Source organism: Phoca vitulina, unplaced genomic scaffold, assembly GCF_004348235.1.
Source record: "Phoca vitulina isolate PV1807 unplaced genomic scaffold, GSC_HSeal_1.0 scaffold11, whole genome shotgun sequence".
NCBI lineage: Eukaryota > Metazoa > Chordata > Mammalia > Carnivora > Phocidae > Phoca > Phoca vitulina.
The window spans coordinates 33,214,639-33,286,727 of NW_022589714.1; the positions used below are offsets into that span (position 1 = coordinate 33,214,639).

General features: G+C 38.4%; 1 pseudogene; it reads right to left on the bottom strand.

The window, feature by feature from the left end:
- Nucleotides 1-7,663: 7,663 nt before the first annotated feature.
- LOC116635788 lies at nt 7,664-38,322 on the bottom strand (annotated as a pseudogene).
- Between the last annotated feature and the right edge of the window lie 33,767 nt (nt 38,323-72,089).

Genomic DNA, 72,089 nt, shown 5'->3' on the forward strand with positions numbered 1-72,089 from the left:
ATGGGTAGTGGAGGTGCTGCTTTAAGTTATCCTTGTTACCAGATAGACTCTTTCTACAACCTGGATAGCTACGTGAACAGAAAAGTGTAGATAAATGCCAAAGCACATGGCCTTACATGGGTCTTGCCGTTGGCAAGGGTAATTTCATCCCCTTTCCTAGGACTGAATGCAGGTCAGCTCTGCAGGACATTACAGGAAATGCCACTTCTACCTAATTCTTTGGAATTTAATATACCCCTTGTTTTTAAAGATCTTTATACCGACCATGCTATTTCCACAAATTCATGGTTTTACTTCTGTTCTTCCCTTTGCTTGGAATGACTTTCTCTTTCTTTGTCCCCTACAACTCATCTTTGATTCTGTGAAGTACCCATCTCAGATACCATCTGCAAAAGAAAACCAGTCCCATGTAGCCCAGGTTTGTCTATATGCTATTCTTTGAATAGCCCCTTGTCATATGCTCATTCCCTTAGCCCCTTGTCATATGCTCATTATTAAGATTATCAATTTACAAAAATAAAAATTCTATTTATTTTCTTGTTTGAGTCTCTTACACATTTATCTTCAAGACCCACCGAAGGAAAGGGACGTTTATAAAGTAAGAGCAGGAAATCTGAAAGGGGTGAACAATGCAAAGATGGATGCATGGTCCTGGGAAGGAGCCTTCACATGTGTGCACGAGCTTCCCGATGAGGTTGAGAACCGAGGATCTATGCTTGCACCTATCTGCCTTCTCTCCAGTGAGAAAAATGGAAGCTGACATCTCAGGGCAATTCTTTGTCAGAAATATACATCTGCATGAAGAGAAGAGAGTTAAAAATTTAATCTGCAAAGCTATTTAGAGAGTGGATAGGCCTTGACAGGCCTCCCAAATGTATTACAAGAACAAGAAGAGTGGAGTTATGAAAAAAAAAAAAGCTGTTGCAGCAAACAGAATGAAACTAAGCTTTCTTGACAGAATCAGTTTGCCAAATGACTTTAAAATCACATTTGTCCTTTTTTTTTCTTAAATATACTCTAATTTAAATGTCTAAGAGAAACTTTTAGAATGTATGTGGTACCATTAAAGAACTCTAAGGTAAGGATACCACAATAACATACATCATGTTATTTAGGAGAAGGATGTGTGAAGCCAAATTAAAACCTGTCAAACCACTAACCAGTCACAAAAAGGTAATGAGGAGTCTGAAGGCATCTGTGAATATCTGACTGATAATTTCAAACTCTCCACCTTATGTTTAAAATACTGCTTGAGATGAATGAACACAGTAAACCACTGCTAGTCAACTTCCAAAAAATATGATGATTTGATGTCACTTTGTGTTCTGTGTTCATTTTCTTTTACCTACTACTGCAGGAAGTTTACCCTTATATTACAGCCCACATTTCATCATTGTTATAGGGAAAAGTGCTGTTCTATTTTTTGACTTAAAGTTAGTATTAAATTTCTTTTTCTTTTAAATTCATAGTTATTTCCCTGAATGCTAAAATAAAGAAACATATACTTTTTTTTATCAGTAGTACTTGGGGTAGATAGACCACCATTATCAAATAGTTAAGAAAAAAAGGTATAAAATCATATGATCTTTTCAAAAGATATACAAACAACTGTGTAATAAAATTCAAGATTTACTGAATGACTTTAATGTTTCAACCAAGTTCTGCTATTTTTACAGTCCTACTTTTTTTTTTTTTTTATCTGACCAGACCTCAGATTAGGCAAAAACATACTACTTACTCTAGCAATATCCTGCCTATTAATATTGTAGAAATTTTTTTCCATTTGAAGTCCTAACAACTACTGAAGCATAACTTTTAAGTCCTAAGATGTAAGTCTATCTTAAAATGTTCTTTTAAATCTTTAATATCTAGGGCTTACCCATGGTTATCAGATTTTCTGTTAAAGTATCAACTTGTTAAATATAAATACTCATCATGTGGCCCCCAAACCCAACATATCTGCTTTTCTTAACCTACTATGTTCTTTGTTAGTGTGTTCTGAGCTAGCTTGTACTCTGCTCAGATATAGGTAACTTAATGGAAGGATTCAGGTTTATCACATTGTAGTAATTATGAGGATGTTTATAAATATATTCTTTCTCTTCCTCCTTTTTTTTTTTTTTTTAAAGATTTTATCTACTTATTTGACAGAGAGAGCAGGAGAGAGCACAAGCAGGGGGAGAAGCAGAGGGAGAGGGAGAAGCAGGCTCCGCACTAAGCAGGGAACCTGATGCGGAGCTCGATCCCAGGGTCCTGGGATCATGACCTGAGCTGAAGGCAGATGCTTAACCAACTGAGCCACCCAGGCACCCCTCTCCTCCTTCTGAATATATGGTAGCTTTGCATTTATCTAGAATATTTTAATTGTGGTCATGTGCCTTCCTTTGGCCAGTGAGATGTGAGAAGTGATATGTTTCACTTCCAAGAAGAAGCCGTATGAGCCAGTGCATGATGTCCCATGTTTCCCTATACTTCTCTGGAAATGTTGGAAACATGTATTAAGATGAATCTTCTGTCAGACTTGGCTTTTGAGCACCAAGTGAATATAGTCCTTCTCTATTCCCCAATCCCTGCTGATGACACCTGTTGGCTATTCAGTATGAAAGAGAAATAAATTTTTGCTGTGTTAAGCCACTGAAATTTTGGGGTTTTCTGTCTAGAGAATAACTTATTCGATCCTAATGTATCATCTTTTTGGTTACGTGGAATCTGGAGTAGGGAGACAAATTTTAAAAGGTAATTTTAAAATCATTTATTAGATACTGAATCTTGTCATCTACCTTTTCTGAATGTATTTTTTCTTTTATTTTCTAAATGTGGTAAACTATAGTGACTGATTTTTTAACAGTTTTATTGGAATATTATTTACATACCATATAATTCACTTCTCTTATGTGTACAAGTCAGTGATTTTTAATAAATTTATAGAGTTGCACAATCATCACCACAATCTAATTTCAGAACATTTCCATCCCCCTGAAAAAAAATCGAATGGTTATTTGCTGTTATTCCTTATTCCCATCTCTAGTCCTAGGCAGTCACTAATCTGTTTTCTATCTTTGCAGATTTGTCATTTCTGGACATTTTATATAAGTGAATCATACAATATGTTGTATGCTGGCTTATTTCATTTAGCATCACGTCTTCAAGGTTCATCCATATTGCAGGATACATCAGTTCCTTATCCCTTTTCAAAGATGAATAATATTCTACTATATGGATATACCACATTCTGTTTATCCATTCACCAGTTGATGAGCATTTGGGTTGTTTCCAGTTTTTGGCTATTATAAATGATGTAGCTATGACAATTTGAATACAAGTATTTATGTGGACAAATGCATTAATTTCTCTTGGCTAGATAACTGGAGTGGAAATTTATGTTTAACATTTTAAGAAACTGCTAATCCGTTTTCCGTGGTGGAGGATGCACCATTTGCCTCGTTGAGCAGCACTGCTAGATCCACACCACCGTTAGAGCCTTTGCATCTTAAAGGCCCTTCTATATCAGTGAAAAAGTATTCTGGTAATAAATCAGAATATTCTATCTCTCATTCCTTTCTTTTTAACTCATACATACTTACACACATGGAGAGTGAATACCCATATGTTCTGGCTGGTTAATCATTCTGGGTAGAAGAATAGCCATTAGAATTTCCATTTGTTCTTGAGCATTTCATTTACTGAATCTTGTATGGCAAATAATTCCTAAAGGCATGAGTTTTCTGTTGGGATAAAGTCTGCATGCAGAATTAGGTGATACTGCTTCTTTCTGACTCCTGCTTACACATCCTGACTTAGCAGTGATGCTTTCAATGTTGAAAAATCATCTGTCCTGCATGATTTTATTTTTATCATGTGCATATATGACTGTTCCTGAAACAACAAAGAGCCAGCTTTTAATAATATGTAAATATAAATGGCTTGATTATGTTTCTTTAAAGTCATTTAAGGAAAAACCCCACCTGTTTTGTCATCTACTTTATCTTTTCCTTCATTGTTAATTTTCATTTATGTTGACCAAAGGTATTAATTTTTTATTTGTTTCAAATAAATATCCTAAATATTTCTAAATATATGTATATATTCCTGATAGTAGGACCAAGCCTAAAGCCGAGACCTAAACTGTAATATTTTCTACATAATCCAAACAGGTGGCCAGCAGAAGAGACAATGAGAGGGAGTTCAAACAAGAAAAACAAGATGAAGAAAGTGGCAACGGAAGGACAATGGCAGCAGAGAAGTAATTTGGGTTTTGAACTTACTGACATGAGGAAACAAGGTGTGATTTCCCTCTACTTACTGCTGAAAAGCAGGCTCCAAGCTGAGGCAAAGTTCAGTGTGTAATAGGGTTTAATCATAAGACTGGTGGTTGGTAAGTAGGATGGATCTAAGGTGTACCTTTGGAGTTATGCATCTCCAACTGTCCTATATTTATCTAAAGTTGGAATGCTTCTCTGCCAAGAGGGAACTGGATCTGATAAGCTACTCACATTGTGGTATCACTTAGATTGCTTGAATGGTTGGCATTTTGGGGTATGGCTAAAAGCTTAGGCATTGAGGTAAGTCTATGAAGTTTTGAAAACACTAGCCCTTTTGTGACCATGGTCAATTTACTTAACATTTTATATTCAAAATAGGTATAATTCCAGAACCAATGTCATAGGTCTTTTGTGAAGGTTCATTGATATAAGGCATGTAAAACAGTAGACACTGTGTCTGCCGGAGAGTAAATTCTCCATAAAGATTGGTTGTTATTGTTAATGATGAGTGGTTGCCATTCTGAATGGTAGAGTATTTTTTAATTCTTTTTCTTTTTAATAGCTTTATTGATATATCACTTATATGCTAGACAATTCCCCCATTTAAAGTGTAGCATTCAATGCCTTTTCTTATATTCACAGATGTATGCAAACTTCACAACTTTAGAACATTTCATTATCTCAGAAAGAAACCCCAAACCTTTTATCTGATACTCCACTATATCCCATCACACCCTCAGCACTAAGCAACTACTAATCTTTCTTTTTTATAGATTTGCCTTTTCTAGATATTTCACGTGCATGGAATGATACAATTAGAGGCCTTTTGAGACTAGTTTCTTTCATTTAGCATTATGTTTTTAAGACTATCCATGTTTTAGCATGTATCAGTACTTTGTTCCTTTTTATGGCTTAATAATATGCCATTGTATGGATATACATTTTGTTTATCCATTCATCAGTTGATGAATTGTTTCCTTTTGGTTATTATGAATAATGCTGCTATTTTCTCTGTGGAAATAGGTTTTCACTTTTTTTTTTTTAAAGATTTATTTACGGGGCACCTGGGTGGCTCAGTCATTAAGCGTCTGCCTTCAGCTCAGGTCATGATCCCAGGGTCCTGGGATCGAGCCCCACATCGGGCTCCCTGCTCAGTGAGCCTCTTCTCCCTCTCCCTCTGCCCACCGCTCCTCCTATTTGTGCTTTCTCTCTCTGACAAAATCTTTAAAAAAATGAAGACTTATTTATTTGAGAGAGAGAGAGAGAGTGCACGTGAGAGCGGGGGAGGGGCAAAGGGAGGGGGAGAGAGAGAATCTCAAGCAGACTCTCCACTGAATGTGGAGCCTGACATAGGGCTTGATCTCACAACCCTGAGATCATGACCTGAGCTGAAACCATGAGTTGGACGCTCAACACATTGAACCATCCAGCCACCTGTTTTCACTTCTTTTGGCTAGATACCTAGGTATGACATGCTGGGTCACATGGTAAGTTTGTTTAATTATTTGAGGAATTGCCAGACTATATTCCAAAGCAGCTTCACCATTTTTCATCCCCACCATCATGTACAAGGGTCCTGATTTCTCCACATTGACTGTGTACAATCTTTTCTGTTTTTTCTTTTCTTTTTCTTTTTTTAAAGATTTTATTTATTTAACAGAGAGAGAGACAGCCAGAGAGAGAACAGAAGCAGGGGGAGCAGGAAAGGGAGAAGCAGGCTTCCTGCAGAGCAGGGAACCTGATGCGGGGCTCGATCCCAGGACCACGGGATCATGACCTGAGCCGAAGGCAGATGCTTAACCATCTGAGCCACCCAGGCGCCCTTTTCTGTTTTTTCTTAAGATTTTATTTATTTATTTTATTTTAGAGAGAGAGAGAGAGAAAGAGAACATGCACAAATGGGGGGGGCAGAGGGAGAGAATCTCAAGCAGACTCCATGCAGAGTGTGGAGCTGGATGGGGGGTCTCCATCTCACAATCCTGAGATCGCTACCTGAGCCAAAACCAAGAGTTGGACACTCAGCTGCCTGAGCCACCCAGGTGCCCCAGAGGCTTTTCTGTTTTCTTAAAAGTGAAATGGTTATAATTTAAGTCTATAAAAACTTCACAAGAACTTAAACTGGATAGAGGATATAGTTGGACCTTATTGAATTTTAACTTTCACAGAAACTATATAAGATTAAAGATAATGAGCCCAAATTGTACTTTTATTTGGGAAGTTTTGATGTCTACAGTCATATAGAATGATTTAATAACTATCTAGTTGTATTTGAGGGACGAGACAAACTTAGGGTCCCCCTACTCTTCTGCCATCTTAACTCCTCCTCCCTGTCTACAGTCATTCAAACATGGCTTATTTTATAGGACCAGCAAGTAATTTATTGTCCAAACTACAATACCTTATAGAGGGTGAAAGGAGCTCTATGTATAATTATGCTGGGGAACAAGAGTAAGTTGAGGCAGTCCCAGGCTCACTAGGGCATGTGGTCACCTGATGTATAGTGAAAGACCTCACTCTGCACTCACTCATTTGGAAATATATTTTGCTTGTTTTCTTTTTTAGCAGAAGATAAATTTGTATTTATCTCACACTTACAGGCAAAAGTACATGAATATATATGTGCTGTTCTAAGTTTTCTTTTTTTATTTCAAGATACTTCATTTTATTTATTTTTTTAAGATTTTATTTATTTATTTATGAGAGACAGAGAGAGAGAGAGAGAGAGGCAAAAGGAGAAGCAGGCTCCCAAGGAGCAAGGAGCCCGATGCGGGACCCGATCCCAGGACCCTGGGATCATGACCTGAGCCGAAGGCAGACGCTTAACCATCTGAGCCACCCAGGCACCCTCAAGATACTTTATTTTTATTTTTTTTATTTTTTTTTTTATTTTTTATTTTTTTAAAGATTTTATTTATTTATTTGAGAGAGAGAGAATGAGAGAGAGCACATGAGAGGGGGGAAGGTCAGAGGGAGAAGCAGACTCCCCGCCGAGCAGGGAGCCCGATGCGGGACTCGATCCAGGGACTCCAGGATCATGACCTGAGCCGAAGGCAGTCGCTTAACCAACTGAGCCACCCAGGCGCCCGATACTTTATTTTTAAAAACAGGTCAAAACACTAAGCTCGTGGCCCATTCTGCCAATGTACAAGCTACAAATGTTCCCTCAGCAGCTGAGTGGCACTCTGGTAGCATGTTTGAAAAGTGAATAAAAATCTATATAAAACAAATATTCAAATAGTTCCCATAGGAACACAGATAAATGGCCCCATCTCCTAGTGTTCCATATTGTTGCATCTGCCAACCCCACTTACAAAGACAGTTCAAAAAAAACTAGCAGTACTTAAGTTAAATGGTCCCCCCCCAAATCCCATAATTCAAGCTAAACTCGAAGTTAACGGCTATCACACGATAATGCTAGCTGAAGCACAGGCAGCAGGGGACACTTCATCCCACTTCATCCTGCTCTCTCAGTGGGAACACAGGACACAGGCAGAGTGCTGACGTCCTGCTCCTCTCCTTCCAGCAGGAAGTCATGGTTCTGGATCTGCTGCATAAGCTGCCATGTTGGTCCCAACGTCACATAGTAGATCGTCGGCCTCTGGAACCCTTTGAAAGTAGAAGCAGTGGCAACAGTGTAAGCACCCATGTTTCCAAAGAGCGTCCAATCGCCCACATGCATCTTGAGCAAGTCACAGTGCTCAACAATGCAATTAAGGCAGTCACATGTTGGTTCCCATATGCTGGTTGAATAATACTTCTAATCTGGTTTGGGTCTCTTCTGCATGAGGGGCTTCATGTGTGCATGATCATAAATGATGCAATTAAATGATCCATATACCGCATCATTCACGTAATACCTAAAGGTTTGTTCACTAGACTCATCTTCATCATCAGAGCCTGTCTATTCCTTTAGTACGATTTTTTTTTTTTTTTTTGGCAATGATATTAACTGCAAGCGTGAAAGCTTGGAGTTATCTGCTGGGCTCAGCTATGATTCTCACTCCCGAGCTTGCTGGAAAACACTTGTCCAGTGCTGGGTTAGTAACACTGGTGATCTCTTCAAATTTAAGCTTTACATCTTCAGATCCAAGAAAGCCACCATTTATATCAAGCAGATACTATGCTGAAGCCAACCTCAGCTCCCATGTCAAAGACACATCCAGTATGAGAGATGGCGTGCCTGAAGGTCTCAGTATAGCCACTTCCTACGTGGGAGCTGACACTGATGACATCAGTATGTAGCTCTTTTGCCCCAAAAGAAGACTGCTGGTTTTGAGTGTGGCACCAAATTCAACACTGAGGCGGCAGACTGCTTTGAAATCATTAGTGGTGATCTGCAAAATCAAGTTCGCCTTTGGGTGTGCCCTGGCAACTTTGATCAGTCGGACTTCACAATCAAAAGTTATCATCTGGACTGCATTATTAACAGCGTACTTAATCTGAGACACCTGTTTGGATTTGCATAGATAATCGTCTCTGGAGGCACCCGGAGCCTCAGTGCCAATGGTGTTTCAGTCTCGCTGGTGAAGTCAAATCCTGTCCCAATGGCAGCTAGGGTCTTCACTGTGCTTCTGTTATCACTGCATTCAACTGCATCAAAGGGGGTGACCTGAGGAAGAGCTTTTAACCATCTCAGATGTTTCTTTAGAATGTCTCCCAGGTCTACAACACAGAGGGCATCCTTATCATCAGAAGATGAAACTTCATTCATTTTTTTGGTCCAGACTGTGCTTGGCAGTAAAGCCTTCAAGGAGGAAGTGGCAGTCAAACTCTGTATTAACTAAAGTTGTTCATGGTTTCTTGATGTTCCCATGGAAAACTAAGAGATGGAATTCAGAGAAATTTTGGCCAGCATTTCACAAAGGCAATTCCCGGGAATTCCAAGTCCCACTGAAGATCCGTGTGCCCTTGGGGCTGCAGTGGAGATATTCTGATGAATACAGAATTTGCTGTCTTAGAGCCCCCGGGGCACCGCGGGCCAGCCCCATGGAGAGTGCACAGGCCGGCCTGCTGCACCGCTGCCCTGGTCAGCCGCCCCCCTGCCGCCCCGCTCCCTGCTCTGGGGACCACCGGCCCCAGGTGGCTCCGGGAGTTCTGGTTCAGAGGCCGGGGGGCACTGACCTGTTGTTCCCTCAGAACAGGGACAAGATAACTGATGCACACAGGAAATGAACCCTAGCTGTTCTAGTAGGCTGTGTTATTTTTCCAGCCATACTGAAGTGGATTGCATCATGGAATTTACCTTTTATATAATGTCTACATTTTAAAGATTTTGTGGTCCTTATATCATGTTTTTGGATTCTTACAGCTCCCTCCCCCAAGAATGCCTATTACTGTGTTAGGCATATAAATGTTGCCTCTTCTTCCAATAAGTATTATAGAAATAATTCATGGCAGAGTGCTTAGTGTTGTGGAAATGTGCAAGGGGGTCAGTCTGCATTTCAGGGGTTGGGGTTTCTAAAACAGATTCTCCCAGGCAAATTCTCTTCTCTGAATCCTTTTTCCCCGTTCCCCTTCCATTCTACTTCTCTGCTAACCAGCCAACCAAACTGACCCCAACATCCTCAATCGTATTGGCTCTTGAAAAAAATAACAACTGTCCTATTAATTGGAATTCTGATTTCAGTGAACATACAGGGTCAATTTGACAACTTAGAAAGCTGGAGTCTTGCAAAGTATCACCATGCAAATGACAAACAGAGAGGCACCTGTTCCTGCCCTAGGAGGGAAATACCGAGTACCACAGTCTTGCCTTAATTCACCCTCTCCAGGAGCTACATTTGTCAGCAGCACAAACCGAGTCATAGCCATTAAAGAACAAACAACTGTGAGAGAAAAGCAAGCTGAGAGAGAGGAAAACAATGCTATCCACTTTAATACACAGGAGGGCTTCTTCAAGAACATTTGAGTTGCATGGAAGGTTGACTCTCAAACGGTTGCCTAGGTCAGCGGGACCTGAGGCAGTCCCTGGGGTGAGGACTGGTCAGGTAAGTTAAAGCTGCCTTCAGGGCACTTTCAGCTTAGGCACCAATTTCCTCAAGACTGAGAGTAAGAAAGCAACACTGTTTGAGTTCAACTTTCTCCTTCACTTTTTTTTTCTTGTTTCCTTTTTTCCTGTGAGTCCAGGATATCCAAGAGTTCTTCTAATGGCTGGAAAAATTCTTTATAAGGATGTTGCCTCCTGGTTTGATCTGGGCTTAACTTTTTAGGAATCCTAACTCATTTTCTACGCTCCAGGCATGACTGCGCAGAATTTTTTTAAAAGATATTTTTACTTCCAACCCCCTAAGTTCTAGGTTCCCTTTCACCATGAATTCTCCAGACCTTTTCTCAGTACCAAGTTAGGTACTGAGTTAGGTACTGAGAAACAGTTGCTGTTTCTCGTTACAATTTTATTTCCCAGCTCTCAGCTCTCCTCATGTCAGTTTTCTTCCATATACCCTTGAAACTACCTTATGTCTCTTTGTGCTGATCTCATTCCTGGCTTGACATATTCGAAACAGGGTTTTTTTTTCCCCCCAGACAGAAATTGTTCTACTTTTATTAATTGTCAAAGTAGGATATTAATGGAAATACTCTTTATTTCATATATATTACATTATAATATTATATATATCATAATATATATGTATATATATTTTAGTCTCATGTTTCCATTATTGAAGAACAAAAATACTCTGTGGTTTTACTTCTACTACTATTAACAAGGCTAATCAGAACTTTGCTTTGAATAAGATTTGGTGATCTTATATACTCACTAGATCTCTGCTGAATTTGAAAGTCATTCCTCATAATCCTCTGGCTATTTTTCCTGTCTCCGATGGCTTCTCTTTCTCAACGCACTTCACAGTTCTGTCCTTGGAGCCCTGTGCTTCTTACTCTATGCAACAGAATAACGTATTCTGCAGCGTTCAGACAAAAACTGCTTCTTGGTCAGTTACCCATGAAAATTTCCTAAGAAGGTGGCACACTGGAAGCCAATATAGCATATATTATCGTTTCCTCCAATATTGAAGCTCTAATTCTGACTGAGGCTCAGATGAGTCGTGGTTTACCCTTAAGGACCATGCTGTATGACATGTAAATAATTTTAAAGATGAGCATCCTTTTTAACAAGGCAAGATATCTATCACAGCTCAGGAATATGGGAATTGAGACTGAAGGAGGGTATATTTCTTTTGGATTGGCAGGTGGAGTCACTGTACTTACTAAATTGTGATCTGTTTCTGTTTTGCAAAGCATACACAGTTGAATTTGTAATAGTGAAATGTGTGCGTGATCAGGCTTTGTTACTCTCCTAGGGTGATCCTGTCTGTGCTCGCCATTTCATGTACCATCTCTATGTATATGTGTATATATGTGGAAGCTGTTAGTAATATTAGTATTAAGTTAATTACTTTCCTGACTGAATGTGGTAGGTCCTGAGGCCCCCAAAATATGGGAAACATTTACAGCTAGCTACTTCTTGATACGGGTAATTTTCCCATTCATTTGACAATTATCCATTCAGCTCACTGTATGGCAGGCTCTATGCTAGGTATCAGTGATATTAGGACAAATTAAAAAAACAATTCCTGCTTAACAGACCATTATGCCTTATAAAGAGTGGTCAGTGCATTCATTTATTTTGTTAGAGAATTGATTAATTTACTATGTATTAGGTATTGTGTAGCAACCTGTTAATATAAAGAAGCATAGTTCCTGATTTCTTGGGGCTCTCAATTTAGGGTTCGTACAGGAAGGGAAAGAAATAGACACATAAAATGGTCATTATGATACAATAGAGCCATGCAGACAGTTAGGTGGTATTAGAGAAGAAGGACAATATTATTGTGACAAACTAACCTGCATCCAGGAGGAGTAAAAAGAAATCTTGACCTAAGATTTCTCTTACTTGTGTAGTTTAACTATTGATATCATTGATTTGTTCTTTCAGGACTGACCACTTCTAAAAGAAAACCACTACTAAGGATTTGGTGGCTGGTGGATGACTTTATACAAGAGGTAGCACTTCATTTGGGGCTTGAATACCATTGTTATTTTCAATGTGGGGGCACAGTTAGGGACAGTGGGCACTGTAGCCTGGGAGACCACGATAAGCCAAAGCATAAAGTAGAAATCATAAGCCATAACATAAAGCTAAGTAACATGAAGTAACGTAGCATAAGTTCTTAGTAAGGTGTATTGTGGCTTTCCTGACTGCACAGAGGTTGTGTGTGATAGAGAAAGGTGAAAACAAGGTGAGGTGGTTGAGATGAGGATACGTATGGGCTGACTTACAGAGTAAGCTAGGTAGAAAAATGTGTACTTGGTGCAACATCCAGCTTTCTATCCATTGCTCCATCCCAGCAGTTTTTATCAAGTGTTTACATTGTACTTATAGTGCTGTGTTCTGAAAATATGTTAAAGAAGAAAAAAGAAAGAAAAAAAAGACAGGATTTACCTCCAAGTGTATAGTTTAATTTAAAAATGGATAAGCAAAGTAAGGAAGTATGACACAATCTCATAACTGGTATAACACAAAAATATACAAAGAAAAATTTCTGGAATCTGCCTGGAAGAATCAAGGAAAGCTGTACCCATTTGGTCACCTTGACTCATATAATGAAGGAGGGGTATAAGATGGTAAGGTTGAGGGCACTGCAGACAGAAGAAACAACAAAGACCAAAAGGTATAACAGATAGAGCCTTTCCGGGAGAAACCGTGTGTAGTTCTAAAATGCTACAATTTAAAATGTTTTTGTCCTTGGAAAGGGATCAGTATGGTGGGAAGTGAAAATGATCAGGGGCTGTTGAGCTTTATCCTCCAGCTTTGTCGTGCTCTGGAAGGGATTAATGAGGTGGGTTATTATACTCAAATTTGTACTTTACAGATTTAATATAGACAAAAAGTGGAAGGCATTTTGTAGTAATAATGCTAGAAATGAAGCCTGTCTGCAGGAGGACTAATTAGGAGGCTCTGTACCGAGTGCGGTAGCAGAAATGGAGACATAAGAGACATGAAGTAAGTAACCAGACTTGAAGACTGAACATATATCTGGGATGAGGAAGTAGGGGGCACACAAGAAGCTCACACAGTTTCTGTCATGGTAACTAAGTAGATAGTGGCACCATTAGCTAGACTAACAAGTGATTGAGCCAGGCTGCATCAGGGACTCCAAAGCTATGAAGTTACAGGATACCTCTTCCCCATCTTCCCCATAAACATATTTGGTGTGAATTGATAGGCATAGGGCTATTTCCCTGATTGGAGAGACAAGATCTGGAGCAGTGTCTTCCAGAGAATAAGAAGTTAAGGGCAGTGAAGAAGATGGCACAAAGCTGAGACCACTGGAAGAGACTGCAAGTATTTATTACTATATTCTCTGTGCCTATTACGAATTCAAGAACTAGAAGAACAATAGTGAGAAGAAATTCAACCACAGATTTGGAAAACCCACTCCTCCCTACAGAAAAAGATAAGCAATAGGTCTTTATAATATTTTTTAAAGCTTTATTTATTTATTTGAGAGAGAGAGAGAGAGAGAGAGAGAGACACCACACTCGAGCACCAGTGGGGGAAGGGGCAGAGGGAGAGAATCCCAGGCAGATTCCCCGCTGAGTGCAGAGCCCAACATGGGGCTTGATCTTAGGACCCATGAGCTAAAATCACTAGTTGGACGCTCAACCGACTGAGCCACCCACACATGCGTCTTAATAAATTTTATAAGCATGAATTTTTCAAAGTATTTGTTGCAAATTGTTCATTATTCCATTTTATAAAGAACAACTGTCTTTTTCCAAATGTGGCTTTGCAACAAGAATTTTCATTCAAATTCTAAAGAGGTACTCTGAAATATTCAATATGATTTGATTTTATAGGGGAATTTCAAAAATAGGCAAAAAATGTGGAATATGGCACAAAAAATAATTCATTCCTGTATATTTAAAGAAAAAAACTCACGAATCCCCATTATTTATCTTCTGCTAATAAGAAGTCAAACATGGAGAAATGCTTTTAATTTGATACGCATTTAAATTGCAAAAAGAATTTGAGCTTGTTTTTATTTGAAATGTAGAGATGTGTTTTGTTTTTATAGAGTGAGTTATGTACTTTTTTGATGTTTTCAAGGTTTTATTAAAACATGAAACATAAACAATCATCAATCCAATTAGGGGAAAGTCTTCACAATAAACATCTGTTGGTTTTGCCAGTCAGCATCCAAACAACCTTTTTTGGTAAAAATTTCCTTTGGGAAACTGCCCTTTTTTCACTCTCGACAGTAAGATTGTATGGTAATAGACCACATCTTGCTCTAAGGATGTGTCCTGATTGGAATAATGCAATCAGCAGAGCCCATCAGTAGAGCCCTGACTACAATGATCAATCAGTTCAGGTGTGGGCACATAATCCAAGAGTTAGATGAGGTCGCTTGGGAAGAAAGTCCTCCTCTCTCTCCTAAGGGCTCTAAGTGAGGTGACTAAGTCTTCCTCTTGATGGTATAGTAGGAAGACATGAGGATCAGAATTGGCATTCATTTTGCTTTGGGAAGAGGGAGAGCCTGAAGGTTCCTGGGGGAATCACCAATGAGGAGACTCCCACTCCAAAGGCAGAGCAGATAAGCTGGATCTTTGTGACAGTGTTGAGTTGCATTTTCCTGTGTTTCCTAATACGTTAGCTAATTTAGTTAAGAATCAACTTTCTGTTGTTACTTCATGGGAGTGTCGTGGGGCCGTAAGTAACTTTCATCTTTAATAACTCGAGGTAGTTTATCTACTAATTCAAACATATCATGTCCATAATTATCAGATCATTCAAGATTCTGAATATGAAAGGAGAATTATTAGGGATCGAGGTTATTAATGGGAGTGCTTTTATAGGAAATTTAATTGAATTAAGCTATATTCATTTTGCAAGAGGGAGAAAGAGTCAACATGTGTCTTTGAATATATAACCAAAGCCCAGGAACTTTGAAAGCTGATGTACTCTACTTGAGAGAATTTCCTGTGTCAGGGCACCCAGGTGGCTCAATTGGTTAAGCATCTGCCTTCGGCTCAGGTCTAATCTCTGGGTCGGGTCCTGGGATCGAGTCCTGTGTAGGGCTCCCTGCTCAGCAGGGAGTCTGCTTCTCCTTTTCCCTCTGCCCCTCCCCACCTTTCCTCTTGTGCACTCTGCTCCCGCTGTGCTTTCTGTTCTCTCTCATGCTCTCTCTCAGATAAATAAAATCTTTAAAAAAAAGAAAGAAAATTCCTTGTGTCTAATTTTACAATTTTCCCAACTGTTAAGACATAGGAAGTGGAGCAAAAGAGGGTGAATGTCATGATTTTCTGTAAAGTCCCTTTCTTACTCGAAAGAACAAAGTGAAGAACTAATCATTTAGAGTCATACAACACGAGAACTCACGAAGGGTCAAGAGTAATAGATCCTTATAGAACTTTAGGTGAGTATTCCATCTCATTGGCCTCTAAAATGTTTACATAGAGTGGGCATAAGGTTTATCCCAAGTTAAAAAGATACTGTGACTCATTTCTGAGATATCAGAGGCTTCTCTGAGTTTAGACCATTGGGTGGCTATGTTGGGGCAGCTCTGCTGGGCAATGTGCTTGGATCACAGACATCAGTAGAATGTGTGATAATGTCAGGAGGAGAAGTAAGAAACAGAATTTTCAGAAACAAATCATTGACTATCATATACCAGATACCAAAGATACAAAGTCAATGCCAAAGGCATGTGTCATCTGGAAACTGTACCCAGGCCTATTACCTGAGAACAGTGACTCTTGATCTATCAGACCTAACCTCCCCTTTTCATAATAAATGTTTTGTAATCTTCTCTTTGCTGTCCTTGAATGAAAATCATAGATCATATAAATTAACTATACATGTAATTAAAAATCAATATGATGGTCTAACTGTAATATCCAAGAAATATTATATAAAAATAATGTTTATATTTTTCAATATATGAAGGCTTAGGCATCACTGCCCTAGATGATACAGTGAGGTAGTCAAGTGCTACAGCTGTACCTAGAATCATGAATAGAGAAGCTACAAATAGAGAAAGGTAACGATGTGATTAATTGGTAACTGACATATCAGACTAGTGATGTGCTCTTCAAAACACTGAATAACTCTAGAAAAATTTCAAACCAGACAAAGTCTAATCTTCCCTGGATTTGCATTCTTGGAAAATTTAAGATATTAAAATCCAGCATATTAAAGTTGCAAAAATTGTATATTTATAAATGAAGTGGAATTAGGTTCTAGATGCAGATATTTGTAAAATGATTTTAAATTGGTCCATTATCTGTGATTTGTAACAGATGCTGGACAAATGACCTTTGTGTAAACACATTGTACCCACTCGCTGCCAGTAGCATTCCATAATCATTGTGACAATCTCAAAACACCCCTACCTGTTTCCAAAACTACCCATAGATAGCGGTAGTGTCCCCTTTGATAATCAGTGTTTTACATGTTCATAGGGACCCAAACCATAAATCACGACGAAGGGCGAAACTCTACATAAACAGCGTTATGCACAAGGCTGAATGAGAATGCAGAATAAGGATTTTGCTTGGGTAGTGTACAAACATATAACTGTATATGGATACACAGAAATTGTATATGGCCACATATAAATGTATCCATATAATATACCGTTTAAATTATTTCCGTATAAATATACATGTCTTGTCCCTAAAAGAAGTTTTTTTTTTTTTTCTTACTCCAAAATAAAAGAATCAATTGAGAAGTAAATAGTAAGTACTTAAGGTCATACTTGTCATTTCAAAGAAAAGTTTTATTTTGAAACTTAAGTGTCTCTTCTTTTCCCATGTTTTATATTTGGTGTAGAGCCTGGAGTATGCTTGGATTCAAACATGCAACTCCAGGAATGGCTTTTATTTTGGAATTGGGTTGTACAGACTCCATTACTGCCCGTGTGGTATGCCAGCCTGATCAATAGCCTGATGAGGCATGTGTGGCCTGCACTGCCCAGCCCCGCTATTTTCAGCCTAATTAGCAGCTGCTCAAAGATGGGAAACAGGTGCAGATCCAGGGCCAGACCAGGGAAGTCTGCCTGTAATTAACAAGGAAAAAAGGGTCAGATATTGGGAGGAATATCAAACCGGCCCACTGGGGTTAACATGCTGGTCTCAAAGGCATAGTCACCTGAGATCTTAAGCATGCTAATGTAAATTATGCAAGCTTTCAAACAACGTGGCTGCATAATCAGTTGGCAGAGAGGAAAATGATTTTTTCTTTTTTTTTTTTTTCAATAGAGTAGGGAAAAAGGGCATCTACAAACTTATTTTTTTCTCACCATGTTGTGGACTTGCTCGTCATGTAGTGACATTTTCTGAGAAGCAGTCATGAGTCCTTAAAAGAAGTTGTTAACCAATTACAACTCTTGTAGAAATAGGTGAAGTTTGGAGGAAAATCTAATAATCAGGCTGTTGAGAGAATTACGTATTAACAGATATTTGGAAGCAGACACATTATGCACATGTGGTTCTGTATAGTAAATTGATTTTGGTCATTGCAACTTTTTGAATCACTCCATAAAATGAAGTCCATTTAAGATTCACAAGGACTTGCCAAGGGCCAGGCTAAGTTTGGAGAAGGTGGAAGAGCAAATTTTTGAGCAAATAATGAAAGACATGTCGCACGCCAATTCAAATTCTGGCTTTAATAGTCAAGCTTTCGGTATCAAGGCATTCTTTCTATTCCAATTCATGGAGCTTACAATTCACTCTAGGCTGAGAAGACTTTACATCTTGTCCTTTTTAGCATTTAGCATTTAGTCCCCCAGTAAACTGTCACCTACATGGTAACGGATTTCCTAGGCTAGAAGAGTTTTATATTTCTGATTGAGTAATTGGTGGCAGTTCCATTCAACCTAGCCAAATTAACATTATGGGAAAGAAAAATCCCTAAACCTCAGATACTTACCAAAGGTTTATTTCTTGCTCTCAGTGCAGGTCTTGTGGATTGACAATGGCTTCGTATTGACTTCATTACAAATCTTAAGTGGGAAGAACAGAGTCTCTCTGAGACACAGCCTATCCTTGTGACAGAGAGGATACAATATGGCAGAACCTTGGAAGTGGTTTTCATCCTTTCCACTTACACACCACTTGATTTCCTATGACATCAGTGAGGTGGGATGTATAATCATCCCTTGAGGAGGGGTGGTAAGTGCTTTGGGTAATAAAATCGACTACAGTGAGTAGTGTGTGTATAAAATGTATATAATCTATATACATTTTTAGAGAGCTAGTCCTTATTGTGGTGTGAATACAAGTACCAATGTGTCTAAAACAGTGTGAATGTTTTAAAATCAGAGTCATACGAAATGATACACTGCCTTATTTTTGTTTTCAAATATGCACTATGTGCCAGGCACTTTATAACTTTATTTTTCACGCTCCCTGGAATCTTGGAGTTATCCCCATTTTATCGAAACTGTGGCTCAGAAACCTTCAGTGATTCGCTCAAGTCTCTTTAGCTAAAAAAGTGGTAGCATGGGGATTCCACCCCAGCTCTGTCACAGAACACACTCTTCTGAATGTACTAAACTGCCTCAGAAGATGTGGCAGGTCTGGCAGGCACCTTATCTCATGGGCTCATAACACAATCTGTTGCATCTGTCATATTCTGATTGTAAGATGATTGGGGGCATAAGAGGGTGCCTGTGCTGTCTGGGGAGCATCAGGCAGTAGTTCTGGGCTCAGTGCAGTGAGCTTGAGCACTAAGCAGAGGACACACACTTTCAGGACTGAAGTCAAGGTGACTGAAGTCTTTCTAGGGTCCCTTTACTTCAGTATCTTTATATTAGGGTTCCTCAGTTTTGCACTGTTGCTTACTTTGCACTGGATAGTTTTCTGCTCTGTGTCTGTGTGTGTGTGGTGGCTGTTCTTAGGGTGTTTAGAAGCATCCCCAGCCTCTACTTATTAGATGCCAATAACAACCTTCCCCTAATTGTGAAAAACGAAAATTGCCAAATGTCCTTGGTGTGTCACACGCACACACACGTGTACAAAAACACCCCTAGTTATAGGAACCACTGCTTTACATCCAAATGATAAATTTGGTATAGAATTAAAAGTAATATTACTGATACTGAACTCAATTTTATATGAAATCTAATCCTCTTGTATTGTATGATAATCATCCATTCTTTAAACAACAGTAATTGATCACTTATTATATTCAGGTACCTTGCTAGCTTGGATGGGGGGAAGAGGTAGTGTGATAACGAATGAGATCAGTCAGATCTTCACTAGATGATGTGCTTTGTAATTCTGCACCTATAAAGGAGCTAAGAAAGATAATGAAAAGTTAGATTGAAGTTCTTTATGTGGACAAAAAAAGGCTGAGGGTTTTTTTTTTTTTTTAAGATTTTTTATTTATTTATTTGAGAGAGAGAATGAGATAGAGCATGAGAGGGGGGAGGGTCAGAGGGAGAAGCAGACTCCCCACTCAGCAGGGAGCCCGATGCGGAACTCGATCCCGGGACTCCAGGATCATGACCTGAGCCGAAGGCAGTCGCTTAACCAACTGAGCCACCCAGGTGCCCCAAGGCTGAGGGTTTTTAAATATATCCAAATACAGGAAGATCAGCAAATTTGGACAAAGTTGAGGTTCAGACTGCAAGACCTCAGGCCAGTTGTGCATTAGATGTTACATCATCTCTAGAATGGGAGGAAGAATGATTGCCTTCCACAGGGGTTGCTGTAAGAATTAAATATGCCTTATTTCCTTGCGAGGCACATTTTAGTAGTTTGAAATTGGCATGCACATTTAACGTGCTTTTTGTTAGTCTCCTCCCAATTTTGCCACCTGTTGTTATCATGGAAGGCTGGAAGGAAACTAGACTTTCTGACTGGAAAACTGCAGTTTACCTGTAAGTTTTATATACCTGTTTGGAGGTCAGGTCAGGGAGCTTTGGGCTAGATGAGGAGGAGATGAAGTGGGTTCCTATTAAAAAGGCCTACGTTGGCTAAAGGATGGAACGGATGACCAAAAGGGAAGAGGTATTTTGAAGCAGTCAATATCAGGGTTTAAAGAAATAAACAAAAGAAAAGCCATTATATAAAATGAGAGCCATTTACCATTTGAGGAATGTTTGAATCCTGACTGTGACAAAAAGCCAGGGAGATGGGGCAGATTTCTGTTTGAGTGCCCTCCAGTTCTGTTAATAGACTATGTATGGTGGATATCACAACTTCACTCTCACTTTCCACCTTTTTCTTGTTGAATTCCATTGGAAATTTTATGTCTACTGGCATTATAAATGACTTATGACTTGGGTCTCTTAGTTTTTCATCATTTGCTTATGATACTAATTATATGTTAAACAGGAATGCTCTGGAACTTGTTTTGGTTGGGGGCCAAGGCCCATGAAACATTAGGAACCATATTGCATTACCTTGCATTTAGGAGCCGCTTAATGAATACTGGTTGATTGAGAGACTGATCCTACAGAAATTGAAGTGATGTCCCGTATATGGTTAAGGCTGCTCTTGTAAGTCTAAAATTCCTCTTGTGATGCTTGTTTTTGTTTAAGTACAAGACATTATTTTTAACTACAAGACATTCAAATTTAATAGTTGGGTGAGCAAGGAAATAAGCCATTTTATCTCTATTTAACAGATGAAAAAACTTAAGTCTAGACAGTACAGTGTTTTATTTAAAGTCACATGGTAAGTAAATTTAAGCGGGGACTCTGTTTCTAGGAAATCATGAATTGCCCAACCACAACCACTTTCTCAGCCTTATATCTAACAAACACTAGGCTAAAACATGTCCCCTGTAGAACTAAAATGATAGAATGGGTACCCTACGTCCCAGTGCATATTGTTAAGACTGGGGGAAAATGGCTGTATCTTGTAAATTAGAAGGAAATAGAGTAGCATCATTAGATATTTCAGTCAAGTTCAACAGCCGGCCTCAATTCTTCTTTTAAAATGCAGAGTCTCAAAATAGACAGGCTAAGATTTATAAAAATAGATTTGTCTGTCACTTCTAATTTTACATTTTGCAAACAAGTTGTGCTTCAGTGAAATTTGCAGATAGATTGAGCATCTGGCAAAAGGAAGATTGTCATGATTTTCATGGTTTGGATTCAGACTACAAAGGATAATTGGTAAAGATAATCTTTTGTTTGAATAGCCTAAATGATTTTACCTCACTAACCCTGACGACAGATGGTGAGTATAGTTATTATCAGTTCATTTTTGTGAGAGGAAGGAGACTGAAGGACCAAAGCACTGAAACCTTCCTCATTGCTGAAGCCACGGAGCATTGTGGAATGAGGTTCTAGCCTAGGTTTGCAAGCCTAGCTTTGTCACTAACCTGCGTTGTGAGCTGGACACGTCTCTGAATAACTGGAGCTTCCTGTACTCAGCTGCAATCGGACAGAGTCGATTAGACCTCCCTACTCAAAGTGTGGCCCATGGACCAGCAACACTGTCACTACCTGGAAACTCATTAGACTCTCAGGTCTCACCGCAAACCTAATGAATCAAAATGCACATTTGCAAAAAATCCCAGGTGATTTCTGTGAACACTGCCCTTCCAGAAGCCCTGGGTTTAAGGCTCTTAGCACAGGGATGGTGGTGACTCGCTACCAGCCCTAGTAGCATCCTTGACATAGAGTGCACTATGGGATGAATAAACAAATGAATGGAAAGGTCACCCAGTCAAACTTCAAAGACAAGTCATCTTGACCAACAAGACCTTGAAATCTCAGAGCTCCTTTTGTGAGTTGTACCGATTGTTTCCCCCACATAGAAGCATGAGAAGCCTGTGTTCTCATATACATTTCTTCCTTTTAAACAAAAGGATCTTACTTTCACATTAAAAAAAAATAGTTGCCCCTTGCCTGGGTGGCTCAGTCAGTTAAGCATCTGCCTTCGGCTCAGGTCATGATCGCAGGGTCCTGGGATAGAGTCCCGCGTCGGGCTCCCTGCTCAGTGGGGAGCCTGCTTCTCCCTCTGCCTGCCGCTCCCCCTGCACACTCTCTGTCTCAAATAAATAAATAAAATCTTTTTTTTTTTTTTTTAATAGCTGCCCCTAACCTCTCTCTTCACTTACTGATTCTAAGTGGTACAAACACCAAACCAATCTGTCCTTTTCCTTGAAGCTGCTTTCTTTCCCTTTCTCAGCCCACCTGCTCAGGCATCACATTACTGCCAGGCCATTTGCACCATCTGCTCATTTAAGTGTCCGTTGATGGGAGGACAGAGGACACCTGGTGACCGTGAAGTTGGCCCAATACACTGAAGGGAATCAGCAAAGTGGTAAAAAGGCACGAAATGAAACAGACCTTGGGAATCCAGAGGGTTGAGTTTCCAAAGAAGGAGGGACGAGTGAAGCGGGTTATGCTTCTGAGGCCCTAGGCAGTCTTTTAATTTCCTGACCTTTTGCTCAGTGAGAACTGCCCTGTGAAAGGAAAGACATTCCTAAGGAAGCAAGAGCACATTCATTTTCTGCTGAACAGCTGCTTCCTGCAAAGCAAACAGTACGTGGTGAGCCTGCTCTGGGTACCTGTTGGAGTGAAGATTGTTACATGTCTGAAAGACCACCTGTGTGTCCAAGCTGCTAGCTAGGCCATTGCTTCTAATTCTGCAAAGCATCTGTAGCCAACTGTTTATCATTTCTGAAAGCAAATTCAGACGGAAAGACCTAGCTATAACCTGCAGAAATATGGCCAGAGGTCTACTCTGGAAGATTGGGTCTCAGAGAACCAAGCAAAGGGCCCCAAGACAAAGTTAGGACACACAATCCTAGACACACCCCAAGGAGCTTCAACGGTCTGTCAGATGTCTCCTTCTCAGCCCAGAGTTACTGAAAACCAACTGTCACACATTTAGGTCATGGTTTCAATTCTTAACAGAAAGTGACTGTTTCACCTCACCCGGCAGTATGCAAGTTCATTAAAAACATTAGCCGTGGGGGGCATGAGGATATTTCAGTCTCTGAACCTTAACAGAATCACTTCAGAATTCATTGTAAATAGTTAATCAGAGCCATTTGTACAGAATAAGTGTAGTGACGAAGAGAGTCGTCTCTGGGAATAGGATCTTAATTTCATAATTTACTTGTATGACTATGGGCGGATTAGTGTTTCTCTGTCCTATCTGTAAAATGAGGTGCTGATAGCAACCCACCTCACAGGGCTGTTACAAAGACTGTGTGTACCGTGTAAAGAACTAGTCTGGCCTATAGTTAACTGTTACACAGTTTGCTATTATTTGAGAAGTGAGAGTGTTCTGAAACTTGTTTTCTCTCTTTTTCTTACCCAAAGAAAATAGACGCTAATTATGGAAACTGTTAGGATCAGCATTCTGCATGGATTCCAGGTGATAAACCTCTTCCATCTTTTCACTTCCTGCCAAGCCTTGTTTCCCATTACCTTATTATTTGACTCCTAGCTCTGTGGGAGAAAATAAGAAAAAAGAAATCTATCTAATGATTCTTTCCTATAGTGTCTTCCTTGTCAGCATCTGCTCCATCTCCAGTAGATATTGATGTATTGAAGGTTCCCTCAAGCTTGTTCAAACAGGGAATTAACTTTAAGTCTCAGCGATGAGAGGGGGCTTAGTTGGAGCCAAAGTATCTTGCTGCCCTTAAAACTAGTCCAGGCCCTCACAATGGGGTAAGTCAAGAGTCTCAAACTCAAGTGCCCACAGGGGCCTGAAAGAGGGAAGTGCTGTCAGCCTCTCTTCTGTTGCTCACTTTAGACAAAGATAGGGTGACAGATACATATGGTTGTACTTCGAGGCAGATGATTGTGTAAGAACAGCATCAGCAGCCTTACACACTAGATCTCAGTTTGGGAGAAATTAACAAGTGGTGAGCCCTGTGGAGAAATGGCACCCATTTGAGCTCAAGAGGGAAGCTGCTACTCAGTTCACGTGAGCCCCATGTTGCTCGATTTTCTGATCTTTAAAGAGAAGCCTCAAATGTGGAATTCTTTTTTCAAGTAAAATCTCCAGATTTTTTATCAGCTGAAAATTTCAGATGTCAGAACGTGGAGGGGGACAAATAAAGCATGTTTACCAGTTGAACCTAGTCTGTAGGCTTCAGTTTTGGGTTAAGTTACATGCACTTAGATCCCTCTCCATGCCAGCCAGTAAATTATGAAGAACACTGTACATGCCTAGTAGAGGGCTGGGTGCTGTAGGGAGAGAGAAATCTTAATATTGGTCAGGAGATAGGAAGGAGTCTCATCCTTGAGGGCTTTTTCCCTTTTCTCCTTTAACTTTTTATTTTGAAATAATTTCAGATATACAGAAAATTTGCAAAAGTAATGCAAAGACTTTCCATAGATCATTCACCTAGATTCTCTAAATATGGCTAATATTTTACCATATTGATATTATGATTCTCTTTGTGTTGTTCTTTTTTTTTTTTTTAAAGATTTTTTATTTATTTATTTGACAGAGAGGAAGCAAAGTAGGCAGAGTGGCAGGCAGAGGAAGAGGGAAAAGCAGGCCCTCTGCTGAGCAGGGCGCCCAACGCAGGGCTTTATCCCAGGACCCTGGGATCATGACCTGAGCCGTAGGCAGCCGCTTAACCCACTGAGCCACCCAGGCCCCCCTCTTTGTCTTGTTCTTAATCTCTCTTTGTATCTCCCTTTTTGGGTTTATCTCTATTTGTGTGTGTGTGTGTGTGCGTGTGTGTGTGTGTGTGTGTGTGAGCATGCACATGATTTTCCTGAAAAATTTGAGAGTAAGTTGAAAAATCAATGTCCTTTTACTTCCAAATGGTTTCATGTATTTCTTAAAAGCAAGAATATCTTTGTACATACCACAGTGTAATAGTCAGATGAAGAAATTAACATTAATGCAGTGTTATTATCTGATCTTTAACGATCATTCAAATTTCATGCCCCAATTTCTTTATTGCAAAAGAAGAATTTTGGGTCCAGAATCCAACAGTGTCCGTGTTGTCTCTTCATAGTCTTGTTTGTTGGCTGGGGTGGGGTGGGGAAGCAGTTTCTCTTTGTCTTTCATAAGAAAAGACAAATCTCTTTTGTCTTTTATAACATTAATATTTTAGAAGAGTACAGGCGATTCCTCAATATTTTAGAAGAGAAGAGATTATCTTTCATTTTGGGTTTGTTTAGTATTTCCTAACGATTAGATTCAGGTCATGCATTTTTGTCAGGGATACCAAGAAGTGATGTTGAGTCCTTCTCCATGTAAGAAAGACACAATGGGAGTATTTGGGGAAGACTGTCCATTTGTTTTGGGAAGAGAAGCATTAACTGTACAAGTACTGGCCCTCCAAACTGGCCTTTTGCTATTGTTTTTGTGATTTTAACCTTGTTATTAGACGATCGTATTCAAATTCTTTCAGTCTACATAAAGGTTTCTCCTCTTCTCCCACTCTGTATTTGTTTTCATCATGAAATATCCAGATTCTTTGGATCCATTTGGTATTGAGATTATATGTAAACCTAGGCAGTTTGATGAATCGGTAGCTGAAATAACAACAAAATAGAGCAGACAGGACTCACCATTGAATTTGGCATCAGGAGCCTTTCCCACTACTTGGGCCCTCAGAAGCTTTAAATATGAAGTAAGAAGCAGACTGTGCATTATATAGAGTGTAGAGATGCCTAACTACTTCATCCTCACTTTGTTTTTTTATTTTTTAAAGATTTTATTTATTTATTTGACAGAGAGAGACACAGCGAGAGAGGGAACACAAGCAGGGGGAGTGGGAGAGGGAGAAGCAGGCTTCCCCTGAGCAGGGAGCCCGATGCGGGGCTCCATGCCAGGACCCTGGGATCAGGACCTGAGCTGAAGGCAGACACTTAACGACTGAGCCACCCAGGCGCCCCCATACTCAATTTAATAAAAGAAATACTTCCTGGCATTTATACAATTTTGGAAAATACTCAAGACTTTATCCTATTTATTGTTTCTTTTTTATAAGACAAAATAGTATGCAGGTGAAGATTTTAAAATATTAGCATGAGACAGTCCTGCACTGGAATCCTAGTTTTGTTCCTTGGGACAGTCATTCTGTGGAAATGCTTTATGAAGCCCCTAAATTTGAGCAGCCTCAGAGAGCAGCAAGGCACAGGCTCTTAAACTAACAGGTTCTAGTTGGAGCTTTGGATTTGCCATCCGGTATTTGTGGAATTGTAGACAATTTGCTCTCTGGAGCTCAGTTTCCTCATTTGTAAAATGGAGGATTATCTTGCCAGACTCTCACAAGGATTAACAAGATAAACAAAAGAAAAACATTTAACTCAGTGCACTTGGTAGAGTCCAATAAATGTGGATTTTCTTCCATATTCTTTTTTATCTAGGCACCTTCAAGGGTTTACTAATTCCCTCCTTGTTACAAAGTCCATTGGGAGGAATTTCAGTACCTAGTTATACTAAAAAAGATTTGGTAAAAAAAAGAGGCACAGAATTTAAAAAAATTTTTCACAACCTGGCATGTTGGACATACGCCCGCTCTCCTTACAGTCCTAAAATCATGAAAGCAAATATTGATGATTGGGAAGCTTTTACATTAATATGGTACGTTTAACCAAAATACTTGCAGAATCAATTTGGCAGTCACAAATAGGAAGCCTCTGGATCTTGGTTCTATGTAGAAATTCCCTTTTGGTAATTTAAGCAGTTCCTTACAATTGGAACTCAAGAATTACTGTGACAAAGTAAGCTACAACGTCTTTCATGTGTTGAAAGGAGATTATCATGGACTGAAGGAACATGGTCCCATGTAGAGAAAATTGCCCCCTCAGGTGGTTCTGACTCACTGGTGGAGTGACAGTGTGCATGTAAGCCTGCCTTCAGCTTCAGTGGCTCACAGATCCACTTTCGTTCACTTTAGATTTTTGCAGGCACATGACATCATAGTCCTGGTAAAGATGAAACAATCTTGAATTTCTATTTTCTCACCTTTATAGGAAGTTACTTCATTGTTGTACAGCTATTTCTGCTTTTCTAATGTATTTGAAGGGAGTAAGTCATCAGAAATAGGGTAGGGAGAATGTTGAAGAAAGGGAAGGGTGGTGTCATCATCCACTTTTTTTTTTTTTTAAACGCTGCTTATATTTGGGATGCCCATATGACTGATTATCCAAATAATATTATCCAATAACCATAGGACTGATTATCCACTCTTACTTTTGAGAGAGAAAGAGGGTGTTATTAGTAATTTTACTGAGACAAAATAAGTAAACTGAGGCTGACCCAGGCAAACCGGGGTATATGCTCATGATCTCCTTGAGGACTTGTGTAATTAAAATTAATAGGAAGGTTACACTTGAGGAGAATGGTTAAATAAATAAAGCTGCCAATGGGCAGTAATCCCACTTACTGCTATCCCCTATCTCTGTCCTTCTCCGGGCTGGTTAGGGCTCTCCATTGCAGGCTTGTCACCATGATTCAGACTTCAACTGGCTTTTCTGGAAGAATGTATGTGGCTGGTGCCCCAATTCTCATGACCCATTTCAGAGAACTGAAGATTTGTCTTAGAAATTCCTTCACAGTTAAAAGGTCTGTTTGTGGTGATCTTAGTGTAGTGGTCTTTTTTGAACAGAGGAGTTCATGGTCACAAAAAACAGGGGAAATCTGGCGCTAATGTATTTGGAAAGTGACTGTTTTTGTTTTAGGGAGAGGGTTTTTGTTTGTTTGTTTTACCATGGAGGCAGAAGCCTTCTTCCCCTTCACTTCACAATCCTGTGTACTTGTGAGCCATGGGCGTCTATAGCCTTTTCATGAGCCTTTGTTCAGTTGTCCCTCCCCACAGGCAGAGTGGACAGTGTATGCAGGGTGGCTTACTCATGGAGCACAGGCTTCTCATTCTTCTTTTTTTTTTTTAAATAAAGATTTTATTTATTTATTTATTTGATGGAGAGAGAGAGCCAGAGAGCACACGTGGGGGGAATGGCAGAGGGAGAAGGAGAAGCAGACTCCCCGCTGAGCAGGGAGCCCGATGAGGGGCTCCATCCCAGGACCCTGGGATCATGACCTGAGCCGAAGGCAGACGCTTAACTGACTGAGCCACCCAGGTGCCCCCAGGCTTCCCATTCTAAAGAGGAGTACAAACAAGATCCAGAGAAGCAAAGTGAGATGCTTGCTTTTATATATATATATATATATATATATATATACATACAGCTTTTCTGACCTAAATACATTTGGGTCCAGTTGATGGAGTAGTCTCAGGGACTTCTGAATTAATAATAGGGATAATACAATAATAATAGTGAAATCATAACGTGCTTACCATGTACAAGGCATTGTTTTAGGAGCCTAATGCATGCTACTACTTATACCTAACATTTTAATCAATATTTAAAATTTTTCCCTAATGGTAAGTGCAAAATTTAGACTTCTTTTCCTTCATGGGGTATAGAATTAATAGTTTGCAACACATTAGCCCTGTTTTGTTTATTTGCCAAGAAAGCTTTGGATAGATAGTTTTTCTCATGTAACTGAGTGCTTTTAGCTCTTTCCTTGTACATTAGAGGAGTGTTTTTCAGCATACATCTTGCTGCTTTTGGTTCAAGGCTGAATGCGGCTTTGTCTTGCAGTGTTTATATTTGTGCTGTAGTAGTGCGGACTCATATGATTAGGTAAGGTTTGTTGCTGGAGGCAATATTATGCAATTGCTTAAAATCTTACCCAGTTCAGATGGTTAACAGTCTTCAGTGGCATTTAACTCCTGTTTAGTGTTTATTTGTATTCAAGTACTTTAAGACAGGAGTTTAGTTAGCTTCCTGGGGTGACCTTCTGCCTGATACTATTATTTGAGTTACATTTCAAATATAGCAGGGGGCAGGGTGGGGAGGGAAAAAAGGAAAGGAAGAGAAAAAAACATGGGTCACATTGTCATTCATTACCCATTAAATGTTTAGGAAGTATTGTTTTCCTCAATACAAATGAGAGATACAATTAGCCTGAAGGGCATCACTTTCTATGTAAATCCAAGGGGAAGTCTCCCTGGGAGTGTTGGAGTTGGGTGTGGTTGGCTATAGGCTTTTCACTGTCCAGTTCAGGTCCCAGTGATTTTTCTAGGAGTCCTGGCACCGAGTTGGGCACTTAGTTAATGCTCCGCATGTAATGGACTGGAGGGATGAAGACTTAAGGAGAGAACTGAAATATAGTAGAATATTAGAAGGGGTTGTTTTGTCGTGTTGAAGGATGCCAGGGTGGGCTTCACTGTGGATTATAAAAATGAAAGAAAGATTGATAATTATTTATGGTAGGTGTTGAGCAGGAGGATCCAAGTACCAACCCCAAGTGAGGACTCCCACCACTGGAGGTGGGCGAGCAAAGATCAGAACACAGTGAACCGTTAGGAGTAGGAGCCCACAGACCTCCACCCACTGCCTCATGTAGGCTTGAGTCCCTGCGGAGAACTGGACACACGAGGCAGCAGTCAGAAGAGTATGCCACTCAGAGAAAGAAGAACTACAGCCAGATCAGTGTCTGGAGTACGGCTAGCAGGCCCCTCTGATAGGCATTCAGGGGAGTGGACTGTATAGAGGACTCTGAGGCTGCAGGCAAAGACCCGGTTCTCTTCCTCCGGAGGCTGATGGGCTGGTGGGGCTGGCTGGCCCTCAGTCACAGGACCCACAGGCTTATGCAGCACAAGGACATTCACTTGTGTTGAGTTGTATTGGATTGTATTGGGTAGTACTGAGGCGTAGTGGGTTGTATTGGGTAGTACTGAGTTGTATTGGGCTGAGTACCCAGAGCAGGGGAAAGGTTTCTTCTAATCGGGAAGAATCTGGGGCTGCATGACAGCTCCCGCCAACCTTCCACATGGGTGAATGTTTCAGGCCCCAAACACAGATGGGGCAACCCTCAGAGTGCCAGATTGCAGGGTAGCCGTGTCCACAACATAAGAAGGGGCAGAGGGGAGTGAAGGCTCAAACTAGAAATGTGCTCCTGGAAAATGAAAACTTAGTGTGGTTATCTCCATCCCTCCCCTCAATTTTATGAATGGCAGACATTACTAATCAGTCATGGAAGTTTTTGCAAATAAATTGGGATACAGTCAGAATCCTTTTGCTTTTTATCTTCAGAATCCTTCTTAACAAATCATTTCCTGTGGCCATTGTCAACTACAGGGAGTTAGTGTATGATTTAAAATGTATTTATTAGAGGACTACAGATCTTGTGAAATTAAAGGCATGTCAGCTCTGAGGTGGGAAGAGAGCAGAGGACAGGTATCTGTATTGAAACGGGCCTGGGAAAGGGTGTCAGAGGAAGAAGAGAAGATCCCAGTAGGGGAGAAATGGATCTTATAGACTCAGCTGGGTTGGCATGGATGGATGAATGAATGAATAAATAATGAGAGGTACATTTGAATTAGTCAGAATGTCTGTATTCCCCTCATGGCATTTCCTTCATTTTTAAACAACCTTGGGCAAACCCCATATGTCAGATATTTCCTAGCAAAACAAAGATCGGAAGTGCAGCAATATCCTGATAATTCAGGCAAAACCTGCACTTCTGCTCGGAGTACAGAAAATACCACTGGGGAAGAGAATTATAAATAAAAACATGTTTTTCTTTTATAACAGCATGTCATTACCATCTTTATGAATTTATATGACATCTTTTACTTAGGAAAGTAAATGGAATTCCATTAATGTTTATAAACGACTACTGAAAAACTATGCAGTGTGGGGTAGCATTACGATCCAATACCCAAGTTAGGGGACTGGAGCTCTTATTCCTGAGTGATTAGGCTAAACTCCCGATCACTCATATTTTGATTGAAGCATTCCAATAAGAAGTGAAAAATTTTCTAAATTGTATATTGAAGACCAAAACATGTAACCAACAGAGAATGCCTTCATTTTGTATTTTCCTATAGTTACTTGGAGTTATGTGCCCATAGTTTTAACCACATATCTTGGTGTACTTAATGATGTGGGGCTCACGATTTTACTTCTTTGCTTCTTGCTGTAGATGATTACCTATATATCTTCACTTCTTTTGATCTGTTCAATGTAAATCAAGAAGAAATTTTATTACATGCATTTCAGTTGTCAAAAACTAAAAATATGTAAAATTCTACAACCTAAAGCAACCCCCGTTAACATTTTGGTAATATATACCCTTCTAAAAAACACAGAAGAGATTATTTTTATACATTCTTTTATAAAATGACTTTGTACTGGGGCGCCTGCATGGCTCAGTTGGTTAAGCATCTGACTCTTGGTTTCGGCTCAGGTCATGTTCTCAGAGTTTCGAGAATGAGCCCCATGTCAGGCTCTGCACTCAGCGCAGAGTCTGTTTGAGATACTCTCCCTTCCCCTCAAGCCCCCCCGCCCCCCGCTTGCATGCACTTTCTCTCAAATAAATAAATAAATAAATAATAAAATCTTTTTAAAAATTTAAAAAAGTGAAATGACTTTGTGTTACTTCCAATATGTTGTGTGATAAATATCTCCTTTCTATATCAATAAATTTATATTTATGTAAGATAGATATATCTTTTTTCATGGTTGCCTAGTGTTCTATTCTCTGGGTTTAACACAAGCTACTTAACCAATTCTTAATTTTGGATATAACATTTATTCCCAAATTTTGCAATACTGTAAAGAAATAATATCCCTGAAGTTAAGGATGGAAGCTGGTATCCATCCTTAATATTTTGCTAGGGATAAACCTTGGAAGTGCTATTGCAGGGGCAAAGAATGTGCACATTGTTAAAACTTCCGCTGTAGCTTGCTGATTGCCTTTCAGAAAGGTCGAAGGTTTTTTCACTTTGAATGGCTGTGTGCGGAAGTCTAAGAAGCCTTGATATTATCCTTTTTCTTTCTTTATTTTTCATCTTTGCCAATCTGATAAATTGTGCTACTGTATCTCAGTTTAATTTGATATTTTAAATTTTACTTGTGAGTTTGAAACATGTTTATTGGCCCTTTGTATTATTTGATTTGTGCATCACATATACAGGTTTTGTTATTTTTTTTTCTGTATGTATTGTCTTTCTCATTGATTAAAAAATAACTATTAAGTATGCAAACCCATGGGACTATCTGAATTTTATAATTTTAATAGATTTCAAAATATTCTATATCAGGATTTTGAATTGTGAGAATCCACACTCATTCATGCTTTCTTAAACTGTTCTCACTGCAATGACCATTAGCAAAAATATGATATTGACCTTGGCAGAAACTGTTCTGAACCACCTTCTTAATGGTCTTTAATAGTAATGAACTAAATTGTAACTGAGCAGAGAATAAAACTTAGCTATTCCAAAGTAAAATAGAAAATGGAATCAATTATACTTTTCAGCTAATGGCAAGGTCATTTTTTCTTCATTTTCTAAATATTTTAGGCTAAAGTAGATTTTCTCATGGACTTATTTTTGAGGGGGGTGGGGGTGCCGATTTGCCAGATAACTTCTTCCATTCTGCATTGCTTAATAATGCTGGTATGGACAGAGCCAGAGTGTTAATGATCTGAGGATCTAAGCTTCAGATGAAACAAAGATCACAGATCAAAGTGATTTTGCCTTGCGGGGACTCACATCCAGGGTCAAATGCAGGCTCTTGGTAGGTGATTGAGGAAGGAAGGATAGTCTGAGGAGGAGATAGTGTGGCAGGTTCTTCATCAGCTCTGCCGCAAAGCACTTTCTGAGTGTGACCCCCATGCTTAAGAATCATCACACTAGGGGCACCTGGGTGGCTCAGTCGTTAAGCGTCTGCCTTCGGCTCAGGTCATGATCCCGGGGTCCTGGGATCGGGCCCCGCATCGGGCTCCCCGCTCGGCAGGAGGCCTACTTCTCCCTCTCCCACACCCCGGCTTGTGTTCCTGCTCTCGCTAACTCTCTCTCTCTCTCTCAAATAAATAAATAAAATCTTAAAAAAAAAAAAAAAAGAATCATCACACTACATCCTGATTCTCCACCAAGCTCAAATCTGAGAGCTTCATCTTTGATTCAGCTGGTACACTGAGATGGATATTCATATCTTTATAGACATGTTGCCTTCCCACCCCTAATTTTTTTTCCTCATGGTGCTTGGTGTTAGGGTGAAGGGCGAAGGCCACATTTGAACATAAGTCAGGTTTTTTTTATTTTATGTGGGGGAAAGCCGGGGGCGTTTGCAGAACTTAAAACAGAAATCAAACCTTTAAAGGTTGACTGTATATGTCCTGCCACTCATATTCTCTTCTGGCTTCTAACTTTCCCTAGGCTTAAAATACATCTGGAGCTGCTGCTTCCTTTGTTCTTCAGAGAGTTCATTTCTTATTCTTTAAAAAAAGCACACACACACAAAACAAAAAACATTTTTTTTAAAAGGGCAACAAATAAAGTTTTTGTTGATCATAATTTCAAAGCTTTGTTGCCTACAACTCGGTAGAACAAAACAGGACTTGCTGTTATTTCAGAGAGTGCCATGCTGTACCCTAACTTGGTAGGCTTCTCAGTGGGCAGTTCCTCAGCTGAGTGGTTTACTGACTATGAAATTAGGAGGAACTGGGGCAGGAGAATCAGCCACTGGATTTTGAAATGAAGACAGATGAGGAAATGTATCCGGAAAGAATGCTAATTTAATATATCCCAGTACAAGCATATCTTAGAGATACGGTGGGTTTGGTTCTGGACCACCACAAGAGAGTAAATATCGCAATGAAGTGTGTCACCTGCAGTTTTTGGTTTCCCAGTACACATAAAAGTTGTGGTTACACCATACTGTAGTCTGTTAAAGTATGCAATAGCGTTATGTATATCTTTAAGAAAAGTACATACTTTAATTTAAAAATATTGTTAAAAGATGCTAGGTATCCTGTCATCTTAGCTTTCAATGAGTTGTCACTGATCAAAGATCACCATAACAAGGGCACCTGGGTGGCTCATTCGGTTGAGCATCTGCCTTTGGCTTGGGTCATGATCCCAGGGTCCTGGGATTGAGTCCCACATCGGGCTCCCTGCTCAGCGGGGGGGCTGCTTCTCCCTCTCCATCTGCACTCTCTCTCTCTCTCAAATAACTAAATAAAATCTTTAAAAAAAATCACCATAACATATAATAATAATGACAAAGTTTGAAATACTATAAGAATTACTACAATGTGACACAGAGACACAAAGTGACCAAATGCTGTTGGAAAAATGGCCCCAACAGATTTGCTGGATGCAGGGTTGCCATAAACTTTCCATTTGTAGAAAACATAGTATCTGCGAAGCACAGTAAAGTGCAATAAAATGAAATATGACTGTATCTTTAATAAAAGAGCTACAAAGTTTGGCATCAAATCTGCTTCTAATCATACCTCTTAGTGGTTATATCAATATAAATATTATAGATGCTAGTTTATAGTTCATTAAAACAATTGGTTGAGTGCCAGGAATGCTATTTAGGGATTTCAGCCACATTCAGAATGTATCATAATTGATGAGAATAACTAAATCCTTGACTTGCTTCTTATTGTATAATATACATATCATCTTATTTTTTATCACAGTTGTTTCACTTAAATATTTAAATAACAAAGATGTTCTAGGCTACTGTGAGGAAAAAAATATGATAAGGTGAGTACATTTTCTGCATTAAATAGACTTTATGCTTTCATTGTGATAGCAACTTTTGATGAAGTGAACATTTTGGTACGTTCAGTCTTAGAGAAATGTATATTTCTTATCTCTGCCCACTTAACTGGTTTTTCCTCCTCTGCCTAGAGATTCCCATTTCCTCTCTTTGTCTTTCCCATATTCCTAATCCTGCTCATGGAAGTCTTGACCTTTCTCATGAGTTCATTCTCTGTGGCTGTATTCTGGGAAGAGAATATAAGCCCAGACAGACAAGACCCCTGTTGTCCTTGAGTTTATAATCTACAGAAATCTTCCTTGATTTTCTCTTTCCTCAACTGCTTCTGTTCCAGTTAGAACTACTTGCTTTCCTTTCTATATTGCTCTTAAAGGCTTTGAAGCTTAAACCTTTATCATAGTTATTTCTCTGCTTTTTTGAGGCTTAAGTGCTGATCAATTAAATTGTAACCCTTCTTCCCACCTGAGTTCTGAACCAGTTAAGATCAAACAGTGAGGTGAATGGGATATAAAATAAATCTATTTTGATAAAGCTCGGAATGGGCAGTAGGCGGATGGGGTTCCTGATACCGAACTCCAAAATTAGACAATTATTTCTTAGTAAAAAACTCCCTAGAAAAAGTGAACACTGCCGTGTGCCAACTCTGCTAGGTATGGTACAGTATGAGAATGAACTTCCAGCAAATCCTAAAACTTAAAAGGTAAAGGGACTAGAAAGGGGGTGTCTATGCATACCCAGTTTGTCTTCTCAAGCTGGACATGAGGGAATAAAAAGTGTGGATTAGGCCAGATGTGGGCTCCCTCCACATCTGGATGGGGAAGAAGTGTTCCCATTCCCACACACTCTGCATATTTCCCTACCAGTGGGTCCTTTCTGAATTTATTTTTTAATACTGCAGAGTGGCTAGAATGCAATAGGCATTTGCAAATTATTAAATAAATTTATTAGAAGATAAGCACATTTCATGGATTTACTCCAAAACAAAGAAGACTTGAATGTTCTTGGACTGAATAAATTCTAGTATTTACTACTTTGTAAATAGTATATTCTACCTCATGTGTATTTTCATGATATTGACACTGTCAAGATAAAACGTTTAATCGTTATAGTCAACCATACCCGGTCTTGTATACTTACTGAGGCAAAAACGTGAACATGAGTATCTTAAAAAATTATCAGTGAATATGGTGGCAATAAAAACTTCAAATCACTGTAGACTGAATTATGTGAAAAAGGTCTGAGAAGACCTCACTGTGATCCAAAGAGCTTTTTTAGAAATCTTGAAACTTTATAACAGCATCTGGAACTGAAATCTGGGATGTGGTAGAAGAGAAATTCAGGAGATAGGGACATCTTGGCAGCTAAGCTTAAGAAAGTCTGATGCTATTTCAGCCATACATTTTAAACATTCTTAATTAATCTATGTCCCCATCCACCAACCATGTGATGTCAGTCTTTGCTGATAACAGAACATCTGCTGACTTGGTCAGGGAAGCAGCCCTTCATTCAATCGGGGATATGGTCTGATTTTCCTAACAGCAAAGTTTGCCTTAGGGTTTCCATTAATTAATTGTGTCTAAATATTAACTGACATCCATTCTAGGGTGTGAGCAAAACTCCCCTCCAGGGTACATCCTCTGTGGAAAATCTAACATTTCCATTATGAAAGCCAAGAGGATGAAATACTTTTAGAAATGTGGCTGTTGAGTGCAAAGGAGGAGGCAAATATCTCCTACCAATTGAGGAAAGAGAAAAGAAAGAGTAAGAGAAATGGCTCCAGGGAAGGGGATGGTTAGAGAACTGATTCATGCCAGCATTCAAAGAAATGGAATAAAAAGAAGGAAGAGAGAATGGCAGGCTGGCTGAGGAATCTTCCTGTATTAGAGCTGTAGAGTCCAACGAGCCATGGGGTTGTTGTGATGGACAGGAAGAGGAACTCTTATGAGAACTTCACCTTGGAAATGCTTTCCTTCCATAGGGGAGAGGTTTGTCTCCAAGAATAACTAAAAGCTGATGGTCTTGGGTCATATAGAATTATATCAAGTCTTTTGTCCTTTTATTTCTAGAGAACTGACTTTAGTTTGAGATCAAATTACAAAGTAATTCAAGCTGTTTGCTTCATGTTCAAGAACTAAATAATGTGTTAGATCCGATGCTGCAATTTCTTATTCCTCACAAGGAATGATTTTGTCCTGAGGAAATGATTTAAGCAGGATCTTTTCTCCTTTTGGACATCTCTGAAAACTGAGACCCCCTGTGTCAATGTAACTGTTTGCGCTTAAAATTTTTTAGCCAGAAAGATCAGACTGCATACTAATAAATAACTTTACCCTCTGCTTCAGGATTTTCTTGTACACCAATTTGTCCAGGCAGACATTGGCTTATATGGGAAAATAGCTATTGAAACAGGACAATAGGTTTCTCACATGGACTAAGAGCAGTAATCAGCTCATCAAGACCTGCTTCAAGATCCTTGCCCACTATGTCACAAACTTTGCTCAGTCCAAGCTGTGACCTCTTGAAAGACCCATCTTTAATTATTTGACCCCAAATCCCTTCAGTTTCTTCCTTCAATCTGGGAGGCAATTAGGACTCTATACCAAAGTAGTGTTTCCCCATGTTAGAGGAAGTTTAATAAACTCAGCTCTGTTTGACCCCACAAGATTTGGTGGTCTTACAGGTAACTGAGGATCTATCTAGTATGTAGGTAGAAGCATCCACATGGACACTACATACTCTCAGGATGTTATCCAGGTTTTTCACTTTAGTATAGAGGAAACTAGGCATCAGAGTTGTCAGTGAAATTGGGGAATAAGTGACTTAGTTGAAGAGACCAACGAGGTGCTATGCTTGAATAAGAGCCTCAGGAGAGCAGGTTTTGAGACATTAGAAGAAAATTAATGGTCTGTAGAACTGGAAACCAGTAACCAGTCTCTTCTCTTGACTATGAGGTCCATGCTTTGTGCAAGAGTGAGATTCCCCCTCAGATTTCCAAGGAGACATCCAGGTTTTGTTTAGGATCCAATAGTGGAAAGAATGTGGTAAATACTTATCTTATTCTACATCCATGAGGGACCAAGATGTAGAGGAGAAAGTTTTCATAGAACAATTAGTGAGTCCTTCTTAAAAAGTGAGACCTGAATAGGATTTGGCAATAATAACTCAGTGACTGGACCTTTTTAGGACTTGGAACTCTTTTATTTCTGAAGATGTAATATAGACTTCCAATTCTCTGACCACATGCCTTATATTTCCAGCTGTCTCAATTCTTTTGTTTCATCATACCTGATCTTTTATGTGGTTGATATCTCAACTTTTTTGTTCGTTCCATCAGCTCTTATATTATTTTATTTTTGGCCTAGGATCCATTGCTTCTAATGCTTACCAAATTTCTCAACTCCATTCTCTTTTATCATTCCAACAATCCATTCCTGGATGGGTCCTACTGACTGCCTCTCTAGCTTCTCTGTCTGGAGGGCTAAGTTTTCCGAATACTGCTGGAGAATAACCATCACATATAAATCCATGCTCTCTAACCGCAGTTGGGCTCTTACCACTGCCTAGGAAGTTTTCTACAGGTTCTTGAAGCACTGCCTCACTAATTCCCCACAGCTAAATTTTGAAATCTTCCCTGTTCTCCAAAGGGCACCTATCCATCTGCCTCCCTTTCACTCTCAACATTACTGAACAAACAAAACTAACACTACCACCACCAACAAAAACCATATCAACAACAGCAATAATAACCAGGTAGGGGATTTTATTAATGACTTCAGCTTCCAGTAATTATTTTTTAGAGTTATATTTGACATACAACATTGTGTAAGTTTAACGTGTACAACATATTGATTTGATACATTTATCTTGCAATCTGATTGCCATTGGAGTGTTAGCACCTCTATCCTATCACATAATTATCATTCCTTCTAGCGCTGGGAACACTTAAGATCTAGTCTCTTAACAAGTTTGATGTTTATAATACAGTTTTGTTGTCTATAATCACTGTACTCTGTATTAGGTCTCCAGGACTTATTTACCTCCTAGTTGCAAACATATGCCCTTAAACAGCCTCTCCCATTCCTCCACATTCCCCACCCCACCCCCCGCCCAGCCCCTGGTAGTTATACTTATCTTGTCTTCATCTTCTAAAATAATGGAAATCGTGTATATTCCTGAGACTGACCCCCTCATGAGTGTCCTAGCTCTAATCCATTCCCACCTTTTCAGGTGTTTGGTCCATCTGTGAACTTATTCCTGTCTCTCCAGTTTCTTCTCCATTGCCTCTTTTGTATCAGTCTTTAAATAGGCTCAATTGTTTTCAATTTTCAAAAAGAAAAGATAGCCTTCTACAACCTATGCTCTTCTCTAGTCCCACTCACTTTTCCTCCCTTCTCTCTCTCGTGATGTTTTTGAGCTGTACTTGCCCTCTTTAGTGTCCGGTCTTTCACTCGATTCTCAACCTGCCTTCTAACTCTTCCCTCTGAAATGCTACTGAAATGGGTCTGGCAAAGGTCACCAATGAGTTTTTCATGACTTCATTCTTTAGGAGTTTTTCATCTTTATTTCTTTTGTTTTACCTGCAGGGTTTTATGTTATTGAACAAGGAAAGCCTCAGAGAAGAGTGAAGATAGACATTCCAGGCAAGGGAGTATGGCATAAATAAGGGAGGGTGTCATGGAATTCAAGGAGACAGTGAAAAGATATTTGGGGCAAGGCATAAGCTTTCTATAGAATAAGGGGGATATGAGGAAAGTATGTTGGTATTAGATTGTTGGAAGAGCCCCGAAGACCATGTCAAGGAATTCAAACAGTATTCCACAGTGACCAAGGATTTTTTTCTCAAACTATTGGAAAAGAGAACAGTACACAGTATGAGGTGTCCATTATCATTTATCTGTCACTGTGTTTCAAACAAGGTGACTCAGGCTTCCTTATGCTTATGGCATAAATCATGGGCAGTTGAGGTAAGGGAAACATAAGGAATACTTTTGCTTTGAGTTTGAGGCTGGGCAAAAATTTCCGTGAGATCCAGGAAGGCAGTTGAAGATACAGGACTAGCCTTGCAGAAAGGACAGCACAGACATGCAGATGAAGGAGTTATTCCTGGAGAAGTGAGTGCTGAAGTATTCATCAAGATCTCTGTTGAGACAAGCAAACCATTCTCAAGATAGTTCCTTCCTTCCCTTCAATTTGCTTTTTTTTTTGGCACTCAGAGAATTCCTTGCAGTACATTTGTACAGAGTTCCATTTTATCTTACATTTAAAACTGTTGTCATTCATAGATGATACCGTTTTTGTTACACTGATAGGTCCGTTAGTGACTGGTGGGTAAGGCACATTTTTCCTTTTGACAGTTGGCTTGCAATTTTTTTTTTCTGTACGTGCTGAATTGCTTTCTTGCTCTTACAAATATATTCAACATCACAGTTCTGCCACATGACAGACAGAAGGCCCTGGCAGATTCCAACCTCAGGAAGAAATTATGTCTGTTTCTATAGTATTATTCAGAGATCCATGTATGTATGTCAGGAGACACCTTTGCGTTCGCAGTGGGCTTCCACGAAATGAAAGGCATACGATGTGATATTCCTTGATGTCATTTTAACCAATTGGATCACTGTGTTTTAAGTTAATTGTCAAAGAGTAGATTAAAAATTGGATTCCGTGTGCTTTTTACATGATTTCATAAATATGTTTTAAAGTAAAATGTAAGGGTTGATGCTTGGATTTGATGTATTTCTTGTGAACTTTGAGATCTATAAACAGACGATTGTACAGTTCTAAGTATTAGTGACCAAATATCAAGTTTCTGATGATGTAGATATACAAGTAGATAAAAAACTAGAGTGTTTGAAACAGCTGATAAAGTCTGCAACAGTTTCTAATCTATTTTTGTTGCATTCTAGCAGAGATCCTGATCTTCCTTTGGTATTGTGTGACATCTTCAATTAGAATTCATCATGATTACAGGATACTAGAGTTGTCACTCTTTCTTTCTGGGAATGTTGTATTTGTCAAAAACTCTTTCAATGTTCATTCCGAGAAACTTTGCCCAGTGTAATGTCTGTGTACATACCTATACATATATGTAATATACATAATATTATATTTAGTGTCTACTTCATATCCTTCAGATGTCAGTTACTGCAGGTTTTTTGAGAGTAGGGCTAGGCCTTTCTCAATATCTTGCCTCTGCACCACACACAATTCTCTGTAAATAGTGGTTATACAATTGTTTTTTGTATTGAGGTGGTCTATTCCCTATTTACTCCCTCATCTCTATTATCTATTGATGACATTTTGTGTGTATATATCTGTTTGCCAAATTCTGTACCTAGACTTTGGATAATCAATATTACCACAATATAATTGTTATAATATTATTTCAATTTTGGGAGAAAAAAAGGCAGCTAAATGATGTCACCTTTATTTGCATTCAGACAAATCCTAATGACACAGTTTGCTTGAAGTCCAAGAAGTTTTCACACTGGGGTGGAAAGTAAATGATCTATAGCTCTTAGCAATCATTTCAGAATAGCCATATCGTACCTGTCTAGTGAAGGACACTTTGGTTTCTGAATAGATAGAATTGTCCTAGCTATGTGATTATAGGGCCCTACTATCCCAGTATCTCAGATCATATGTTCTTTTTGCAGCATTGTGCCTGGGGCATTTCAGGGCAAGGTCCATTTTTCCTGAGAGGAAATGTGTTGGAGTGGGATGATCTGTCAGACTAGAAGGTCTAGATCAGTGGTTCTCAGAGTGTGCTCCCCAGACCAGCAGTGTCAGCGTCCCCCAGGGAGGTAACCAAAATAAAAGTTCTCTGGTCCCATCTCAGGCCTATGGAATGAGAAGGTCTGGGGGTGGAGCCAGCAGTCTGTGTTTTAATAAGTCCTCCAGGTGTTTCTGATGCGCAGGAAAGTTGGAGAGCTGATGGTCTAGAGAGTGGTTGAGCACTTAAAGAGGTCATTCAACATGGACAATGTATGACTTAGAGGATATGCTTTCTATTTTCATTCCTGCACTGATTCAGTTTGCAACTTTGAGCCTCAGGTTTCCCAGCTATAAAATGAGGGGTTATAGTTACAAAGTTAGAGTTACTATATCTTACTAATTCTAAACTCTGACAGTGTGCTGCTTTCCCAAAGAGGAAGTTTTCTCTAGTTAGTCTTGTGGCTGCAACATGGTAAATAATTTCTGGTTTCCCTTTCAGTCAGTCACCTGACTTGGTATTCAGAGGAAGATTAACCTAAATGAAACAAAGTAACTTTATCACTGGATGCTTGACTGATTCTTAAATTTCGGTGGCCTTTTATAGTGAGACACCTACTGTAATTCTTAGCCCCACAGTTAGCATACTCGGTGAGGCTATGGGACCAACTCCCGGTTTCAACCTGCCAGTCCAAGATGTTCCAGCAGATAAGATGATTGGGTGTAAGTGTTCCTCATAAAATTCATCTCTTAGTTTCCTTTTTCCTACATATTATCAGAGAACAAAGGGTGGGAGTGTCTAGAACAAGATAGGCATTTGCTATCTGGTAAAATTAGTATATTAAATATTAAAGTTTGTAGTCTAGATGTGATTGCCTAAAATGAGTTCTAATGGATAAATTCAATCTTTTATACCAGCTCTAAAACAAATACAGTTATTCTTCTAGTCACCTAGGTATACAAACTTGGAATCTTCAAATAATTCATCTCTTTCTTATACCAATGGTCATTATATATTGTCCTCTTAATTTTTCATTTATGATATTTTGAATTCATAATGGCCTCTAGATTTTCCATACTGATGCCATTGACCTCAAAGTCTCTGTGTGAGGTTTTGTAATCCATAGCGCAACAACAACAATAGCTTCTTAGTGGGGTTTGGCTACATGGTCCTCAAACCTTAACATGAGACATAAACTTGACTCTAAAAAAGAGGCATTTCCAGTAGGCTATTTTTGACAAGTGAGATTTAAGGTTTAATAAATAAATGCCATACATTTTCTTGAACAAACAGAAGGCAATGGTTTATTCTTTTTTTTTTTTTTTTTTAAGATTTTATTTATTTATTTGACAGAGAGAGACACAGCGAGAGAGGGAACACAAGCAGGGGGAGTGGGAGAGGGAGAAGTAGGCTTCCCGCTGAGCAGGGAGACCAATGCGGGGCTTGATCCCAGGACCCTGGGATCATGACCTGAGCCGAAGGCAGACGCCTAACGACTGAGCCACCCAGGCGCCCCGGCAATGGTTTATTCTTCCTCAGGTGCTGTCCATACAGGATGGATCTAATTCCAGAGGTCACTCTAGTGGAGCTTTTAATGGACTCTTCCCATGTTATACTAATAGCATGTATGAGTACTTGACTTCAGCGTCTCAGACTATCTGTCTGTCAGTCTGGCACTTTCTTCAAACAAAATATTATTTTCAGGAAAAAAAAAAAAAAGTCTGAGACCCAAAATAGAATAGGACTGATAAAATTGTGTTCCAGTTTGTGTAAATGATCTAACCTCCTTTTAGACACTGGGGTCTGGAATGGCTGTTTTAGCAAATTTCTTACTCCATCACCTTGTTAAAAATACAGACGGTTGTATAACTTTGTCTAAGCTCATGCATTATTGAGCTGATAAATCATAGTGGCTTTGAAAGAGCCAATATGCTCCAGCTGCCTCTCATGCAAATTAACTGCATGTGCTAAAACTCCTTATGGAAATTTCAATGGCTAAAAATATTACACACAATCAAAACCCAATGTTATTTTTGCTTTTCCTCTACAATATTTTCTTAGTATACATTTTAAGAGGTTTTCAATTGTGGTAACTTCTGGATTTGGCTTTATTTTAAAGGAAGAACCTACACGCACACACACACACACACACACACATACACAAATATACATATATATGCATATATATATATATATATATATATATATATATATAACCAATTCTCATTATTAGCAGTAATTATGTTCTATTAAGTCATCACAAATGCTGAATTAGCAAATACTGAACGATTGCTCCTAGGGGCAATAACAGGGTTAGGTTCCTGTGAGCCTCTGCTCACATTTTGGTTAACCGATCAATATACAACCTTGTTTTATGTGTTTTTGTTTAAAGACATTTTATATAATATCTATTGTTGAATTAGTAGCACTGAATATGGCCAAGAGTACTATAACTCATGTCTGAATGAAACTCAGCTAATACATATGTTTTCTCCATGAGGAATATCAGGCTCCTTGTGCTTAGGAACACTAGACAACTAGTTGAGGGCCATTTTAAACAGTGAAATCCCCTTGGGCTTCTGGGTGGCTCAGTCCATTAAGTGTCTGCCTTTGGTTCAGGTCATGATCTCAGGGTCCTGGGATTGAGCCCTGCCTTGGGCTCCCTACTCAGCAGGGAGTCTGCTTCTTCTTCCCCCTCCTCCTGTGGGCTCTCTCTCTTAAATAAATAAATAAAATCTTAAATAAATAGTGAAATCCCCAACAAAAAGCAAAAAAATACAAAAATATATGGCAGTAAATATACTATTAACAGGGCACTTGTTTACAATCTGAGTGCTAAAACAAGAAGGCAGTTGGGTGTGAGTCAGAAGATTCAAAATTTTTGTCACTGTGCATATGTTTGCAAATGACCATGAAAACAGCTGTGAGTATTGACTGATTGGGGGGTTACAAATAAATTTTAGCAAGTAGGATCTGTGAAAAATGAGGATCGATTGTATGATAATTAGATGCGAATGGAATGTGGTAAAAATTTAGAACTCTAAACTCAAAATAACACAATAAGTCTACAAGTATGTTCTTAAAAGTTTCAAGGTACCCCATTCTGCGAGTTCCTATTCAATGAAAGTGAATTTATCTTCAAGTATAGTTTCTTCTCTCACGTTCTGACCATATTTTGTCTCTGCTACTTTTTTTCTTCTATATACATGACTTATTATTTTGATGACCAGGACTAGTTACTTTTCCTTGGTTCTTTGTTTCTTAGCTAGTGATGTGATTGATTAGTTATACCTGGTTAGACTGGTATTGATTAGTTATACCTGGTTAGAATGCCAACATTCAAAAGACATTGCATGATCTCATTGAGCCACAGTTTATGAGTTGCCCGTGATTTCTTACATGAACTGAATATTTATATTTTATAAGTAGACTTACTTTTTTTCTCTTCAACACATTCACCAGTCCAATGTCCTATTAAAACAAAGTTACTTCTTGTCTGCTTTGAGCTTCCCTTCTTCGTATCTAAATGCAGCCTTTAAAAGAATATAAACTGGAGGACTCTGAGAAACAAACGGAGGGTTCTAGAAGGGAGGGGGGTGGGGGAATGGGTTAGCCTGGTGATGGGTATTAGGGAGGGCATGTATTGAATGGAGCACTGGGTGTTATACGCAAACAGTGAATCATGGAACACTACATCAAAAACTAATGATGTAATGTATGGTGACTAACATAACATAATAAAATAAAATTAAAAAAAAGAATATAAACTGGAAAAATAAAGTAACTTTCTAATTCCTTTTATTCATAAGCTGGTTCCCTTTAGATTCTTATTACTTATTATAATAGCTATTTTATTTTTAAAAGATTTTATTTATTTATTTTGACAGAGAGAGAGAGACAGAGAGAGAGGGAACATAAGCAGGGGGAGTGGGAGAGGGAGAAGCAGGCTTCCTGCTGAGCAGAGAGCCTGGCGTGGACCTTGATCCCAGGACCCTGGGATCATGACCTGAGGCGAAGGCAGACACTTAACAACTGAGCCACCCAGGCACCCCTATAATAGCTACTTTTAATGAAAAGTGTTATCCTTTGTTTTGAAGTTGTCCAGGTTTGCTATGAAAGATTGAAATCCTTGTTTCCTGTATATTACTGTAATTTAATGTGATGAAAGTATACAAACACGCTATTTTTAATGTTAATTTCATATCTTCAAATAAGAATACAAGAATAAGAATATAAATAAATCCAACCAAAGTGAATTATATCGGTACTGAATATCATATACCTTTTTTCCCCACTTGATAACTTCCAAGTGGATAAATATTCAGATATACTAAGAAATTACTAGCATTTCTAGATCAGAATATATTTCAAGACAGGTTGAAAATAGTTCTGTTGTTATGGAAGACTAATTTTGTTGTTTTCTTCAGAAGAAGCTGGATTTTGGTAAAAATATACATTTTTCATCATCAAGTGCAGTATCTAGAATAGAACCTATTTAAGAATGTTCTGTGTGAATTTAAGAAGAGCATTTTCTGAGTTCCATAGGCCAACCTGGGTATTAACAATGCAGTACTTACGGTGTCATGTTTATTAATGACTCAATAGGAGGGACAGAAGTGAAGCAAGTATAGATGTAATTCACTCTTCGTACTATCTTGGCACTGTAACAAACCAACAGGATGAAAATATTTGTATAAAGGATGTGCCTTCTCTTATGTGTATTCTTAAAATTGCCTTGGAAGCCTCCAGATTTTTTAAAAAAAATTTACTATTGTTATATTTTAGGTAAGGCAAACACCTTTTCTATGTTTATGTGATAAACTTCCCCTATGTTTGCCTAGACTTAGATTCACATGTCAGTATGAAAGCAAAGTCGTGGTGTTTATGAATTAAATGAGTTCCTCAGGGATAAAAGAACCACAAGGAATTCATAATAATTATGTTACTGGAAGGACATTCGGGGACATTTCGCCTAACCCATGTATTTCTCAAAAGAAGAAACAGAGGTACATTTTAACTAGAAATCAGAAAGAACATGTACACCAGCAAAAAATTTGCCTCTTCCTCTTCCAGTTTGTGTTTAGGTTGAAACCAAATCTTTCGTATTCACATAAGCTAACATCATAAGGAAATCAGGGGACTCTTCGATGGTGGTACATCTGTCCCTTCTGAGTATTCATGGTACTCCAGGGGTGGGAAAGAAAGAATAGTATTTCTGATGAGACAAGCCAGGAAGTGGTCCTCCTGGGACCAGCAGGAGCATATTAACATTCCAGAGAAGAAAGTGACTATGTGGCTTACACAGCAAGAGGGTTAGACTTGGCTCCGAGGCTACAGTCAGAGAGACAGAGAGGGAGAATAACTATACACTTTAGGAATAATACAGTTTTTTATAAATATGTTCATTCAGTTTCAGCAAAATGATGTGGGTTTTCTTTTTTTTTTTGGATCTATTTTTTTAGTTTTGACTCTATACCAGTTAGGTTAATGGTAAAACTCTGGATATATTAAATTTTTCCCATGATTGACGATATTCATTTTAAGGATTTGAATTCAGAAAGACACAAAGAAACTTGCCCCCAGTCCTGTGAAATAAGATCATTTATCAGCTCTGCTTTATTTGCAAAAGAAGGTTCAGTTGCCCTTTATATTATTGTTAGAGCTCAAGACAATGTTTCTTTACTTATGAGCAGATGTTTGAAATCCTCCAGGAGGTTTCTATAAGACTATGGAAATGAACTTGGCATGGGTACTGGGCTCCCAGGTGGAGCGGTGCACATGAGCCTCCTTAGAAGTGTTAGATCAAGGCTAGTCCGGGAGAGCAACAGAGCCTAGCCACCAAAAGCCGAGCGCTTTGGTGAGTGACAGGTACAGCCTCCTTCTGAAGCATGAAAAGGAATGCTAAATGATCTCCCTGACAGAATAAATCTTCTGTTTGTTTGGTCTGGACCAGATGTGCTACAAGCTGATGTGGAAATGTCTGCTCATGCCAATTTCACTTTAAATCACAATTTGGCAGGCCGGGTAGTTTTGATAGTTGCAGCCCATTTAGCACTTTAAACAGAAATGTTTTCTAATGGTCTTTCCAGTTCATTTGCAAATCCACACCAGGACCTAAATAGGGTTGTGAGAAGCTGTTCTCTAGAGATGTGGGTCACTTGATCAAAGAAGTCTGTCTTAAGATTGAATGGGAAATATGGCTTTATTTCCTGTGCTCAACAGAGTGATCTCTATGTATGGATAGAGGAGCTCTGTGTGTCCAGCACTGGGCTGAATGCAGTACCACGGATTTATTTCTTATTGCTGTTTCATCTGCAAGTTGCTTTAATATTTTTAAAAAACAGGTGTAAAATGCTGATTACCAGCTTCCAACTGTTCTGAACAGTTCTCAAAATCTTGAGTTAGGAAAGACCGAAAAAGATTCACTCTTCTCAATATATATTACATACTTTGAACCTATGGATACTCTAAGATCCATCACAGATATGGCCTGCAAAGAAATCTATGAGGAATTTAGAATTTTAGGAATATAAAAAATTCTCCTTTGAGAGGAGCAATTCTTTCTTGAATTACTTGAAAGTATGATTATCTTACCTTCATTTTTCTTCATAGAAGGGATCTTCATGGCTCTAGTTGAAAAGAAATTTTCATTAGTACTTTCTTCCTGATAACATGAGGATAGGAATCTTGATCTTTTTATTAATTTCTGTATCCCAAGTTCCTAGATAGAAGCCTGGTACATAGTAGCTGCTCGATAAAACTTTGTTGAATGATTTAATTCAGATACATGAGTGTACTTTTACCATTCCACTGGTGATTAGAGAAAGAGTTTGGTATTAGAACTCCAGAAAGAATATTCATTTCTGTGGATTCAGATGTAAAATTTGAACTCTTACCTATAGTTCTTGATTAAAACATCTCCAAAGACTTCCCATCAATAATGGGAAATGATCATGACATTTGTCATTGGGGCTTGAAACAATGAATCTGTTGTTCCATTGTAAAATTTTAATTTAGACTCAGTCTTATGAAGAATTATATATATATATATTTTTTAAAGATTTTATTTATTTATTTGACAGAGAGAGACAGCGAGAGAGGGAACACAAGCAGGGGGAGTGGGAAAGGCAGAAGCAGGCCTCCTGCCAAGCCGGGAGCCCGATGTGGGACTCGATCCCGGGACTCCAGGATCATGACCTGAGCCGAAGGCAGTCGCTTAACCAACTGAGCCACCCAGGCGCCCCTATGAAGAATTATATTAAAAAGTTATCATGTGGGGTGCTTGGGTGGCTCATTTGGTTGAACGTGAGTCTCTTCATCTTGGCTCAGGTTGTGATCTCTGGGTTGTGGGATGGAGTCCTGTGGCGGGCTCCACCCTCAGTGGGGAGTCTGCTTCTCTCCTTTTTCTGCCCCTCCCCCTGCTCGCTTGCTCTCTTTCTAAAAATAAATAAATCTTTTTAAAAAAAAGCTTATCGTTTTTTATCAGTCTCCACCATCTCTATGAAGAGTACTCAGAGAATACTAATGATTAAAGTAAATTAAACATTTTGCTAGAGAGAGACACTTTATGTAGATGTAAAGACATTCTCGTCTTTCAGAAATACAGGGGAGGTTTTTTTATTTTTGGTTTTGGTTTTAACATTCACCTCAGATGAAAATACCTTTCTAGGCAAGACCAAAAACCCAGGGGCTTTATAACAAAAGAATTTAAATTTAAATATAGAAACAATAACTTCTTCCTGTTAAAAAAAGTAAATAAACCAAATCAAAATACAAATTGCAAAGTAGGGGAAAATTGCAACATATTTGAAAGCTATGGGCCAGTTTATTTAATATATAAAAGCTCCCAAAATCAATTAAAACATATATATAAAGCAAAAGGTGCTCAAGTTCATATTTAAAGCTCTGTAAAATATCATTTTTTTCACCTGATATACTGATAGACAAAAAAATGCTTGATAATACACTGAATATAAGGAGTGAAGAAATAGGTACTCTCATGCATTATCGCTGGGGGTGTAAATTGCTGTATCTTCTCTCAAGGACAATTCTGGAATAGACCTGAAAATTAAAATCACTTTGACCTAACAGTTCCACATCTGAGAATTTATCTTATGGGTGTACTTGCATCTATGTCTAAAAGTACATGTTCAAAGATAATCAAGAAAATTTCATGCAATATTGTTTGTAGTAGCCAAATACTAAAAATATCTAGTGGTCTATCACTGAGTAAACTAGTTAAATATGCTGTGCTACCCATATTATGGGATGCTTTGAAGCCATTAAAAAATGAAATTTTTCCGTATGTTCTAAAATGAACTAGCTTCATTTCAAAATGAAATGAATGGTGTTTAAAATAAAATGCTGATTCCTATTCATTATTAGCTCTGTGCATTTAAAGATATACTTTTTAACATATTTATAGTATTCAGAAATATTTGAGGTCTGTGTGTGTATGTTTGTATGATGTTAATGTATATCATGGCGGAGTTAGTGATGGCTAATTAAACCTCACTTAACTGTCTCATAAAGCAATCTGTAATATAGCTTTAACTTCTAGTCACATTTACGGACACTAGAACTTATCTAGAGATTTTCATTGATAGGTGTTTTATTTTCCAGATCATAAGGAGAATATGTAAAAGCTTTTTCCCATGTGCGAAACTTTTGGGGCCATTAAAGTGCGATTTTGTAAAATGACTGTTCCTGTGCAATAAATGTTGCCCCGGGAACTTGAAAAAGTTTATTATCCTCCTAAAAAAATGCATATTTTATTTTTTAGTCACGGCAGGAATGAACCTCATAAACTGGATGAGTTTAATGGGCTCACACTGAGCTTAAATGGTGGTATCCACTTTCTCAGTGCCTTTGATTTGCCACATTGGAGGTGCAGCCCCCACGTGATTCTCCGCAATGCTCAGCTCCACTAACTGCTCGGCTGATAAAATTACTGTCTGAAGAGAAAGGACACCTGTAAAGCTGAGACGCCATTGAATACCTTAACAGTTGTGTTGCTAATGTTAAAAAGGTAAATTATTTCAATCACGAAGACACAAATATTGAAAATGAAATTGCAGACGGAAGAAAATACAATTCTAGAAGCCCCCTTTCCTCAATATGTCTATGCAATGAATAACCTCGTGCTTTGTACAGATGCTAGGAAAGGTTCATGTTGTGGGCTCTAAAAGTGGTCGCTGTGATTAGTTAACATTATATGACTGAGTCTTCTGGCAGTTGTGTTGGATGCATTAGTAAATTAATGTAGATGGGTTGGCAACCTGGTGAACGAGGTGCTAAGCTTCTCCTTGTTTTAGGTCATGTGGGAAGGAAGGAAGTCAAAAGGAAGGGATGGAGAGAGAGTCTGAAGTTTTTTATTTTTTTGTTTTTATTTTTTTTTAAGATTTTGTTTATTTATTTGACAGAGAGAGACACAGCAAGAGCAGGAACACAAGCAGAGGGAGTGGGAGAGGGAGAAGCAGGCTTCCTGCTGAGCAGGGAACCCGATGCGGGGCTCCATCCCAGGACCCTGGGATCATGACCTGAGCTGAAGGCAGATGCTTAACAACTGAGCCACCCAGGTGCCCCAAGAGAGTCTGAAGTTTTAACAGTGGAAATTGGCCAAGTGTTTTGTTTTGAGTGAGTGGAGAGAGATGATATAGAAATAAAGGTGGCAGTGACCTGTGTATATGTATTTAAAACACGTGTCTGTGTTTAGTGTAGCCTTTGGCATAGATAGGTTGCCAGATTTTACTCACTCATTTGCATGGTTTCTCATCTGGGTTTCAAGGATCCTTAGATTTGTGGATGGACTTCAGGATGACAGTGACCTTCTGGAATTGAACAGGAGCTTTTTCTTATGAGTTCATTTTGTCCCCCATCACAGAACTGGTAGCATGCACTAGGTTCTCAAAGAGACGAATATAGCTTGATGTTCATGGGTCTAGTTTGTTGACCCGCACACAAATACTCCAGCTAGAATATATTGTGGCAAACTCTTCAAAGAAGTCTAACAAATCTGTAGAGAGTGTAGAGCTAAGGGAGCAGGAGAAGAAATAAGCCCAGAAGACTTTAGGAAGACCCCAGAGCTGTGCTTACATAACTGTCTGGTTATAGAAGGCAAAGGTAATGCTCATTCCTGTAACAGGACATAAGTGAACGTATCCACCTTTCTAAGCTACAAATGCTGCACTCTAACAGAGTACACCTAAATATATGTAACATATTTACCCTTGTGGACAGTTCACTTAGGGCTTCCTGGTCTGGAAATGTTCTCCGTGGCATCTCTTCATTTAAGCTGCCCCCGAAGTTGTGATCATAAAAAGTTTCAACACTGTTATTGTTCTAGTGTTAAAGCTCCCATTTTTGTTGCCTTTCTTTTTCAATAAAAAAGGGGGATTGAATATTTGGTACCTCAAATTCCTATCTCAGTCGTTTCCTTGAAAATGCTAAGAAGAATATATGGGAATGCAATGCATGCAAGATCCATTATTTGTTCCACAAGCATTTGCTGAATTCTTTAGCATGTATCAGCAACTGGATTTGTTGCTGGGAGTACAAAGATGAACATAATTTCTGTCTCTGTGAAGCTCACAGATTAATGGGCCTGGGGGCTGGAAGAGACAGAGAAATAAGCTTATAAATTAAAACAACTCATGAGTGTCGTTTTATATCAAACTTTCTTATCAATCCCATATTTGAGATTGGAATGTAAATACTTCTGACAGCTCTGTGTTAAATTAGTGGGTATTTCAGTGATTTGCAACCCTTGGTACCCAGCTGATCACCTTGTAGCATTTTAAATACAGTTGCCTGGGGCTACACTCAGACCTTATGAATCAATAATCCTGGGATGGGGTCCTGGTATATACATTTTGAAGAGCTCTACAGTGCTTCTGATGGGCCGTAGATTGAGACCCTCTGAAGTTTTATAACATTTTTATGATTTAATCAGAAATACGGGTTTAGGGGTGCCTGGGTGGCTCAGTTGGCTAAGCATCTGACTTCAGCTCCAGTCATGATCTCAGGGTCCTGGGATTGAGCCTCCTGCTAAGCAGGGAGCCCACTTCTCCCTCTCCCTCTGCACCTCCCCACACACTTGTGTGCACTCTGTCTCTCAAATAAATAAATAAAATCTTATAAAAAAAGAAATGTGGGTTTATCACAAGAGTATTTAGAAAGTCAGCCCAGTTACTAGGAATCACATGCCAGTTAGACCTTTGTCCTTTCCCAGTGTCCCCAAGTCCTGTTGACATGTTAACCTTAGATATGGAGTCGGCTCGCATTTATGGTTGTTGTGTAGCTAAGCTTTGTTTTTCTGAGCTGATTATATTGCACTTGGTTACCAGAATCCCGTTTATTCCAAAGAGAAGATAAACTATGTCAACTGTTAGAAAGTCATTAAAATATACCTCGAGGAATAGTTAGATCCTTCTGGAAAACACTGACACCTGTTGTCTTTTACAGCAATCCCGAGTCTACCTCATACATTTTCTTTATTTTTTTCTCTCGTTCTTGGGAGATGATTTCCATGAAAATGAGATCTTTATTTCTTGAGAGTTCATCTGTTCCTGCTGTTCACAGGGAAAAAAAAAATGCTTAAACTTTAAGCTCGATGAGTTGAATTAGAATGCTTCTCAGCATTTTCCACAAGGATCAGTCGCTTTTTGTGGTCTATCAGGAATTCAAGCCCCGCTGCCTACCAGCTGCTGTTGGGATGAAGGTTTGCTGGGGCTGTTTTCTTGTGGACATGTCGTTCTCAGGGACAGCCATTCCAGCTCCTGTGACTGCAATTAGGGAGAAGCTTGCATCCTCTTCAGTCTGTGTTCTTAAACTTTACCCTCCCTGTAATCCAGTAATGCCTGAGTCTGACAGCAGCTTTTCCTCAGAGCATTAAGTTCCAGATGATGGACATAACACTTTATGAGCTAGAATTTCTTTTCATAATTCTTTTTTATGTGTCACTTTCCCTTTTATTTTATATCTCTCTCTAACTACAAAGTAAGTACTAATGCAAGTAAATGTAACAGAACTTCTGTAATTAGGCACTGGCCTAGGTTGGCATTTGCAGATGTATTGACAAATGTTTTCTCCGTTAACTAGCTGTTTTCTTCTTGTATTGAGTGTAGGAATGGCTGAGAAAAGCTTTGTACTATTGCTTGAACTTAGAATGTGATAAGAAGGGAGAAAAAAAAGTGCTATGCTTATGTAACATTGTGATTTATTGCCTTTGGATCTGTATGGAATTTAAAGGCTCATGGGATTCTAAAAACCATGTATAGCAAATTGTATTTTAATAAAATTTTGAATATTAGGGGGTTATTGTGCATAGCAAAAAAAAAAAAAAACCAAACCCAAATGATATAGTCCTATCTTTAACATCCTCTAAATAATCAATCATTTTCTTAACCTATATGGAAGTTATAATAAAATATTATCAAAAATTGAAGCCATGCATTCAGATTAATTTATTAATTTTCTCCAATTGGTTATAGAAAATAATACGATGAAACTGTATGTTCTGCTTTATAACTTCATTAGTGAGAAAGAATCCATTTCTTCAACATATATAGCTAAAGTTCTGAGACAAGTTGGAAGGAGACTCGTAAGAAGGCTCTTGTTCTTTGGAACAGTCCTGAATCACCTTTTTGCAACATTTGTTTTTTTGCTATAGCTGACATTGATGGTTACATTTCCCAAAGCCTTTCTTCTCTGTCTTCTCCCATTGGCCAAATACAACTAGGAGAGAGACGGAAAATACCAGATACTTTCCAAATTTCCTTCCAGCTAAGAAAGACCGGGTGAATGAGAACTGGTCTATGACACATGAAGGAAATTATGCTGGGAGTTTCTGGCAGAATATTCTTCCTTGATAAGAGGAAACAGGTAAGGTATATGCATGGAAGCCCCTCTCTTCCCTTACTAATTTTGTACATGCTTTATATGCAAATGTAATACTTGGAACAGCTGCATCCATTCTGTAACCATGAGGAGATATCATCAAGTGCTTGAGTAGAGCAAAGCAGAAGGATAGGAAGATCCTGGTTATTTGATGACATATGGAGTCACTGAATCTACCCTGGAACTCTATACCTCAATATTTTTGTTATGTGAGGGGTAATAAATACCAGTTCATATATTGGTATGAGTATTTCTTTTTAAGGATTTTATTTACTTATTTTGAGAGAGAGAGAGAGCACAAGCAGGGGGAGCTGCAGAGGGAGAGGGAGAAGCAGGCTTCCTGCTGAGCAGGGAGCCCAATGCAGGGCTTTATCCCAGGACCCTGGGATCATGACCTGAGCTAAAAGCAGACACTTAACAGACTGAGCCACCCAGGTGCCCCTGTATGAGTATTTTTCATTTAGGTTTTCCAGGCCTTTCAATAAAAAGTATTTTAACTGATAACTTGGCAGATGCTACAAGACTTACAAAGGAGGTTAGATCTGTCTATAAGAGAAGCCTCAAGATTTGGAAATTCTCTAGTTTTATTTAATCAACCGGTAATAAAACTAGATAAACTACAAAGGGAAACTCAGTTGATAGCTGGCAGCTCTGCAACCAAGGACAACGATTTACAAAGATAGGTTAGAAGCCTATATCATCAAATTTAGATAAGAATGAATGTACATCAGGTGGTAGCTCACCACTCAGAAAAACCAGAATCTCAAAGATTAAGGAGAAGTGATAAGTTAGACTCTTAATGGAAAATCTGAATTGAGGCCTATGTACTCTATTAGGAAACTAATTCAGCCTCCAATAATTTTTTTCTACCTTATTCAAATGGAAAAAGAAAGAAAACCAGGTAAAAACAAGGGGCACTTCCTACATTACACAGGTGGGCAATGCAATTCAGTTTGAAAAGTTTGAAACTTGGAAACTTTTTTCATCAGAACGAATTTAAAGTACATTCAATTTCAAATTAAAAAAAAGTGATTTATCAAAGGCATGATGCTTTTAACATGAGTATGGCAATTAGGGGACGTATTTGAACAAAATTGAACTGGAAACCTATTTAACAATACCTGTATCTGAAACTATAAGCAAATCTATGGATACTGATAGAATTATATGTGGCTCTGTCAATAGAGAAGTAGAACTTGACAGTAGACAGAGTAATTCAGGGAAGGAAAACCTACACAAACTGAATGAAATATAAGGCCAGCAGTGAAGGTGTGAGGCACTAGGCAGTATACAATCTAAGCTGCTATGGAGATACAAAAATACAGTGGCTTAAACCATTTAGAAGTGTGTTTCTCTCTCACATAACAGAATAGAATTAGGTGGTCTAAGCCTAGAAGATTCTTGGTCATCCTCAAGATATAGCTTCCATCCCTGGATCCAATTCTTGCAAAGGGAAGATAGAGAAGACAAAGGAAGTTCATTTCTTTCAGGGGCATGGCCTGGAGGTGACAAACATTAATTCTGTTTATATCTCCCTAAGAGAACAAAATCACACAGCCACCCCTAGTTGCCAAGTGGTGCTGGGAAACATACTCTGTAGCCAAGGGGCCTGTCCCTTTATAAAACTCAATACCACTCTTCTTAAAGGAATGGGGAAGGAACAGTGTGGGGCAATCGTCATTTCTGATCCAGGAGGAGTCAGTGTTGGAAGGGATAATGGGGCTGTAGAGTCTTAGCTTTTAATCCTGATGTTCACCTTGTCTTTGGGAAAATTTTCCTGACTACATCTGTGATTTTAGTTAAGTATGCCTTCTTTTTAATGCTCTAGTGCCAATGTAGACCCCAGTGTTACCAGGTTGGAACATGTATCTTTATTTTAGCAATTAAAAAAGTAAAGTAGTACAAAAATAATCCCTACACATGGTTATAAAAGATCATACAGGGTGGACTTCTAAGGAAAAGCATAAGTTTCCTGCTCCCCAGTGGCCTTCAGAAAAGGGGACACCTTTTCAATTCCTTTAATTATGTCTTCCTATAGGTATATCCGTATCTCAAAACCCTCTTATGTCTACAAGCTTTAGCTTATTAATTTTAGACATCATCTGTTGAATCTTAGCTTACTTACCGGTCATGGCATACCTCTCACTCAATATTATTATATTAAAATTAGTTCCTTTACTCATTGTCTTTGTAATTTTAAGTAATATGCTTACATATTCATTTCTTATTTGGTCAATTACAGACACTATTTCTTTTTTTTTTATTTTTTTTATTTTTTTATTTTTTATTTATTTATTTTTTTTAAAGATTTTATTTATTTTTTTTGACAGAGAGAGACACAGCGAGAGCAGGAACACAAGCAGGGGGAGTGGGAGAGGGAGAAGCAGGCTTCCCGCCGAGCAGGGAGCCCGTGTGGGACTCGATCCCAGGACCCTGGGATCATGACCTGAGCCGAAGGCAGACGCTTAACGACTGAGCCACCCAGGCGCCCTACAGACACTATTTCTTGATTCTCTACTTTGAAGGTGAAGATATTAGCACTTCTGAACATTTCTTTCAGCTTTCATCTTCCATTCTAACCCAAACTTTTGTCCTCTTTATTCTTATAGGTTAAGGTTGATAATATTACGTTGTATTCATTAACCAAAATTAAGTATCTTATAATTTGTTATAGGTTGTTTCTAAAAGTTGAAAAATCTATGAATATTGTTTACATTATTATGACTAGTGCAGAGGAAATGGGTTAGCAAAGGGTTTGTATGCTATCCTCCCTACCCTGGGGACACTGGGATGGAGAAGGAAAAAGTGGAGGGGGTCGGGGGGAGAGAAAGGAAGAAGTAACCCATTCTGAAAGAAAACTTAGAATTTATAGGTTTACGAAGCATGGCCTGTTTGAAATGTCAGTGTCAGCTGTATCATGATCAGAGTATAAGAGGCATTTTATGCCTGAAAGGGCTCCCTTTGAGCAAGTGATGCATTACTCTGAGATCGTCTATGCTAAATCTGGGTCAGAGTATGTCCTAACATTGTAGGAAGAAACCAGGCAACTTTTTTTTTTTTTAAGATTTTATTTATTTATTTGAGAGAAAGAGACAGAGACAACAAGAAAGAGCAGAAGCGGCGAAGAGAGGGAGAAGCAGACTCCCCGCTGAGCAGGGAGCCTGTTGCGGAGGTTGATCACAGGACCCTTGGATCAGGACCTGAGCCAAAGACAGACACTTAACCGACTGAGCCACCCAGGTGCCCAGAAACCAGGCAACTTTTTGGGGGGGTTCCAGGCTTCTCCACTTCTCTTACCTCTGTATCTCATAGTTACCTATATTCTTTGAATTAATACTAAAGTTTAATATTAAGTAAGATCCCTCTGTTCCTTGAGAGTCTGATTTGACAATCCAACAATATTTATTCTCATCTATTTCTTAATGATCACAAAAGCAAAAGCATGGGGTGAATATGTTTTCACTCAGTCCTTTTTCCCTTAGAGTTTCTATCTGCCTACTTTTTCATTATATTATTATGCTGGAATATATATGTTTGAAAGTAATAGTGTATATTATTATATTTCAAATTATCATTATATTTTTATCATGCCGTCATTTCTGTGATGTAGGTAAGAAATGTTGAATGAAAAGCACATTTTCTGAACCTTTACATATCTAAAAGTATCTGTATTGATTTTTCACATTCGATTGATCAAATGGCTGCTATAGAAATCCAGTAAAAAATAACTTTCCCTTATTATTATGAAGGCATTATTACAGTTTTTAAATTTGATATTGACAAGTCTCAGCACATGTATGCATGTAGCACATCCCCTTAGTATATTTCACAAATGATTTCATTTAAAAAAAACTTTGGTTTCCATGAGTTCTTTCAGAAGTCTCCTAGAATTGCCTGGAGTCATCTGAAATGAAGCAAGTCAGTTCACCTTAAGCATCTCAGTTTTTTCATCTAAAACTGGGGACTGGAAAAGTTTCCTTCCAGTTTTATAAATGATGGTAATAATAAATACAATTTTTTTCAAAGAACTTTGGTGTCTATTTTTTATTGTTCTGATTCACCTTCATGGATATTTGCATGGTAGGCAGGATCATTTTCGTTATTCCCATTTTATTGCTGAAGAAACTGAAGCACAAAACTATTAAATAACCTGTAAAGGTAAAAACAGCTTTGCTTTATTTAAATTATTACTTTAAAATTTGTTTAAAAGATGGTAAAAACACAACTTGGCTTAAAATGAAGTGTACTATGTTAATATTTTGCCAAAAGTATTCAGTTAAGTACATTTTCCTCTAAGGACTTTTCTCTCATATCACAAAACAAAAATCACGCCCTGTATCTACTGAACAGGTTTTAAAAATTGTACTCCATTGGTGCATTTATGAGAATGAACTATGTAATCGACACACAAGCGCACACGTGCAAGCGCATACACATACTCATGCACATGCGCGCACGCAGGCACATACCACCCGCAAGGATCACGGTTTAACATAGTAAATTAAATCAGAGGTCTTGACAGGATTTTACTGAGCAGCACAGAAAAGATCAACATTTTATATTCTTGGTACATGATAGTGGGCTTAAAATGATACTTAAATTTCTGTTGTAATAATTTCATGTCATAGGACATTTGAGAGATATTTGTTTGTGTTTGCCTATGCCTAGCTATAGAAGATTAATTACTTGGTGCATAGCAAAGAAAAGAGATGATGAAATACCAGAGCTTTTGTTTTTGTTTTTTAAATGAGCTAAAATTTAATTAGATTCCAACATGTACTAGGCACTAAAGAGAACATAGATTTAATCCCTACATGTGGGCTTAAAGAGAGAAGTAAACAAGCCTCTAAAGAGGAAAAATGAGACTCATCTTCTATTTCTTTTAATAATGAACTTTTTCTTGATTTTTGTGGTAATTCATGTGTATTATAGAAAATTTGAGAATACAAAAAATATAAACAAGACAAAACAATGTATCACCCAGCAATAAATATAGTTAATACATGGCAAGTTTACTTTTATCTTTTGTCAAAACTCAATTTTATTAATAGAAAATAAGCACTTATTCCAGTTTCAAAGTTGTTATAAAGTTGCTAATAAAAAATAAATTTAAAATAACCACTTAATAATCCAGTTTTGGCAAAGACAGTGAAACTGTGGCTTAAAAAAACTAATTGGCTCTATTTGCTCATAGATATTTCAGAATTTATTCTTAAAAGTTTCTGGAACTTTCCTGAATGTAAAGTACAGGAATCACTGACCTACAGGAGAAAGCCTTTCTGGGACAGCCAATGAGAAGTGAAACAGTCCTCAGAAAAAGAATCAATGTGTGTTCAACATGGTCACTTGGACTATACAACAATCCCCTCCTACCATTTTTCCCCTTCCCACCATTTTAGCTCAGGAGGAAAATGCTTCTAAGCACTGAGGTATGAGTAGTCGGGCTGTCATTTTCTATTACAATTAGTCTTTCCAGCTAGTAATAGTAAATCTGGCACTGATGCTATTGGTCCTGTGGTTTTTAGGAAATTCTGTAAATAGTTTGGATTTAGTTCAACTTATTCAGAAATTAAACATGTTCAAAAAGGTTCACTTCTCTGCCAGAGTTAAGTGTCTTCTGGTTTAGTATTCTTATAAAATATGTATGACATGTGTAGGTAAGTCATAGTCTTAAAGCATACTTAGAATACTGCATTATTTAAACATACCTATTTTAACAAAATGTCTATAATTAGAAGTAGCTGATGAAACTAAATCCAAAGTTATGACAAGGGAGATTCATTTTCACTCGAAGCTGTGTTACTTAGGAAACTTTAAAAAAGCACATGCCATTAAAGCCATTCAAGGAGAGCACCATTTCCTCGTTCTCTACTATATGATTCCAGTTGGGCTTGGCCAGACATTTGCATTTCCAAATATTTCAGAAAAGTGCACAGAACTGTTAAAAAGTCTTTTGTGCAAAAAAAATATGTCTTTTGGCAGCAGTGAGTAGTAGTGCTCTTCAGAATTTCCTATAACACAATGACAAAGGCAAGTCCCAATACTTGATCAGACGTCAAAGGAATGGGAAGTAAACAATTAGGTTAAAGCTTACTGTGAGCTTCTGTTATCTTTTTACAATATACGGTTCACCAATGTGAGTAAAGTGGACTTTTGTAAGAGAATAGTGTTTGGTGGCTATGGGATCCTGTTGGAGGAGGTCATTGAGAGGCTGTGACTTTTATGATTCTGGGGGGCAGTTGCCAAGATCTGCTTGTCTCGTGGCCACCCAAGACAAGCCTTGTAAGTTTCCTTGCTTGTTACTGATCTGGAGTGGTCTGCCTCTTTGTTCAGTCTCTCTTGCCCTCTGTGTATGGGGGCCATTTGGGGAACCAACAGGTCCTCTAGCTGTGGATAGTGGCTAATAGGATCATTCACAGTCGATATTGTGGACCACAGTAGCGTTTTCCCGTGCAGCTCAAAAAATTCTGGATAGGGTTTATGAGATCCTTTTTCTATGTAATTACACACATTCACTTCCCAAAATTGACTTATTTTATATTTAGGGTTTTTTTTTAATTTAAAAATTTTTTTTAGGTTTTTTAAAAATATGTTTTACAGTGAATATTTTCCAATGTTACTAAATGTTCTTTAAAAACATGATTTTATGGGGCGCCTGGGTGGCTCAGTTGGTTAAGCATCTGCCTTCGGCTTAGGTCATGATCCCAGGGTCCTGAGATTGAGCCCTGCATTGGGCTCCCTGCTCGGCCGGAGTCTGCTTCTCCCTCTACCCCACCCTCCTGCTTGTGCTCTCTCACTCTCTCTCACGCATGCTCTCTCTCTCTCAAATAAATAATAAATAAAAATCTTTAAAAAACAAAAACATGCTTTTATGGATTTCATATTATTTCATTGTATGGGATAAACCATAATTTAAAAGCTTCTACATTGTTTAACATTTAGTTTGTTTCTAAATTTTTGTTATTACAACTAACGTTGTAACAAGTATCCTCATGTAAAACAAATCTTTGTACTCAGCTCAGGTCATTTTCTTAGGTAAATTTATCTGAAAGTTGAATTATTGGGTTAAAACTATACTATCGACACTTAAGACCTTTGATATTACCAGATAGTTTTTCAGGAAAAGTATGAGCATTTCCACTTCTCCAGGAGGTTCCAGCAATGTGTGGCCAGCTCCATGTTGCCACCCTGCCACCGGGGTCAAGCACTGATGTCAACAAGAATTTGCTAACTTGACAAACATTAGATTGTATATGTTGCTTTGGTTATTGAATGAGCTTGCATTTTTTAACATGTATTTTTACTGATTGGTTTATTTTTATCCGTGAGCTGTTCCTTTTTTTCCCCCACTTTTTCAGTTGAGGGTGATTTGTAAGCACTATTTACACACTGAGGAAATTACCACTTATTTATATTTGTGATAAGCAGTTTTCTGGGATGTCATTTGCCTTTCGTTTGTTTATGGTGTCTTTCGATATATAGAAGTTTTAAAACTTCGGGTAATTTCAACCACTGATATTTTCCATTGTGATTTTTTTTTCTGTTGCCTTTACATTCAATGATCTTTATCCCTGGAGCCAGGATTGCTGGGCTATGTAGACACAGCCTATGAAATAAGACACCCTTGGTGTATGGGGTGCATTTCTGATCTTACAGATAGAGGGATGCTTAAAATGCAATAGTGAGCATGTTACTAGGTAAAACTGCTGAAGGGCTTCCCATTGCTGTAAATTTGAGTCATAAAATCCTTCCCCTCATTCTTTACAGTCCCATGATAATGGATTCCAATTTCACCATGGATGACAAATTATCTGTTTGGCATCTATTGTAGTATCACAGGTGCGAATTTTGGTTTGTAGGAGCTGTTGTAAGAATTGCTTATCATGGGCTCCCACAGCATCTTGTGTATCTGGTAAGTACTGGAGAAAAGGTTGCTCTTTTGCTATTACTAAGCACTTAGAGCCATATAATAGAATGAGGTCTATCCCCCTCTACGCCACATCAGAACCAGTGTATCATGTCTTATACCTCGTTTACTGGGTAGCTGCCAAACGTCCAGTGTTCCTATCTGTGTTTTTGGTTTTTTTGAAGATTTTATTTATTTATTTGACAGAAAGAGAGGTAGAGAGAGCACAAGCAGGGGGAGTGGCAGGCAGAGGGAGAAGCAGGCTCCCCGCTGAGCAAGGAGCCCGATACGGGACTCGATCTCAGGACCCTGGGATCATGACCTGAGCCGTAGGCAAGTGCTTAACCGACTGAGCCACCCAGGAGTCCCCTTATCTGTTTTAATATACACCTGATGTAGTGCTTCTATTGACCTGGTAAGTGCTTGTCTTTAAAATGTTGAAATACTTCCTTACCTTGCACCCAGATATCTGTTTTTTAGAGGTTCTTGAATGTCCCACACTGCCCTAGACACCCTAGCCCTTCATTCCTTTCTACCTATGCCCCACTACCCTGCAATTCATGGACTAATGTTTCATACCTGGAACGGCATTATTCTTAAGTATTCTTAACGTCTTAAACTGACTCCTATTCACAAAATGCTCTTTGTATCTTCCAAATGGAAGGAATGTTTCACTCATTCCTACCAATTCTTTCCACTTTGCCTTCTGGATTTCCTGAGATGTGATTTAAAAAAAAAAAAATCCACTTCATCATTAATTCTTTGGAACATTCTTTTTGACTTGCCTTAACTCCAGCCTCCTTTCTTCTGAAGATTCTCTTCCTTGCCATCCTCTTACATGGAGACTGGTTTTTCTTTTATATCCTAAGTACATCAGAAGGCTAAGAGTTTGGAAGAACATCATTGTTGCTACTTGTTTCTTCTGTCTGTTTTGTCCATTTCTACTCCTTTGGCCCCCCCTTTTTTTTAAATTGAGGTATAATTGATATTAGTTTGCTAATGGTCTTGCCTTCCTCAGTGATGTCATCTACTAACTCCCTGGTCATTCATTTCATTTGCGTTCTTGGCTCAGTCACCTGTACTTCCAGTTCTTGATCATTCTCATTGGCTTCAATATCCCAGAGACTGAACAACCCAACACACTGAGATTGGACTTTGTCGGCACCAAAGCGCCCCATTTCTGAATAGTGATTTCAATCCCCCTACTTTCTGCTACCTCTTACCTTTCTAGCCATTTTGATCTGTTGTCCACTACTGCCAATATTCTATAATCTTCTGGATCCATCAGTTCCACTGATTCTACTGCTCTTCCTTCAGCACCTTCCTCTTTTCACTTTTCTCTTTGTCCAGCTTAAATGTTGAACATTTTTTCAACTCTAACTTTATTTTTCCCTTCATTGGTGCTCACCAATGAATTCCAACCTTCTCTGTTCCTCAAGAAAACTGAAAATTCCTAGAGAGACTCAATACATTTGGGCTGATAATATTCATTTTATATTAATTTATTTTCAAAAACCTCACACAGGCATTGAACAATTTCCTGTAATCCTACTGTTTACCTAGAACATTGTATTTCTTACTTGCTGCACATAGTATTTTGGTCCCTCTTCAGTCTTCTTGGTCACCACACATCTCTTCTGATCATACTTATCACAAACTTCATGTGAAAAAAGACAGCCATTCAATGGGAACCCCTTTATTTTCTACCACAGAACCCACAAACCTCATGCGTCCTCATACATTTCCTCATTCCTCTCTCCTGTTACATTAGGGAAGCTTTTCAAAGATAGTCTCTCCTCTTTGTTCTGCAGTCCATCTTCTTTTAGCTAGTCAAAGATTCTGCATGCTCAGCTTTTCCTGTCTACAGCATAACTAGTTTCTTGCAGTCTCCGGATCATTCCCATCAAATGTAAAGCTACTCTAGTAACTTCCATTTTACAAAAACAAAAATGCTACCTTTTTTAAATGCTACATAAATGCTACAGAATCATTTATGCGATTATTTAAGTTCCTTTTTCCTGCCCAAGGCCTACGACACTACCCAGTTCTGAATTGGTTTTATTTCTGTGTCTCAGCTCAGGGTTTCAAGTTCTACACGGTATGAGGAGTACTGATGGATCCCATGACCATTCGTGGGCAAATTCCAGATGCTCATCTCTCATGTCTCTTTCCACTCATGATTTGGGATAAGCAGTAAGATGCTCTAGGCCTATGGTGGAGTGGAGATTTCCTGGTGCCTGTTTTTAGATTGTGCATTCTCAGTAGAAGATTACCCCTAAAAAACAAAGCGAAACAAAATAGGCTACATTCTGAGTCCCCGCAGATGGGCCCATATTCTTGAGAGAAATGAAGCAGTTGTCAAGGATCAGACGTGGTTTTGTTTATCCACTGTCTGCCCATAATGGAAAGATAACCACTCTTCAAGGTCTTGGTTTTCAAATGTTATCCCTAGAGCAGCATAAGAGGGCCCCACTCCAGACCAACTAGATAAGAATCTACATTTTAACAAGCTCCCCTGGTAATTCATATGCATTTTGAGGCCTCTGAGACTAAATTCCAAGTAATCCATGAAAAATAAAAATAAAAATTTTCTTGCTCTGTTTATCTGATTATAAGTGAAATAGTCTGTAACAGTCACATCATGATGAAGGCAAGAGATAGCAGTATCCTCTCTTTCTGATCTAAAATACACAAATTAAATTGGGAGGATGAACTATAACATAGTCCTGACCCAAGAATAAAATGACCTTTTGATATTGCCATGTTCTGTTTAATAATGCTCACTGTGTACTTTTATGGCTTCCTTGAAATTTCCCTACTTTTGGAGGAGGGACTCATGGGAGCCATTCTTTTCTCCCTCGGTGGCTTTATGTAGGTCCTCCCTGTTTCTGTGGTAGATCTTATTCTTCAGATCTTTAGAGATGATTATCTCTACCATGGGATACAAATTTTCAAAAGGGGTGAAGTACCATCAAAATGTGACCAGTCACCTAGGCAAACAGTGTGCTGTTTTAGAAAGGGATGCAGCTCTTGAGGCAAATTATAACTAAAGTTACAAATGCCAAACCAGACACCTGGGTGGCTCAGTTGTTAAGCGTCGCCTTCAGCTCAGGTCATGATATCGGGATCAAGTCCCGCATCAGGCTCCCTGCTCAGCGGGGAGCTTGCTTCTCTCTCCCCCGCTCCCCCTGCTTGTGTTCCCTCTCTCACTGTCTCTCTCTCTCTGTCAAATAAATAAATAAAATCTTAAAAACAAAACAAAACAAAACAAAACAAAACAAAACAAAACAAATGCCAAACCAAAGCGAAAATACAGTTGAGTCTTCTCAAGGAAGAGTTTGGTGACTGGATCCAGAGTGGCCCTCTCAATGTTTTCCCTTAAGTGAGAAAAAGGAGGCTAAACTGTTTTAAAATCTTAAATAGGAGAAGAAGAGTTTTCTTTAAATCCAAGTTTTTTGGGGGGTATATACTATTAAAGCATGAAAAATCCATGCATTAAGAATTTTAACTTTTGGATCTCTTAGACCTATAATGCAATGTTATTAACAATAATTAATTACTAACATTTTTGAGATTGTTGCAGTATGTACTTAATATGAGTATCACGCTTGGTTTTCACCTGTAACGTAGGCACTGTTTTTTTCATCATTATACAGAGTCAGAAGCAGAGGCCCCGAGACTAACTCATGCATTGTCTCTGCTGGTAAGGAGTGTAGCTGAAGTCTAAACTCAGGCAGTATGGTTTCAGAACTCTGGATTAGAACCCCTGTGTCATACCAGAGATTTTTGTCCTTAGGAGATGAGATACACACTAGGGACATATTTCCCAGACATGCCTGTAGGCATCACTTAAGAAACTTGTTCAAAATTTCCAGGTCCCTCCCTTGAGGTGGACACCAGTAATCTGTAAGAAGCTTCTTGGGTAATTCTTATCAAGAATGACTGGGAAAAAATGCTTAAAAGATATTGAAAAAAATGCAAATATATGGTCTTACTATGTGACTTAGAATCAACTAAAATCAGGTTCTTTCTCTTTTTCATAGTATAAGGAGGGAAGGACTCTCAGAAGACCCACTAGGAAGAGTTTCCTGACATTATGGAGGGAAGGAAGGCATATTTAACTAAAAATAATCATCAAATAAATTAAAATATTAGAGATAGTTTGATAATAGAGGAGAGCCTGGTTGCTGGGAATTGTAACTTCTCCTATACCTCCTTCTATTTATTATCTACCAAGAGTTTTGGCACTGATCATAGTCAGATAAGGGGTAGACATTCACAGGGTTAAACGCTCATCTAAATGGTCAAGTAGAATATTCTTTTTCCCATGAAATTTCTTAAGATAATCCATTATATATTCATCAGGGATTATGGATTTTAGAATACTCTGCACCTCATAAAAAGAGCAAATAATACTACGTCAGTAAACTACAATATTCCTGTAATTCAAATGTACTTTCTGCACAGAGAAAATCAATATTGCTCCAGGAAAGGTTTTAGATAGATTGCTAACCAAAATAGCTCAAGGTGAGATTTTTTTTTTTTTAAGATTTTATTTATTTATTTGACAGAGAGAGACACAGCGAGAGAGGGAACACAAGCAGGGGGAGTGGGAGAGGGAGAAGCAGGCTTCCCACTGAGCAGGGAGCCCAACGTGGGGCTCGATCCCAGGATCCTGGGACCATGACCTAAGCCAAAGGCAGATGCTTAACGACTGAGCCACCCAGGCGCCCCAGTGAGAATTTTTTTGAAGAGTCAATATTTGAAAGAAATGGAATGCCATGATTAAGCAATCCAAAAATCCAAAAGGTGGAACATTCTACAGGAGAACTATTTTGTGCTCTTGAGAGAGTTAATAACATGAAAACAGACACACGAAAAAGAGTGAGACTATTGTAGATTATAAGAGACTAAACAAATACAATGAAATGCAGTGTGCAAACCTAGACTGGATCCTGGTTCTGGTCAAAAGAAAAGAGTTATAAAAAAGAAAATTTGGAGCAGTGGAGAAATTAAAATATGGACCTAATATTAAATGTTATTATAGAACAATTATTAATTTCTTAGGTCATAGTGGTATTATTCTTTTGGTTCTTATTTTTAGGAGATGTATGCTAAAATTTTTAAGGATAAAGTGCCATGATGTTGCAGCTTTCACAACGCAGAGTACTAACCACTATACGATCACGGCGAGCTATCAGGGACCTAATGTTGCAACTTTCAAATGGTACAGATATATATATGCGCACACACATATCCATATGCATACACACACACACATACATACACACAGAGGTACATATAAAGAGAGGGAGAGAAAATACGGTAGAGTATTCTGGCAGCTATACTCTTTCCTACTGAAAAGAACAAGAACTCCTTGGAGATATGGATGATTCTAGGTCTGGGGAGAAAGGTACAGATGATACTCAATATTTTATTGTAGCAGATACCAAGGGAACTGTCAAAGACTACTAGGTTTGTGTAAAAAGACTCAGGAGACAACTTGAAAGGCTTCCTCTGGCCAAACGTGGGTATCAATAAGGGTAATAACTTCAACAGATTTAAACATCAATTATGTTTCTATGAGTTCTTAGTATGTGTTAAAAAAGAAATGGTCATCATTAAAGGATGGAGTAATTTGAAAGTTGGTAAAAACGATAGAATAGAGCATTTATTTTGCCTTTTATATACAAGTGTATTACTGAACAAGAAAGTGGTAAATGAGAGGACATTTCTCTTTATAGAAGTATATTACCTAATAAATGAAGAAAAAATAAAACTAAAATATCAACATTTTGTACTCCTAATGAATTATTACATCTGTGTATTGCACATTAATGGTTGCTAACATCATAACAAGAGAGATTACTAGATATAACAAGTCCCCAGTGGAGCAACATACCACCTACTAGGAAATACCCTTTCCAAAGATGTCATTCCTAAATCTAATCAAGTCTTTAGGTCCAACTAAAAATTCACAAGAAATATAGAAATCAAGGGAACATGTAAAAAACAAACAACAGCAAAAGCTTCACAGGGATGCAATCAGAAAAATCCAGATTGTTAGAAAAATCTACAGAGCAAGTACCTAATTTTGTCAACGAATGGAATACAAATAAGATGGAGAAAGAAAGCTATAGATTAAAGGAGGCTTAATAGAAATATTATTTAATTGCTATATGTGGGCCTTATTTGGATCCTGATTCAAACAAACAAATGATTAAAAAAACTTTTATAATATGATGGAACATTTGGGCGTTAACAGGATGTTTGAAGGCATTAAGGCATTATTGTTTTTAGGTATTATAATGTTTTTGTGGATATATGGTTTCTATTTTTGAGCAGAGTTTTTATCTTTTAAAGAGACATATGAAAGTAACTACAGAAGAAGTGATACAATGCCTAAGATATGTTATATAATAATATGGAGAGGAAGTAAAAGTAGATGCAACAAGACTTGCCAGGAATTGACAATATGTAAATTTTTAAAAAATATAATTTTATTGATATTCTGTCTATTTTTATATTGAGCAGTTAAGAGTTTAGCTTGTAATGAGATAGCAAAAATCCTCCCAGCCATTCATTCGGCTGAGATAACAGGCACAAACAATGCTAGCTGCAAAGTGAGCAAGAAGCAGTTTTTCTCTTCAGGACGTGCTGTAGCTCTTATTCTTCTTCTTCAAGAAAAAAAAAATATGAAATTGATACTATTATGTTCTGCATTTCGCAGATGAGGAAACTCAGACAGAGGGAGACAAAGTCAGTTGCCCAAATTACACACTGTGATTTGTAGTTGAGACAGTTTCCATAGGCAGGCACTCTGAATTCAGGACCCAGTGCTTAACCACTGGGCTGAGATGTTGTGACCTAGCGTGGCTGGCAATGTTTTCTGCACGTGGAACTTACAAGTAACTTCATGGCTTATTTGATGGGTGCAGATTCAAAATTCGGTGTAGGCCAAGGAAAAAGGCCACATGGCTTATGCCTCTAGATTCCCAAGACTTTGGAGTTGAATCCATTTTGATACATGGAAACATGGACCATATGGATATGAGTATGAATTCTGGAGATGGTAGGGATGAATAATCACATTATTGTTCCTTTTATCCATATGCAAAACAGGGAAGGAAAAATATTTTCTTTAGTGGTTGAGAAATGCTGTTTCTCAGAACTGAGAATTGAGAAAATATTTTTCCATTGCATTGGCTATAGTAAAACTGCTATCTTCAAGCAAGATAACTGACTCCTAAGAATGAATATAAAAAGAACCTCAACATAGTAAAAATCTTCCCTATGCTAATGTGTTCAGATATTAGAAACAAATTGATTACATCTGTAAAATAGAAGAGAAAGAAAGATGGAGTCCTCCAGGATGCAACAGGGAGAATTTAATAAGCTGGCTTAAATCACTCAACCTACAACACATCTAAAATGTTAATTAAGCAACTTTTTTTTTTTTCTTTTTTTTATCCTCACCTCTGCTCTGCTGGCTTTAGTAAAAGCCTGTCTGCCAACATAACTCTCTACAGGTAACTCCAATTCTGTTTGAAGTTGGTGATCTGGGCTTGGCTCATAACATTCACAGTAGATTTACCTGAAAGATCAATAAAAGCATGTTCAAAGCTAGATCGGCTTCATGGAGTCCAGGATTTTTATTAATTCATATAAACTTCCTAAAACTTTCAGTGTAAAGAAAAAGAAGGAAACTTGAGAATATTCACATTGTAAGAAATTGAATTGGTATCATGGAGTTTTAGAATTGGTTTGGAGCCCGTGAATCCCCTCACATGTCAGAATTCGTGGAGGCACCAAAAGCTGGGTCTTTCTTAAATCTTCTAGGAGGTCTTAGAATCGTCAATCACATCAAAGAGGGTTTTATAAGCGCCAACCTCTTTGTCGTGGATGCTGTGAAAGGTTAGTAATGTGGATTTTGCCCTTTGTGAGCAGATGCCTCTGACCTCAGTAGCCTATGTGTAGCTAGGTGTTAGCTATATGTTTTACTAATTCTGTAAAGGAGATGGAAAGACTATAAACAAAGAAGAAGTTGAATCAGATAAAGAAGGTATGCAGGTTCCATGTGGACAATGAGAGGAGGCTGGGAAAAGAGGGTCAGGTAACATTTTAGGAGGCATCTAATAATGGAGTAAAAATAAAGCATGTCTTTTTAGAGCCAAATATCAAATTTGGCTGGAATGTTCTGTGCAATTTGCTAATCTCCTTGAACCTCAGTTTTTCTGTTAGTTAAGGATAAGAAAAAATAACTTATTTAAAGGAAGTAATTTGCTTTCTCAGAGAAATAGGGATTTTGAAAGACTATTTTGAATTACGATTATATATTTCAAAATGCGGAGTGATAGAAGGGGAGATATTTATTACATATTCTGGGGTTTGGAGAGGCTTTCATGGAAATAGTGTCATTTTTACAGCTTAGTGTTCCATATAAGGGTTCCGGCAAGTCAAGAAAAGCAGAGAGTTCCAGCCACAGGGCCTGAGGTGGGATAATTAATGTGTAATCTGACTAACATTTATCATTTATAATTTACTGGAAGAGTGAGCTTACATAGGGACAATTGTTTTCTTCTTTATGTTGGGAGAGGTAATATTCTTGCTTTTTCAAATTTAGATTTTTTTTTTTAAAGACTGTATGGTTTGACTAAGAGTGTAAAATTAGGACCTAGAAACTAATCAACCAGCAGAGAAGCTTTGATCTTTAAAATGCTGGAATTATCTTTAATCAGAGGAGATTTAAATTGGCTAAATAGTGGGATTAAGGCAAAATTATCATCATTTTGTGCACTAAAATGTTAATTCTCTTTCTACTAATGGAAATATTTCTATGAATAAGAACTCAGTTTTCTTTTTAAATTAAATGATCCATTGCTTTCTTATTGGTTCAGTTTTAAAATTATTTTACCTTTTAGCACAGCTACTATCAGTATCCCCAATAGTGAAATATAAATGCTGACCTAAGATTTTATTATACTCACCAGTGTTTTAACTCTTCTCTCTAATAGAGTACTGCCTGTAATTTTTGTGAGGAACTTTTTATCACAACTGTTTTTCTCTCTAGAAAAACATCTTGGTATCTGAGCATGGATTTCACCTTTTATTCTATGGGATCCGTGTAAGGGACTTCATGAAAGATTGATTTGAAATTTACATATTTTTTACATATATTTTAAAAGCCATAACAAAAACAATATGCATACCCAACATTGTCATATAACATATTTTACTACCAATATATTGACATGTGTTCCCAGGTAACTAAATTTGCATGGATCATAGAAATCAGTGTCTTGATATATACATATATTTGGACATCTCATAATTGGGTCATTGATCATTTATGCATTCATAAACATCACTGATCGGGTTTCAGCTAGGTTTTACAGGAGCTGGATAGGTGCATTGGTTTCCTTAATTTCAGGGTCATGTTTGTTCACAAACAGGCCCCTATACACAGAGGGCAAGAGGGAACTGAAGAAAGAGGTGGGCCACTTTAGATTGGTAGGTGGCAATTTTAAGAAGCAAGTGTTGGAGGAGGTCATCAGGAGGACGTGACCACCGGTTGACCCCAGAGCTGCACCTGGGCAATCAGAGGCTCTTCCACCCCTACTGCCATCCCCATTTTTGTAATGTGCATTTCACTTGCCTTTCCTACTCCCAGAAGCTGCCCCAAGGACATAGTCCTGATAGTGACGTGTTGTTGAGACATCTGGGTGGTGTATGTGACTGAGCCCAGTTAAAGTCTCTGTGTAAACATGTAAGATGTAATG